We start from the raw sequence: 60,948 nt of genomic DNA on the forward strand, positions 1-60,948 counted from the left end.
TCTTTGTGTTTTGTATTCCTCCATCAACTCTCTTTATCCTATATCAAATGATTCTGATGTAATCTGAGTTGTCACCAAATACAGATAATTAATCATATCCAAAATGCTAAAAAAGTCCAAAGATGACCTTGACCGATGAAATTGAAAGTCAATAGGGTCTTGTTATGGAAATCCTTTGTACTACGTTTGGTTGAAATCCATTGAGAGATGTTTATAAGGATTTCTGCTAAAAAAAAACATTCCCATAACGACCTTTACCTTTGATGCATGGCCTTGAAAATCAATAGGGTTTAAGGTCTTGTTATGGATATTAATTGTTCTGATAGTTATCAAAGGTACAATGATTATAATTTAATACGCCAGACGCGCGTTTCGTCTACATAAGACTCATCAGTGACGCTCAGATTAAAATATTTGTAAAGCCAAACAAGTATAAAGTTGAAGAGTATTGAGAACTCAAAATTTCAAAAAATTGTGCCAAATACGGCTAAGTAGGTATAGGAAGATGTGGTGTGAGTGCCAATGAGACAACTCTCCATCCAAATAACAATGTATAAAAGTAAACCATAATAGGTCAACGTACGGCCTTCAACACGGAGCCTTGGCTCAAACCGAACAAAAAGCTATAAATGGTCCCAAAACTACTAGTGTATAACCATTCAAACGGGAAAACCAACGGTCTAATCAATATAAAAAACGAGAAACGAGAAACACGTATAAATTACATAATCAAACGACAACTACTGTACATCAGATTCCTGACTTTGGACAGGTGCAAACATTTGCAGTGGAGTTAAACGTTTTAATGGTACCAAACCTTCTTCCCTTATCTGAAACAATAGCATAAGATCACAACATAGAAAACCAAACGATAAAACATCAATTGGAAGGCTTAACTCAATCAAAAAACGTAAATTAACACACTATGAACGAATAAATTAGTTCTGCAATAGCTGAATGCAAATGCACAGTTAATAGAGTATTCGGGACAAACATCAACAGGTAAATGAAAAAAAAACTTTGTCGTTTCAGGTATACTACATTTGTGTATACAATTCTTTCAATACAAATGTAATTAGGAATACCAAGAAAGTTCTCTCATATAAATACATAATTTAACACTAGATACAAATTGGGGTGAATACCAACAATAAAACTATACAATAAAAGCTGGCTAAAACTACCCTGTACAGATTTAAGGAGAATAATCTTGATGTTCATACAAATGTAGTACGAAGAAGTGAAAATTAGTAGATATTCCAAATAATCAAAGCTGGTATATAGACAAGATCCATATTAATTAAAATAACAAAAAACATTACAAACAGTATCAACAGGAAGCATTAACAAGAACATACGATTTGAGAGTACTCGCAGTTACTGACAGCTAGTTAAAAGCCAAACACAATTAATAATAAAAAATCATGCATCAGCGACTACAATCAACTAAAACACATCCCAGGGATTTAGTATTTTAACGTCATGAACAGTCAGAGAAGACATGACTTGTGCGATGTCAAAAATAAATGTATCGACAGGTAGTAGGATAGTGAGGAGTGACTTCTTTAGAGATAAAAATTAACGTGTGTGTGTCTCTATACATCCCGCCTAAAAAAAAGATACAATTTAGTTATGTTTTAATTTGCTAATGTCAAAATCGATATTAGTGCCAATGTAAACTATATTCAGAGATCTAATTAAAATATTGGTACGATAACCCTTACTTATAAGTTTGTTTAAAGGTTCGATATGTTTACACGGATCACATAGTGATTTCCTCGCTTTAAGTACAATGTTACCGTAAAATTTAGGATGTGAAAAACCATTTTAATCAGTTTTCAGCCAAGCAGGTACAGCCAAATCTACTAATCAAATCTTTGTATCTATGAAAGAATTTAGTAAAAGTTTTAAGTAATTTATGATTTCGAAATCCCTGACACAATAATTTCCCAGTGATGCATTGATTACGTTCGTTAACATCCATGACATCAGAACATACACGGGCATACCGAACAAGTTTGGATATATAAACACCGTATAATGGAGCCAAAGGCACATCGCCGTCTAAAAAAGGAAAATTAACAATCGGAAATGAAAAATAGTCTCTTTTGTCGTAAATTTTAGTATGCAGTTTCCCGTGAGAAATTGAAATGTCTAAATCTAGAAAAGGACAAATGCTGCTGTTTATGTTAGATTTAGTTTAAGTAAGTTCTTTTGGGTAAATTTCGGAGGTATATTTAGAGAACTCTGGATTATTCAACGAAAAAATATCATCCAGATAACGTTAGGTATTTTTGAATGTATCAACCAAATATAACAATGATGGGTCTCTACTGATTTTATTCATAAACTGAGATTCATAGCAATATAGAAATAAATCTGCTATCAAAGGGGCACAGTTAGTGCCCATAGGAATATCTACTACCTGACGATACAATTTATCGCCGAACGTACATAAATGTTATCTAGCAGAAAATTTAAAGTTCAATCATATCCTCACATTTCTAGGAAGTGTATCTAGCATACTTTCCTTTTTCTTTACTGAAAAAGGCTTTAAACGCGTTACAGCAAATAAAATTACACTGAGATTTTTCGAAAGACCATTTTATTAAATACAAAAACTTTGTCTTTTTAAGATTGTGTGGAAGTGTAGTGTACAGAGTAGAAAAATCATAACTGTCAACAGAATTATAAGGACCATCAAAAGCATGTATTTTATCTAAAACCTCTAAAGAATTTTTAACACTCCAAAAATAATTAATACCATTATTTTCATAAGCTTTATTACAAAAGTTAATAATCAGTTCTTTGATAGTAGTAAGGGGGTAGTTAGAAGCACTGTTCTTGAATGTTTGATATCCATTTAGTAATGTTGATTTTATAATGTTCACAAGGACGATATTCGATGAAAAATTCTAAGTCTCAAAATGACATTTACTTTTTACCCATTACCTTAAAAATCAATAGCTGTGAAGAGCTTGCTATGGACATTCATTGTACCAAGTTTGTTTGAAATCCAATAAAGGACGTTGGTTTTAGGATGTTTACAAGAATTGTAACGGATAGACGAAGGCGTTCCTATACATTGGCGAGGGGATAAAAAACGAGCCCCGAAAAACTAGGACGGCCTCGGAAAGAGACAAAAACTCATCATAATAGAGATATACCTCATCATGATAGAGGAAACCCTCATCATAAGAAAGAAAAACATCATCAAAATAGAGAAAAATCTTATGAATATAGAGGAAACTCATCATAATAGAGAAAAGGCTCGTCATAATAATGAAAAACCTCATTAAAATAGAGAAAAACTCATAATAAAGAAAAAGCTCAACATGAGAAAGAAGGAAGTACCGTTAGGCAGTTACGGCATTCCATTAAAGAACAAACAAAAGGCGCTTTTATTGATGTTCTTCATTTCAAAGTCACAGTGAGGCTTTCCACAGGGAGCAAAAAGCTCTCACCTCACTTCATGTATAAGGTCAACAGAGCGCTCGACTTATTTGATATCCTACAGCCCAAGACAGACAACATTTCTTTAAAATATACATTTGTTGCAATAAATTTTGAAGCAGAAGAAACACAGTAAAGTTTTGGACTCTGAAATTATTGTCTTTTGAATCACGTACCTCGTAAAACAATTTTAGATGAATCAATATTGAGAATTTTCTCAATTGAGATCAATACAAAACAAATAAAAGAAAGAAAAAAAATAGAAAATATTAAGAATTTAGTTTCTAAAATAGGTAGATGTGGTAAAATTATCAAGAGACAACTATCAAATATAACAGACATGGAATGACGGCAATTCGAGACTCCAGATTAAACATGTTTGCGACCGCTCAATCCTCTACTAACATGGGATACTACTACTATACTTTAGCAAAAATCATAAGATCAGTTTCAATCTTATAACAATGACGAAAGTATTTTTTACATATCTTTAAGCATTAACTTCGTACGAATAAGTTTTAACTGTAATAAGATTATAAATATTTTGGTGTGAGAAAGATATCGGCCCTTGAAATAAAACAAAATTCATTCTTCAGCCATTGTATGAAATATTGACTGCTGATATTCGCGATATAAGAATTGCATACTGATAAATACAAAATGTCATAAATTATTAAAAGTCATAATCGGCATTTTGATTTCAATTTATTGGTAACCCAGGGGTCTTGTAGTGTGTTTAATTTCAGACAAATAATACCAACATCCATAAAGGAATTTAATTCGCTGTGAAATAATAACCTACATTAACTGTACTTTTTATGTAAAATTAGATAAAATCATAAACTCTCTCTTATTTAGGAAAAACCGATTGAAGGCATAATCAGTGCTGGAACAACAGAAATATTACATGAAATAAGTGACACAAAACACAAACTAAAGAAGAAGAAAGAACAAATAAACACGAAAGAAGTACATCTTACAGAACTTGAAACTGAAATAAAATCAACAGAACAGGAAATTGAAATAGAAAGTAAGAAGTCAAAACTTCCCTTGGAATCAACAGATTCGAAATCGCGCGAAACGGAAAAATATCAGTTCAATGATTGTTGCCGAAATTTGCGTGAGGAAAACGCAAAACTACAAGAAAATGCAAACATGCTGTATGCAGAACTAAAATATTTAAAAGAAGAAAGGCAAAAGCTAGAAGAAAGAGTTGCAGTGTTAGAGAAGCATATTGACTCTGCAAATGAAAAACATCAAAAGACAATTGAAGAAACGATAGCAAAATTGAATGAAAAACACGAAACAACATTGGAAGATATAAAAAAAATTATGCAGGGTTTGTAAGACGAATTCTATTTGTATTTTGTTGCTTTTCTATATTTAAGAAATCATTAGAATAAATTCATACAAAGATTAACCAATTCACTGATAATCATTTTTTTTAAAATTTTTATGTTAACTAAAATAATAATTGGATACCCCAAGTACACAAGCAATCTTCTTTTCAGGGTTAAGGTACTTCAAACGTAAAATTAAGCTACAATTTAACTAGCTTGCATATAAGACGAAAGTTTCATATTCCCAATTTCTTAGTGTATCACCTGTATATTGTCAATTGTAATCATCCGTTTTGAGTTTGGTGTGTAAAATAGACATTAATACTATTTTGTTTTAATCATTGAGAATAGACACTAGACACGTCTATATTCAGCAACACCGTCTGACGATGAAATATGTATGTGACAAGTGTTTGCAGTCCTTGATTATAAGATACAAGAACAATTGTCTAATTAAGAATTGAATGCTTCTTTTTGTAAATTTATTGGGGTGTAAAAGCGTTGACCGAAGTACATTTTGTATGAAGCGCGGAAGCGCTTCATTCTAAAAATGTACGCACGGTCAACGCTTTTACAACCCTATAAAGTTACAAAAAGAAGCATTCAATACTTATAATTACATTTTTTAGCTATGATCATGAAAACACGAATTATATATATTTTATTATTTAATTCACCTGTGCACTTTATTGTTGGAGCACGTGTTATCATGAATGAAAAGTTGTATTGAGTAATGCAACTGCTTACGGAATAACACGTGTTGTGCAGTTAGCCAATAAAATATTATAATGAAACATACATCTAATGTAATTATTCGGTAATAAAACCGATTCCAAAACTACCTTTTCATATATGAGTCAAGTGTCAAAATAATAATACATATAGGTAAAAGTTTGAGGCAATGATAATTGTTAAAAACTTCTTATTACAGAATAGTGCAAGCTCTCTGAGGTTACATATCAGTTATGAGCATCGGAAACAAAAGAAAACTTTTAAATTATAGAATAAACCAGACGTAACATTGAAACATTTAACACTTGACATTAAAAAAAGATTTTTTTATGACAGAATAATTATTTCTTTAATTTAGTATGTAATAAATATAACTTTATTCATTATCAAAGACGGCAAGTAAATTTGAAAGTTTTAGGTTATGATTATTATTACATGTAATGATATTTGTATTTAACTGGGAATAATATTAATGTTTGCAAAAGTAATATTCCAAAAATATATATTTTGGTTGTTCATTGAACGTTCATATATTTATCCAATATTTCATTATTTCAGAACGTGAATCGAAAACATGTGCAGTTTCATAGATGAGATTCAGCATCAATGGTTATATAGAATTCTTACAGTGGTTTCATTCACATGAACTATTCGAAATGGATTGAGAGATATAAAACGTTTGCATAATTTGCATATTCATCTATCAAATTTGTTTTATGTACAATTTATTTTATATTTGTACTTTTATGTTGTTTTAAACTAAAATGGGTGACAGTTGTATTTTTCTATCCCAAGCATAACTAAACTTAGTCGAATTTGGCACAACATATTGGAATTTTGGGTCATGAATGCTCTTCAACTTTGTACTTGTTTAGCTTTATAACTTTTTTTTATCCAAGCGTCAGTGATGAGTCTTATGTAGACGGAATGCGTGTCTGGTGTATCAAATTATAAACTGGGTACCCAGATGACTAAGTATGAGATACAGTTTAGTTTATTCTTTGTGCGTTATTAACCTAGGACAAATTAAAACAGTTTAGATTATTTACCATTGTCGTTTATTGATATCATAATACCCGTATCTAGAAAAAAAAACTCCAAGCTACTTTTCCTTTATGTAAGTCCACCTTGAATAGTCTTTAATGTAATGTTGTTCTATTCTTTTTATAGGAATAAATGATTGTTAACCATTATAATATGTGAAAGAGCATATGAGTAATAGAAAAAAAGCGCTAAACCATCACCAAACTGAGATATTTTAACATATAATCCACAAGTATAAATTAAAAATGACAGGTTTTTTTTTTCTTTATGGTTTTGAAGTATGTAGGCTTGGTTTTCGTGTATTTATTTGTAATGTGCATGAAACACGATAGAAACGTTCTCAAAACTTAAAATTTTTACCTAGTAGTTGAAGTTAAGTTGTCATTAGAATAAGATAATATTGTTGCACATTTTATTTATTTTTACAACCAATAGATCAGTTGGTGCTTGTTCGAATACGAATTTTGTTCAAAAGGGGAAAATTAAAACTTATAAAAGATACCCAACCTGTAATTTTGTACGCCAGAGGCTTGTTTCGTTTGGAAAAGATTAATAAAGATTAAGGAAATAGTAGTATACTGGTGTTCAAAAGTCGTAAATCGGTTGAGAGAAAACGATCCGGGTTACAAACTAAAACCAAGAATAACACGTCAACTAAAAGAGAAAATCAAAGGAACTACAGGAACACTAAAGTGCAACAAAAACAAACGCCAACATACATAGAAAAGAACTATTTGATAACAACTGCCATATTCCTGACTTGGTGCAGGACATTCTAGAAATCAAGAAAAATTGTAGTTTGAACCTGTTCAAACCTCCCGTTTTATCACAATGTTAAAAATTTATCGCTAAAATGACATTACTACGTGACGGAAACATATCATAATCAAACGCAAGAACAATCATCACAGAGAAACGCACAAAGAAATGATATAATAGTCGACACAACATGCAAAATACAGAACAACAACGAACATTTTACATCAACGACAAACACCACAGGATGTTATACAGTGACGCGCTTACGTAACATGCGATCTCGAGCTTTATTCAATTATTTCACAATACTCGTCATAAGTGATGTTCAAACCTCTAGTACGACAAATGGTGTAATATTTCATATGACCTGCATACAAAAACTAGACTCATGGTGGATGTATAAATTGCTTAATATGCGACTTTGTTAAATTGACATAACCGGTCATTTTAGAACCCGAATCTCTTACGAATAAAGTCAACAGTAGTAAACCGATGTTAGAAACTCAAAAATCGAAAGAAAAAAAACCCGAATCCGGGTTTCAAACTAAAACTGAGGGAAACACATTAAATATAAGAGGAGAGCTATTCAAATAAAAAATGCAGCTATATTAATTGGAGGAGATTTTAATCTCCCAGGGTGGGATTGGAAAAACAAAATACTTAAACCAAAACCAACCCACCAAAATATACATTATGATTTTGGAAATACTTTGGATGACACGGGCTTGGTACAATTAATTGAGTATACAACAAGAAAGGACAATATATTAGATCTTATGATCACAAATTTACCAAACCAGGTCTTACGAAGTGAAATCATGCCGGGAATCTCTGACATTGTCTTTATGGAATTCAAAATAACTCTATCTAAGCTAAAACAAACACCAAGGAATGTGCCGATTTACAACAAGGCAAACTGGGAAACAATGAAAAAAGAAGTAATTAACTTACAACATACTATACAGGAAAAGGTTAATACACATACTGTTGATGAACTGTGGCTAGAATTCAAAACAAAACTTAATGAACTAGTCAGTGAGTATATTTCACAAAAACTACAAAAAATAAAACCCCATGGGTTACATTTGAAACAAGAAAATTAATGAAAAAGAGAGACAGACTCTATAAAAAGATGAAAAAGTCTGGAAATGACAACATGAGAAACAAGTATAAACAAATTAAACATCAGGTACAAAAACAACTCAGACAATCATACTGGCAATACATAGAAAATATTGTAACACCAAAACCAGATGAAAATACATTTTCCAACATGAACAAATTTTGGTCTTATATCAAAAGCAAAAAAACTGACTACAGTGGAATAACATCACTTAAGCAGAATGGGAAACTTATAACTGACACCAAACAAAAATCTGATGCACTCAACAGGCAGTTTTAATCAGTTTTCTCAGAACCAAACAAAATCACTGCTACTGAATTTGAAAACAATCAATACATGCAACAGAAAACAGCTTACCCTACCATACCCGACATAAATATAACCATCCAAGGTATCTCAAAACTACTTTTAAATTTAAATCCATCCAAGGCAAGTGGACCAGACGAACCTAAGCCACGTCTCCTTAGGGAGTTACCACATGAAATTTCACCAATACTATGCCTTATATACCAAAAATCATTAGACACTGGCGAAGTCCCTACTGACTGGCGTGCTGCACATGGTTCACCCATCTACAAGAAAGGTTCCAAATATATTCCAGAGAATTATGGACCTATTTCTTTGACATGCATATGTTGTAAAAAAAATGGAACATGTTGTAGCGCAATCATGACACACGCAGACAAACATAACATCATGTATCCCCTACAACACCGCTTTCGAAAAAACAGATCTTGTGAAACTCAACTTTTGGAATTTTGTAGATGATGTCACTAAAAATATGGATTCAAAACAAACAGATATTCTTATAATGGACTTCTCCAAAGCTTTTGGTAAAGTCAGCCATAATTTGTTAACACACAAATTAAATTACTATGGGATACAGGGGAAAACAAATGCATGGATACAGGGCCTCTTATCATGTCGTACCCAAGCAGTTATCCTAGAGGGTGAGACTTCAGGCTATGTCCCTGTAAAGTTTGGAGCGCCTCAAGGATCTGTTCTGGGCCCAAGTCTGTTTTTATTTTTACATTAACGACATACCAGTTGGGCTAAATTCAGCCATACGCCTATTGGCAGACAACACCATTGCATATCTGGTAATAAAATCAAACAGTGATTGTGAAACCCTTCAAAAAGACCTCAACACACTAGGCATTTGGGAAAATACATGGAAAATGGTTTTCCATCCTGACAAGTGTAATGTCATGTCCATCATATGAAATAAAAATCCGTTCGTATATAATTACACTTTACATGGCCACATTCTTAAACATGTTGATAAGGCAAAATACCTAGGTGTGACAATTCAATCAGATTTAAAATGGCACAGTCACATAAACAACATATGCAATAAAGCCAACAGCACACTAGGTTTTCTTCGAAGGAATCTAAACATCAGCTCCACCTCAATAAAGGAACAGGCATATAAATCCTTAGTCAGACCATCACTAGAATATGCCTGTTCAGTTTGGGACCCTTACTTTACTGAGGATATTAACAAAATAGAAAAAGTACAAAGAAGGGCTACTAGATATGTCACCAACCGACACAGTAACACCTCAAGCGTTAGTAACATGATAGATATTTAAAATGGAGAGACCTCGCACACAGAAGAACAAATGCACGCCTGGTCATGTTCTATAAAATCACATATCATCTCATTGCAATCACAAAAACAGACAGACTAAGTCAACCGCTCAGACAGTCCAGGAGCATGCACACACTCTCATACCACATTCCATCCTGCAGAACACAAATAAGACACATTCTTGTTTTCCACGCAAAATTAAAATCTGGGACAGCCTTCCCCTGAGTATTGTGATGAGCGACTCTATAGAGTCGTTCAAAGTAGCCGTCTCCATCTACACCTACAGTCAGTAAATTCATCATGTGTAAATAGTTTTATCTTAATATTTGAAAATAATAAATTAAAAATATGCACTACCAATATGTAAAAAAAAATTTAGTTTTTTGTTTATTATCACAAATTTGTTATATTTCACTGTATATATGACTATATATAACAAAGCAATGCGCAGTACAAGTGATGTAAACTTCAACGTGTTGAAGGCGGTCATTATATAGTAGAAGATAACAACGACATAACATTAAAATGTAACTCACAGAAACGAACTAAGCATTAGACAGAATCCGATGAGAATAACAAATATAACATCAAAACTAAATACATAAATTTGGAATAGAAAAGGACCGTGACACGTCTTATAGCAATGCAAATTCAAACTCAAATATAGAGGAAATAAACGACACAACAGAAACACAACGTTAAAATGTAATACACACAGAAACGAACTATAATATAACAATGGCCATATTCCTGACTTGTAACAGGACATTTTTTAAAGACCTGAGATCACCCCTAGTTTTTGGTGGAGTTCGTGTTGTTTATTCTTTAGTTTTCTATGTTGTGTCATGTGTACTATTGTTTTTCTGTTTGTCTTTTTCATTTTTCGCCATGGCGTTGTCAGTTTATTTTCGATTTATAAGTTTGACTGTCCCTTTGGTATCTTTCGTCCCTCTTTTAATGACAATGTTAAATATAACATTAAAATGACAACATAACATTACAGGACTACAATACAAATAAATAGGAGAACATATTGGACAAAGAAATACACGAGTCATAGCTAACAAAAGGCACCAGGTTTAAAATTAAACACGCCAAAAGTGCATTTCCTCCACACAAGACTAACTAGTGACACCCAGATACAAAAAGTTTGAAAGCCAAAACAAGTACAAAAATGAGACGAACTTAACAGAACTTCGATATAATACCCCCTTCCTACTAGTAGTAATGTACCAACTTCGACTGCATATTTGATATGAATTTCCACACTCATTCAATATTTAAGAGCTTACAGCTTCTACTTAGCTTTTATAAAACATCAACATGACTGATGACAAAGTTGCTAACCTAGTGTTATGGTTAAAATAAATGGTTCATTGGAAGAGACCAAGACTTACTTGATTAATATTTCGTACCAACTTCACATATAATACATGATGGTCTTCAAGAATGGAGACTAGGTAAAGATGGTGTTTATCATCCTTAAAATATGTTAAAGTGGGCTTTTCATTGTCCAAGTACATTTTTATAAATATATTTATATATTAACGAGAAGCAAGAAACACTATTGGAACAAATAAACAGACGACAACCACTTAACATCAGATATCTGTATTAGGACTTTGGAAATAATGATGCCAGTTTGTTTTACTCACACATTGTTGTTAATATAAGGGGAATATATACGACTGTAATACAAGTGAGCTTACTTTAAATAAACTATAAAGAATGTTTGGTGTTCAGTTTTTTGTTTTATTTTTACATACTTCAATCCAGGATTAGCAAGCTACAGACAATAAAAGAAAGATACAGAATCCAATGTTTTTTAAACAGGTAATTTCATACCTTTACCTCATGCATTAAATATAAAGAAATAAATTTGGAAGTTATGCACTGTCCACACTAGGGATTATTTCTGTAAACAACAAAAATCTAAGACCTTGTAAAATAAATAAAGTATCAAACATTTTGAGATTTGTGGCGTTGTTCCTTATCTTGTAAACAAAGGGAAAAATATAAATTAATGATATAAGTAATCGAATTCATAAAACATAAAAGCGAAACAGGCGCTCGTATTGCAGCCTAAACAATCGTCTAGCGCGACCGTATTCTATTCAAACCTTTCCTGTTTTTCTTTCTTTAAAACAGCAGTTGGAAATCATGATAGGAAATACAAGCCCAGGAATATCGTATCAATTTGGAGATATATTCGTCGTATGCAGGCGCTGCTGGAATGTTGCTACAACGAAATGGAAAGCTCAAAACTAGGAAGCTGAAATCATATCCTTTGTCGTCAAGTTTTGTTTTCATCCGACCCTCATCGTCAATATCTAGATGTAAGTCAAGATATGAGTCAGACTTAACTGTATCTGTAGTATCCTTTATTTCCAGTTCGATGGGATAGATTCGTTCAACATAGTCACCAAATTTAGATTTGTTAGTGAGAGAACATCATCTATATAGCAGAACGTAAAGTTTCTTATTTATATGACAATCGCTAAATAATGACAACAATATGTGAGCAAAATAAACAGACATCGTAGGCATAAATGTAGAAGAAAATATGGTACAGCATTCAACATTGTGTTATAATCTTAATCACTATTAAAACAAACAACTACGTCATCAAAGAAACACACAATGACATAAAGCACTATATAGACAACCAGTTTGCTTGATCAAACAAACTTGCTAAGCTGAATCTACAATAAGAATCCCTGCGCGCGCACATTTTTCATTTCTGATCACTCTATTTTGATTTCACTTATTTGAACAATTGTAATTGTATTTTTTTTTTGTCTAACATGATTTTTGAATTCCCAAGATTGACGATATTTATTATAGTCATGCAAATAAGGATTTATTCAGTTGTTACATAAATAGTTCAATTCGTAGATCTATACAATGAATTCATTTAATTACTACGGGGAATCCCTGGTAGTAATTTAACAAAACAAGTGTCAACAGGTTAAAGATGTAAGGATTGATATTATTAAATTAGAGATATCAAAACTTCCGGAATACATGCACTAAATGCGTTTGTCATGGGGAGGATACAAGACTGTTTTAAAGAAAACAGGGATGTTATTGTGGAATTGCTGTCACGGAATCTAAATCAAATTGTGTTTAAGTTGCACAGAAGAAATATAATATCGGACAATGAAAAGCTTGGTGTTGAATGTAGTTTGTCACCTGCTTTAGGAATACGAGATTTATTTTATTACATAGAGGAAAATGATAAATCTGAGGAATTCATTGATGTACTTAATCAAACTGAAAATGGCGGAATAGCACATCTTGTTCGCCGTAAGTAAATTGCACTGTGATATGAATATCTGGTGAAGCAGTTAGACGTTGGGCAAAAGGTAAATTCTGAACTGTGATTATTTATGAAACGAGTTTTACAACCTTTTTCATGTGTGAGTCTGAAAAAAAACCTTATCTTAATTTTATCTTACAGTAAAATCCATTGTTTTCCTTGTGATAATTTAACTTTCAAAGTTTTTTTACGTTGGTGAAAATAAAGGAAAAAATACCAAAAAGACAAAATAAAACACCATAAGTGAAATTATTACAGACATTCGTTTGATGCGTTTGAGCTTTTGATTTTGCCATTTGATTAGGGACTTTCCGTTTTGAATTTTCCTCGGAGTTCAGTATTTTTGTGATTTTACTTTTTACACACCAAGGTACCGAAAAGTCAAACAACAGTCATCTGCTCATCTTCTTCCTACCGTCGTGTTATTGATTGCAAGTATAGATTAATAAATCGGGTCTAGGGTGGCTCAATCTAGAAATAAAGTCTACTAAAGACTCATCAGTGACGCTTGAATAAAAAAAATATTTAAAAGGGCAAATATAGTTCAAATTTGAAGAGCATTGAGACCAAAAATTCCTAAAGGTTTTGCCAAATACGGCTAAAGTAATCTACTCATTTGCCTTTATTCAAGTACACATTAATAGAAACACATACTAACCAATAGTTTATTAGAATTATTTACAGTAGTGGTAGAGATAATCAACAAGAAACCGAAGGATAGAAATTTTAAGATACAAGCATGAAAATAACAGACAAAACATGACAAAACAAAATTTTGAATTAGGTGCTAATTACATCAAATTTAACGGTTAATATTTGATTAAAAAAGATATAGCCTAAATATTGTTATATTGGAATCTAATTTGAATAGGGTCATAAATCAGTACATGTTTGTCATCGATTATACATTTTAACAAAATACTATTTAATCAGATTACAACTTTAATTTAAAGTCAGTCTGTTTACCGATATAAGGTTTGTTTCGAAATCTAATATCTTGGGAGCTATATAAAATCTGTTATAAAAGTCACATACTATCCGATTTTTGAATGATTTACAAAAACTTTTGAATAAAAAAATCGTAAAAACATTTTATTTGCGTTATAAGCGCTTTATTAAATGAATTGTTTTATTAGTTTCAGCAAATTATTACTTTACATCAGAACTGAAAAATTCGGAATTTGCTATAGGCACGGATGTTGTTTTGTCCTGTGAAATCAGTAATGATCGTACCGTTCAATGGTTTAAAAATGGAATAGAATTAACCACATGCTCGAAATATACCATAACAAAAGATTTTCTTGTCCACCAGCTGATTATTTTGGATGCTCAGGAAGAAGATGCAGGCGATTATTTATGTGAATGTTGCTACGCAAAGACAAGATGTAGACTTAAAGCAGGTAGGGCAGACTAAATATTTCTGATGAAACATAGGAATTACGATTGACAGTCTTTCAAGTGACCTTTCTTCTTTAAATATGAGACTCAAATTCAAGAAAATTTACGTATGATAATTTATTCTTTGTCATAAAGCTAGTTTTGTGCATGAAGCAATTGTAAAAATATATAATTCAAAACATACGTCAGCAAAGTAATAAAAAACACATTCCGAATATATTAAATAGAGCTATTGAGCTATCACTCAATCAGCTTCTACTGCTTTACGACTTACGCTTTAACATTGAATCTTTAATTCAGTTATTTACCATTATAGATAGTTTTGAAATATTCTCAGCCTTTGCATCTGATATTGAATAAAAAGAAGCAGATTATTCATGCTCCATATATATATATAAAATATATATACAACTCGTCTAAACATCAACCCAACAATGTTTAGCTTTCGCAAATTTGTTTGTTCTTCACTCGCCGGGATTCTAATCTAGCGTCGTACTACAGTACATGATATATAAGGCATGGAGATGTTATTTTTACAGATCAGCTAAATTATCTATAGTAAAGGATCCTACAAATTAATGTAAGATACAGTCACAGAAAATAATTATATTTATAATTACGTCTGAGCCAGTGACAACTCTACAACAGATTTATCCATCGGATCACCAGCAGTGATGGTGATACATGGCTGTGTATATTATGTATATACAACTCGTCTAAACATCAATCCAACAATGTTAAATCTGTAAATTTGCTTTCGCAATTTTTTTTTTGTTCTTCCCTCGCCGGGATTCTAACCCATTCTACTGAGATATCGTGACACCAAATCGCCTGCACTGTAGCCGTCCCGCTAGACCACACAACCACCGTGGCTTCCTAATAATGAAGCTTTCGGTAACCGGGTGTTACTTTTTCACGTCAGTTTTAATCTAGCGTCGTACTACAGTACATGATATATAAGGCATGGAGATATATATATAAGTACGCCTGAGTCAGTGACAACTCTACAACAGATTTATCCATCGGATCACCAGCAATGATGATGATACATGTCTGTGTACATGATGTATATACAACTATATACAACCCAACAATGTTAGATCTGTAAATTAGCTTTCGCAAATTTTTTAGTTTTTCCCTCGCCGGGATTCGAACCCATGCTACTGAGATATCGTGACACCAAATCGCCTGCACTGTAGCCGTCCCGCTAGAACACACGACCACCTGGTCTTCATAAAAAATGAAGCTTTCAGTGGTCGAGGTGTTACCTTTCCACGTCAGTTTTAATTCAGCGTCGTACTACAGTAGATGATATATAAGGCATGAAAATGTTATTTTTACAGATCAGCTAAATTATCTATATATATATGTATATATAACACTTTTAATGAGAATTGTTCTCTAATATCTATCTTGAAGTAGTAATTGAACTTAATGTGTTATATAGTCATGCTATAACAATGTTTCCATTCTCAATTTTATTATAAAGTGTAATATAATATATCCCTCTCATTAAAACGTTCAACTATAAAATTCAAAGCTAGCCAAGCGCTTTAGATATTTAAACTTCGACTCTCGAGGTCAGACACATTGGTGTATCCTTGTTAAACTTTTAGACAAATATACAGTTTTGAGCTTTGTTCCTCAATTTTTTTAGATGATACCTTGTATCTGAGCAAACCCTTTGTCATAATGATTTACAAACAAAATGTGTTTTTTATATGCGATTTCATTAGACATGGTCGTCTTTTGTCTTGACGTTTTGTAGTTAAAAACATATATTTAATGTGTATTCAGGTTTACAAGTAATTAAAGCTCTAAGAGATGTAGAGTTGGTGAAAGGAGAAACTCTTCATTTAAGTTGCAAGTTGAATAGAGATTTGAATATTAAATGGTTGAAAAATGGCAGAGAAATTTCCTGCGACAAACAGACAGATTGCAAGAAAACTTCTCAGGAAAATTTGTTTAAATACACATTGAAGATGAAAAATATCAAGATGATTAACAGTGGAGAGTATAGTTGCGTGTGTGGTAATTTCAAAACATCTTGCTTTGTGATAATAACAGTAAGTAAATTTGTACAATGCAGTTACGAAAAACATATAAATGTCATTGATAGACTTAAAAACTATTCAAGCCTTACCTTAAAGCCACTCTTTTGTATAACTTGATTGAACGAGTTACTTCGTAATAATCGAAAGAGTGAAATAAAAACACTTTGAAAATCAATAGAATACAGCAGAACCTGTTTTGCTTGCTATTTGGAATCATATCGTTGTTGTTCGATATGAAAGTTTTCATGTTATTTTCAGATTTTATATTTTTTAGGAAAAAAGTATTTCCGAGATAGAATATTAATTATTTAAAAAAAACTATGAGCAATACATGTTGCTCAGACAAATATCCACTCCAATATCGTATAAAAAAAGCTTCGACATACCAATGTAAAAAGTAAAATAACAAAAATACTGAACTCCGAGGAAAATTCAAAACGGAAAATCCATAATCAAATGACAAAATCAAGTAATAAAACATATCAAACGAATGGACAACAAATGTCATATTCCTAACTTTGTATAGACAAATGTAGAAAATGATGGATTGAACCTGGTTTTATAGCGCTTAACCATTATATGACAGTCACATCAAACTCCATTATAATCATAACGGTGCGTGAACAAAACAGACACAATAGGTTAAATTGTCAAAATAGGGATACAGCCAGTAAAACAACTTAAATGAGGAGATTAACTGCCCAATTTTATTTATGTTAAGAAAAGTAACGATAAAACTATTAATGAAAGGCAGCCTCGAACAACAAACACTGAATTACAGACTCCTTTGATAATAAAGTTACGGTAACAAAAAAAGGTTTAAACCTTTCCTGCTGGTATGTACATGAAGAATCCCACAAAATATATAATTTCTGACAATTAGATAAATATCAAATACTTTGTTATATTAAAGGACATACCGATAGAGCAAATAATCAATGCAAGAACAACAGAAAAATTATATGAAATACAAGGGAAAAAAGAGGAACTAGCACAGAAAGAAGAAGAAATTGTTAAAGAAGAAACAAAACTTCTTGAAACGAAAACTGAAATAAAGAATAGAGAAATGGAAATCAAAGAAAAGGCAGAGGAAATAGAAATTCAAAGATCGAAATTAGCTTTAAAAGAAAAAGAAATGAAAGAACGAGAAATTCAGTTGGAATTGAAAGAGGCCAAATTTTGCGAACTAGAAATGGAGAAAATTATGTTGAAAAAAGATTCTTTAACCTTGACGCAACAAAGTGAAGAATTGAAATTTACACGAGCAAACGCAAACATGATGCAAAATGAATTGGAAAAATTAAAAAACGAGAAGACAGAACTCGAAAAAAGAATTGAAATATTAGAGAAATATATTGATAATGGAAGTGTAAAGCATGCACAGACAATCTCAGAAATTAGAGAAACCTATGAAAATATGATAACAAAAATGAAAGCAGAGCATGATGATACATTATCTAGTATTGATAAAAAATTGGAAGGTTTGTAATTTACCTGTAAAACCTTTTTTTATAGCTTTTAGGGATATTTTGTGTCATCGTTTCTCTTGGTCGTTCCCATTTAACGTATTCATTACACAATTTCTTGTTTCTTGTTAGTGATCTTAAGAAATTCACTAATCTTAAAATCACAGCTTTCTGAGATAAATTTTCTAGTTAAACATTTTGTTCTACAAATGTATATAAGAATATTTTTCAGGTAACCGGTACATAACTATGTAGATTTATACATTTGGAAGTTACTGATAATTCTCAGCAAAAAATAAAATCACTATTATTGTGAGAACAGCGGTCTCCTTTATAATTCATCCTTTTTTGTGTTTCAGAGATGCAGCAGAAGCAATCTGGAATATGTGTAGTTTCATAGTGATGAAATGTACAGAACTTTCAAGCATCGGTTTGCATAGTATTTTCTGAATTATGAAAGAATTGCAGTAAACTGTTTCAGCTGTGTTCTTTTTTATTTAGCATAATTTGAATGCAGAAACACATTCAGTTTTTGTTCGTATAAATTGCACCCAGTACCCTGCATTAAAAAGAAAGACATATGTACAGTCGACTCTCGTTTGAATTCTTGTTTCAAAATATATTGTGCCAAACTGTTTTTGAGGTAACTGCGTAATAATATGTGAGTATCCAAAATATTGGGCAATTTTGTCTTTCTTTTTTTGTGTGCATTTCTCGTATACAATTAAACCGAATACTGTGAACAAATATAAAAATTATAAAATATATGTTATTTTTATATGAATATTCACCATGTCTTTTTTCATTGATTTATCAGAGTTTGTATAAAATAACATGTTGTAGACTTGTGCTTCAGTTGAATACTGCCACACATTTAAATTTATTACCTATTCATTCAAGAGATTTTTTTTATATTGAACAAGTTAGTTTAATCCTGTCCCGGCTTTCAGAAGCCAAAAGCCTGTTATTTAGTGGCTATCGTTGGTTACTGTTATTTATATTTTCTTTATGCTATTTGAATCATCTTATCATGTTGGATCTTTTTATAGCTGACTAACCGGTATGGACATATAGTTGCTTTTAACCACGTCGTTTTGGACTCTTGTTGTCAAATTTGAAATCATACCGAATCTTGCTATTTTATAATGCGGTTTATCTCTTTAAAAGAGGTTTTTCGGAACCCTCATTGTTTGCCCTATCCATGCACACTATTTCCACCAAGTTTTCGGGAAAATGTTACCTAAGTTTATAATGAAAATATTTTGAACAATTAATGGAAGTGGATACGAGAAAAATAATTAAATGTATGGTAATTGGTGCTAAACAACACTGTGTTTGACATCAAAGCTGTCAAGTGAAGCCAAGCACTAAATGGGTCACTTGATTTGACAGTTTACACAGCTGAAAAAAGGGTGGTCGCTGCGCCCTGTTCAAACTTTGTAGTTAGTACACCGGTAGATATAAACGTAACATAATCGATATACCGACTACACGATGAACAAAATAGTAGAGATCATCAAAATATATTTTATACAAAAATCAAGCAACTATAGTTGTCAACAGTAAGCTAATAATTTTGTACAACCTATATATTTGTTTATTTTGAAAACCATTTTTGAGACATAATGAAATTATTAAACGTATACTTTCCGAAAATATATCATTCGGATAGGATTTTATAAACGTGTTTACGACAACTTTCGCAATGTTTGTTGAAAGATTGATTCAGATTTGATCATTCTATGGTCATGATGATCAGACGTGCAATCAAGGGGCTGCATTTAATTCACTGGTGTCGTATTTTGCTGTCTATGATCCTGCTGATTAGATTATATGATTGAGCATTGAAAATGACCTTCTATTATAAGCTTATTATATTTTTCTTCGTGTGACGATTTCTTTTAAGTGTGATTATATTGCTTTTAAATACTGGTAGTTGCAATTCTATACTAAACGTTTGCGTTTATTTACTTTAATTTGTCTAAGAATGTTTCATTTTAAGTTCTTCTAGAAAAGCGCTATTTCTTTAAAAAAAACAAACAAGATTTTTGGCTTTTCATTTGTATTCAAAGTCACATTGTTACATGTACTTTATGATCAATCACAACACTACAAAATCTGTAACTTTGATTCTTGTTCTGATAAGTGTGTGACAGGAGTGTGTAAAGCGAATGAATTAATGAATTCCCTATTTTTCAATAAATACACAAGCATTTATTAGTTTTAAATTGATTTTCTAACAACATTAAAACATTGGAAGATCTTCATCAGTAAATTGTTTATTGGCATGGACCTTGTTTTACCATTGTCAATGTAGTCTTTGCCCTGCAATGAAAAACATATAAGGCATATCATGGTAAATGCTGAAACTATGGCACCATTTAAAAAGGTTTCATAACTTTTGAGGTCAGTAAACGACTACCAAATTTATTTTTCTCTGAATAACTAGAATTAAGATAAGTAAGCCTTGTATTTATGAATCGAAATTCTGATGGTCAATCACTCGTAGTTCTTTTAATGAAAGTTATTTTGGATTACTACTGTGAAGTTTTACAAATATATTTTGAAAAACAGACTTTCAAGTTTGAGCTTTGAATATACAAAACTCTTTGTTTTATGTGCTGTTGGTTTACTGTCTTAATGAATTATACCCAATATCTTCTTTTTTACAATTGCAGACATACCAGCCAAAGGAAAAAATGATTTATCATCGTAAATAATACTGCGTCATAAAATTGATGCTTTTATGTTAAGAAATTACTAGTATACTTACATGCAAGCAGAAGCTTCCATTTCACAAGTATTGCCATATGTTTTCCCATCACTTCCGCAGATAGGAAAATAAATGTATGGGCACATTCGGAGGCATTGTGTGTCTACCTTTGGAGCTTGGGTTGCTTCAACAAAACAAATGTTACGACAAAATTAATTCAAATATTCTTGAAATATAAATTATTATGTAAGCTCTTCATGTTTTCAACGTTTTAATAATAAAATGTCGTCGATCTAACTTAATTCCAATTTATAACATTGCCAATTGATTTTTCAAAGAACATGCATTTTGAAATGCAATATTATAGTATGTAAAAAGTAAAATGAAAACAATACTGAACTCCGAGGAAAATTAAAAAAAAAAGAAATACCCTAATCAAATCTCAAAATCAAAAGATCAAAAACACATTAAACGAATGCACGGCATCTTCGCCAGCCAAGGGTTACGATCCACTTCACTCCTCTCCACCCTTGGTGAATTGAGATAGAATTGCGGCGACACAAGGTAATGACCCCTAAACATACGACTATATTTGGTGACAATTTGAATTATATCGATTAATAGAAATTCCCATGTATTTTTCTTGCACACATGCATGAATGTCAACGTACATTTTCGTTTCCTGCTTTTCCAAGTGTGTAGAATTCAGACTCTACAGTGTTTTACCTCAAAATTGAAGAGTTCAAGTGCTACCATTGGTCAAGAATAATGTATTCAGAATACGCGTGACTGTAATCTACCGATAGAGGGCGCAACATTGTTATCCCAAATGTTGGCCTTATCTGCTAAGGGTGGAGAGGAGAGAAATGGATCGTAACCCTTGGCTAGCGAAGATGAATGCATGGATAACAACTGTGATATTCCTAACTTGGTACAGGCATTTTCTCATGCAATGTTAAAGTATGTAACAATATTGCCATGTTTAAAAGTGGTATGATTAAAAGCTCCGTTTAGGTATGTACTGACAATTATTAATAGAATTTACTTACGAGCAGGTGTCGTGGCAACAACACATGGACCGTTGTTTACTATAGTCAACTCTGTTTTCAGCCTGAAAAAAACATCCTCATTATATTCTATAATTAAACCTAAATTTGTATGAATGAAGTCGGTGAGTTCCACATTATAAAATTTATATAAGTTCTAATCATTATGTTTTTAAACGATGTTATTGATGAGGGTTTGGATAGGTTAACATAATATAGAAAATTTACAAATGAAAATAAAAAAGAATAGGGAATAATGTGACGAAAATAAAGAAAAGAGACAAATGGCCTAAACAATTACCCTTCCAGATCACCTGAGATCACCCCTAGTTTTTGATGGGGTTCGTGTTGTTTATTCTTTAGTTTTCTATGTTGTGTCGTGTGTACTATTGTTTTTCTGTTTGTCTTTTTTATTTTTAGCCATGGCGTTGTCAGTTTGTTTTAGATTCATGAGTTTGACTGTCCCTTTGGTATCATTCGTCCCTCTTTGAAGTATATAGAAACACATTCAAGTTTTAAATGCTTTACTTAATCAAATAAAAATGTCAACAGCAAAAGACAACGTTTTTGTACAAAAAGACCCCCATCAAGACCCTTATTTATAATTTCTAGATATTTTTTTTCTGTCTTATGTTATATCGGTTACATTCATAGGTTGAAGAGCATCTGTAGTTTCAATTTAAAATGTACCACAATTCCTTTGGAGTTTACTCTTCGTATAATGAACATATTTTCATGGAATTGATTATATATAGATATAGGAAGATGTGGTGTGAGTGCCAATGAGACAACTCTCCATACAAATAACAATTTAAAAAGTAAACCATTATAGGTTAAAGTACGGCCTTCAACACGGAGCCTTGGCTCACAACGAACAACAAGCTATAAAGGGCCCCAAAATTACTAATGTAAAACCATTCAAACGGGAAAACCAACGGTCTAATCTATATAAACAAACGTACATTAAGATAAGGAGATGTGGTATGATTGCCAATTAGATAACTATCCACAATTATCCACCAAAGTTCATGTTACCAATTATAGGAAGCATTACGGCATTTAACATTGAGAAAAATCCATACCGTATAGTCAGCTTTAAAAGGCCTCGACATGAAAATATGAAACAATTCAATTGAGAAAATTAACCAAATGTATCGCAAACCAATTTACGAAATACAAATATGACAAACATGAACTTAAGACAACCAACCACTGAACTACAGGCTCCTAACTTTGAGTATGCATTTTTGTCACACAAGTCATTGTTTGTGTTTGTGAATCTCTTGTGTCTATTGGTATGCTGCACACTGAGTTTAGAATAAACTTCTCTGTGTTCTCGTTTTATTAAATTTTGGAACGTAAGATATACCAGTACGTATGAAATTAAAAGATTTTGCAAGGGGTTTATTACAGCTATTTTCGCGATTATCTATCAATTGACAACATAAAACACAGCTTGAGTACGTCTTTGTTCCAGAAAACTGAAAATTAAACCTCTTCGAAAATAAATCATTTGACCGATTTATCAAACATTTTTAACCATTTTTGGAAGCGAATACTAACAGACATTCTGTCAATCTTGTACAGATGAGTAATTGACTGTGTACATTATGATTATTTATATTTCATGGTCAAATAGCAAGCAAAAAAAAACAAAAAATTAGTTTCTGGGTACACCAGGGAGACCCTTTATTCTAATCGTACCCGTTGACCGTGTGGAAAAGTATGTAGTGGTATAATTTTGGTCTTTCACCAGGTTACGCACTTCCAATGGTGTTTTTCTTCTACTTGTACTTACTCACAAGATGCTGCTCCCATCACACATTTGTTTGAATATGTCTTTCCATTACTGCCACATACTGGCATATAAATCATAGGACATGCTCTCAGGCAGCTTGTATCAACGGACAACCCAACAGCTAGAAAAGTATGAAACAATATATTATTTTTATACTATTTTTCATTTTATCATTTGACATCTACATGGAGATTGGTAAACTAGAATTGGCAAATAAGTGTATTGAATATTAATCTAATAAATCGCTGCTGTATAAAGAAACATAACAGATATTCGTTATAGTAGAAAGCACTAATCTACTCTATCTGTTGACTGGACAATACGATTGTTCACGTGGTAGATCAAATAATAAAAAGACAACTTAATTATTGATAACATTTTCCTTCGAAAAAAATCATGTAAAGTGATTACTATGATTTGATCTTTTCTTTTTTTTTATCTGTTTTGGGAAAAGATAACATTTGCTGTATTTGACTACTTTTTTTTTTATAAATTACGGGTCCGAAATGCTGTTCATCTTTTTAATTTGACCCTTTTAACTGTCACTTCGCGTACAAAATGTCATGAATTTATGGCACAAGTGAATTTACTTGACATGTTTTTTCGTATTAAACTCCTTTTACTCAAAAAGAACACTTTATAAAGTGTAAAATGTATGACAGTTCACTTTTAGTTAAACAAACCAGTCTAAGCATAAACATAGGTAGATGTTGGGCATAAAACAGCAAAGCCACATACTCCCTCTCCCCAAATACGGCTAATGTAATTTATGCATTGGATAATACAAATATCCTTAGTATTCCGAACAAGAGAGACATCACTTTTATGTACTTTGAAATATACCAAATAAAGTCAACAATTTGAAGGAACGACAAACAAAATAGTACAGTAAGGACGTTTCTAAATTAATTCAAATGATGGCTGTAAAATTTCTGGACATGGAACAATTATTTTCTAATAAATAGGATTAGCGTTCAATGGAAAAGGGATGTGTTCCCGTTGTCGTAACTACAATCCCGTTCCCATTTCACAAATGTGACCTACCGAATAAAGACTATTTACCGGATTGGTGATATAATGAGTAACACGACGGGTGCCACATGTGGAGCAGTATCTGCCTACTCTGGAGCACCTGAGATCACCCCCAGTTTTTGGTGGGGTTCGTGTTGCTTAGTTTTTAGTTTTCTATATTGTGTCTCGTGTAGTATTATTTGTCTGTTTGTCTTTTTTCTTTTTTAGCCATGGCGTTGTCAGTTTATCTTAGATCAATGAGTTTGACTGTCCCTTTGGTATCTTTTGTCCCTCCTTTATAAAGATCTAATGTGAGACGTCATCTCAGACGAAAGCAAAAAAATAAATTGAATAAACAAGCAACATTTGGAGGAACATTTAGACCTTTTATAGGGATTATTATTTATATATGTACATAAATAGTAAAGAAATTATTACACTTACCAAATAAAGCAAACAAAACAATACACAACTTCATGGCTATCAAATTCAAATTAAATTAAAATTAGTACACTAAATGTAGATAAGATAAAGGTATAATTTGTCATGAAATACTGACACCTGTTTCTGGTGGTCATATACAAGGGACAAGGTCAAGAATAAAAATAGTTATGATTACTCATTTTGCGAATTAATAGTATTCATGGAAATCTCCTTATTTTTATATAAAATGTTAAAATATGACCATGAGTAATGTGTATTTGATAACACAAGACAAACAATATTTTATCAATGAAATTTTAACTAATATTACCGTATAACTAAAATCTTGAAAATTCAATTTTATTTATTCATTTTACAACGCGATTGATGATACCGTTTAAAATTTAGATCCGTTGATAGATCATCACATATAATTGTTTTTATTGTCATTTATTGGGTTACAGTATATCTTTCGTGCTTGATTCATGTGAAGATTTGTTGTTAAATTACAAAAGCTATCATTTGTTCTTTTGAACTTTATTAAAACAGCCAATTTATCAACAGTAACATTAAAATTTTAAAATATTTGCCATACCAACCAAAAATTCTTTAATTAATTTGGTATAGTAATAAGCCATTTCTCTATTACCTTCGTGTCAGATATAGATCGACTTCGCGACAAGGGCAGATCTTTATCATGGATACGATACAACACGATCGTATAGTTGTGATTCGTGTATTTGGAATTTAAAACTACGTAGAAAGTAAAATTAAATGCTTAACACTTTTAACCCCGCCAAGTCAGGAGCCTGTAATTCAGTGGTTGTCGTTTGTTTATGTGTTACATATTTTTAAGGTCTTTCCTCTTCCCGAGGAAAGACCTTATTGTTTTTTTTTCGTTCATTTTTTATATAAATAAGGCCGTTAGTTTTCTCGTTTGAATTGTTTTACATTGTCATATCGGGACCTTTTATAGCTGACTATGCGGTATGGGCTTTGCTCATTGTTGAAGGCCGTACGGTAACCTATAGTTGTTAATGTATGTGTCATTTTGGTCTCTTGTGGACAGTTGTCTCATTGGCAATCATGCCACATCTTCTTTTTTATATTAAATTGGAGAGTACTAATATTCTCAATCTCTAAAATTTTTTGTATTTTTTGACGAGTTGACTGTTAATTTACCTATTAGTATATTATAAGGAGGTGTGGTTTGATTTCAAACAAAGCATATGCCAAAAAGTTTCCAATTGAAGCGGGCTTAAGCAAATATAGGTTACCATTCGGCCTTCAACGATGTACAAAACCAACACCGAAAAGTAAGTTATCGAATGACCCTACCATGACAAATGTGAACGAATTCAAACGAACAAGCAACAGGAAGATTTGTGACATAACAATAATCGAAAACAAACATGAAAGAGACCAACCAACGACAGAAAAAAAGATGTGGATCATGACAACGAGACAATAATTCACCAAAGTGCAAATGAAGTGGATGTAATCAATAATAGAAAACCGTACGACCTTTAACAGTTAGAAAATCCAACATCGTATAGTCGGCTATAAAAGGTACCGACGCCAAAAATGTGACACAATTCAATTAAGAAAACTAACGGCTTAATTGGAGTTATTTCATATCAAAACAAATCATGAAAATAAATATAAAAAAAATAGATATATGAGGATGTGGTGTGAGTGTCAATAAGACAACTCTTCATCCAAATAACAATTTATAAAAGAAAAACATTATAGGTCAATGTACGGCCTTCAACACGGAGCCTTGGCTCACACCAAACAACAAGCTATGGAGGGCCCCAACATTACTAGTGTAAAACCATTCAAACATGTTTTATATAGAAGTTGGAACCAATCACATAAAAAATAGATCTCTGATTTCATATTACTACATATGTAGAATAACGAAATCAGAGATCTAAATTAGATTGGAATTGTGATGGGCATAATTCAAGACTTTTCTGTTAAATGGGAGATAATCAAATATAAATCAATTCCATTTTGTTTTCGAAATGGGATTTTAAAAAACCTTTTAATATTTTCCGCCTTTCTTTTCCAATCGCCTATGCAAAGCATCTAACTCTTTCAATTCTTTAGTTTAGTACGATTACTTGCAATTACGGAAAAAAAACCAAACGGTCCTAATCATATGCAACTAATACAGTCATTCGTATATACAGATATGTAGTTGTGCGTGTAAAAAAGCAACACACAGACGACAAGTCTAGCAGTATGTTGAAATGATTTACTGAAAGTAATATCTTAATTCTGTAACACATTTGTATTTGAATGCAAGATTGTAAGCGTGAAATATACTAATTTTATTATATATGATATATGTCTTTGTAAAATTCTTTAAATGCTATCTTTTGTATTTCTTAACCCGTCAGTGTTCTATTATATAGTATCGGTATAATAACTTAGATTATGCAAAGAAGATAACAATTTTTAACAATTGACTATTGTAATTAACTTATTATGATCGTGTTAAACATCTTATATAAACTTCAAAGCAGTTTAAATATCATTCAATCATCAACATATATATGCTGAAATAGCTAAATTCGTTAAAATTTGAAATGAATTGAAATAGAAGGTCGATTCTAAAATGAATATTGAATAAAACAGTGAGATTAAGGGACTTTGAATTCAGGGCTGGAATATTAAGGTAAGCCAGGGCCCAGTTTCACGAAGCTGTCTTAGGACTAAGACATGTCTTAGAATAGTCTTACGACATATCTTAGTCCTATGTGGGTTTCACAAAGCGGTCCTAAATTAGGACATCTCTTAAAGTTGGTCATAAAGTTAGGACAACGCGAGAGGTGTCTTATGATGGTCTTAGGATAGTTATACGTTTATTTATATAAATTACACTCATTTTTATATTAATTTTGAAAAAAAATATCTTATCATTATCTAATTATCTATTCTCCCGTTCCTGCTTAAAACATATACAGTCTTTGGAAGAAGCGTATCGATAAAAACTTTTCTTATATCACATAGCGATATTGTCTAATATCAATTGTAAATATGCAGACATTCCATGCGGAAAATGTTGTTTTCGGCAACGAAAAATTAAGAAAATACTAATTTTAAAAGTTATTGTTCAAATATAAACAACAATTGAGTCTAAATATACATGCAGAACTTAGTTAGAAGCTTACGTTTATGTCAGTGTAAAATTTGAAGTGCTGTGTTTTTCTTATATACATAAATAAACAATGCGATACTTTTAAAATATCAATGCGATACTTTTAAAATATCATAGCGGTGTTTTTGTTATATCAATATTAGTACCGATTAGTATTAATATTAGACTGTTGTACCCATATTTTGACAATTTTACCTATTATGTCTGTTTTGTTCACGCATCGTTGTAAATATGACAGAATTTGATGAGACTGTCATACACGTGAGAGGCGAAGTGCTATAAAACCAGGTTCACTCCACCATTTTCAAAATTTGAAAATGCCAGTACCGAGTCAGAAATATGACAGTTGTTATCCATTCGTTTGGTGTGTTTCATCATTTGATTATACCATTTGATAACGGACTTTCTGATTTGAATTTTCCTCGGAGTTCAGTATTTTTTTTAATTTTACTTTTTAGTAGTATTGTATGTAAATAAGCAGTTTTAAGACCATTGCTTAAATTCAAATTGTTTTTGGTAACATCTTACAATTTTCTCAATTGGGTTTGGAAGCAAATCTAATCAAATAAGAGTTTAATAAACAATGCCTTAATCAAATAATCAAATAGCTAAGTATCAAAATGATTGACCTGTACTTTTGAATCTACTTTCTTTTTTCAAATTAGACCGTTGGTTTTCCTGTTTGAATGGTATAACACTAGCAATGTTCTTGTTCCTATGTAACGTGGTGTTCGCTGTGAGCCAAGGCTCTGTGTTTAAGGACCTACTTCGATCTATAATGGTTTACTTTAAACAAATTATTACTTTGATGGAAAGTTGTCTCATTCGAACTCATGCACCATCTTCTTATATCTATAAATCTTTAAAATTTCCCCTTATAAATAATTGCTTTCCAGTCCTCCAACTTAACAATCTAAATTTATGAATATAGAAAAGATATATAGATATAGGAAGATGTGGTGTGAGTGCCAATGAGACAACTCTCCATCCAATTAACAATTTAAAAAAAAGTAAACCATGATTATAGGTCAATGTACGGCCTTCAACACGGAGCCTTGGCTCACACCGAACAAGCTATAAAGGGCCCCAAAATTACTAGTGTAAAACCATTCAAACCGGAAAACCAACGGTCTAATCTATATAAAAAAAAACGAGAAACGAGAAACACGTATATATTACATAAACAAAAGACAACTACTGTACATCAGATTCCTGACTTTGGACAGGTGCAAACATTTGCAGCGGGATTATACGTTTTAATAGATCCAAACCATCTCCCTTTTTCTGAAACAATAGCATAACATTACAACATAGAAAAAAAAACACACGATAGAATATCAATTGGCAGACTTAACTCCATCAAAAAACGTAAATTAATACACAATGAACGAATGAACGAATATACACATTTCTAACTTCAAAAGACATTTACATCTTATTTATTTGTGTTTCTAAACATTTTTTTAGTACTCGTTGAAGAAATGAATTTATAACAAGCGATACGGATCGTTATTTTGCACTAAGAAAAGTTCGCGTATTTATACGATCGGTTTCTAGTAGTGTTGTCAAATCGTACACTTTTGCCTAACCGGTTACTCGGATAATCGTTCGACCGATTAACCGGTTAACCGGTAATTTAAGTTGGTATTTGATAGCCTTATCAATAGAACCCTACACATAGATATAAGATGTGGTATGCGTGTCAATTTGACAACCTTTCATCAAAGTCATAAATACGCTTTTAGAATTGAAGTTTTTCCTTTAGCATTATAAGGCTTGTCTGTGAGGATTCCTGGCGTAGTTTTACTTTTAATAAACAAATACACCGTATCAACTATAGCGTTTGTACCAACTTCAGATTAAAAAATCCAAAAAAAAATCTTAATCTCGTAGAATTGAATATGTCATATGTCTGAAACCGATTATTCTTTCCCTTTCTCTTGTTGTCTCCGAAAATAATGGGGTGTGTTTCAATTTGAAATGATTAATTATACAAAAAGAAGATGCGGTATGATTGCCAATGAGACAATTCTTCACAAGAGACCTAAATGACACAGAAATTAACAACTATAGGTCATTGTACATGCTGTACGACCTGTGGCTTCACTGTGTTTGCTTTTTTCTTTAAGCATGTTACTCGTACTTTCACGTATACATTGAGTACATTCACATTTGTTTGCATTTCACAATTTTTGAATTTAAAGAAAGACTAACCCTTGCACTACGGAGGTTGCACATTTAAATGTAGGTTTACACAATATTAGATCGAAAACGAAATAATGAAGTAATTAGTAAAATTAAATCTCATTACTGATTTAAAGTTACTGTTAAAAAAACATGTTTACTAATTATGTTTCTTGAAGATCCTGCCCCGAACTCTAATTAATTTTATGTTTTTAGGATTAACAATAACAATCAATATACTGGACAATTGATCTGTCAAACTAATTACCACGACGACAATTTTTAAATAAAACATAACTATTTAATGATTTGATTTTCAACAAAAATTTATATCAAATCTATCGAAATTGAAAAAAGTCCGGTTAACCGGTTAGCGTTTTTGGTATTCGGTATTCGGTTGTTCGACCGATTAACCGGTTAACCGTTGACAACACTAGTTTCTAGCCAAAAACGAAAGTCAAATCTCTGTGGCAACAATACATCGGAATACCCTCACGGTCATCGCGATGTAAAAGAGCGTCCAGGCGGCGAGCTGATTATGTTCATAGAGATATCGATTTACCAACGGGGAAAAGTCTTTGATATCCAAAAAGAACTGTCTTCCTTCTCAATATCTTTTGCTATGTTAATAATAAATTTATTTTCTGTTTGACAAGATTTTTGATTTTCGTTGTATCTGAAGTTGTCCAATTTTTATAGTATGAGGCTATCTTCAAAGAGTGGGACATCAGAATTTGTACATTTTAATTTGTTTGGATTATTCATTTTACCATTTGAATATTCATTGTAATTTGGAGCTGTATTGGATTGGATTGTTTGAATGAATGTTTCTTTTAAGTAATGATATGTTTTGTCTATTTCGATATTACCAAGGTGGGTAGACTATAGCAGTGTGACCAGTAAATTAGAATCTAATAGGTCGGTAGACGTATTTGCAACCGCTTTTAAATTCCGCCATTGCATCATCACTTCAAATAGAATTATAAAAAAGAAGATGCGGTAAGATTGCCAATGAGACAACTGTCCACAAGAGACCAAAATAACACAGACATTTACAATTATAGGTCGCCGTACGGCCTTCAACAATGAGCAAATCACATATCGCATAGTCAGCTATAAAAGTCCCCGATAAGACAATGTAAAACAATTCAAACGAGAAAATAACGGCCTTATTATATAAAAGAAAAATGAACGAAAAACAAATATGTAACACATAACCAAACGACAACCACTGAATTACAGGCTCCTGACTTGGGAAAGGCACATACATAAATAATGTGGCGGGGTTAAACATGCTAGTTAGTTGGTTAAACCATGTGATTGAAAATAATAGACTGAACAGGTTGTTAACACTTTCAACTATCAATAGGGTCAAGTAACATTTTCGGATGATCCTAAAACATTGAACTGGTCATGATCTAAGTTTGTGAATTATGTTTGCAGTTTTCTTGACATGCATTGTGAAGTGTCATCGTATTAATTCTATATTAGAAAACTATAGCAGTTATATTAGAAAAGTATCGCATTCATAAATTTTTATATTAAAAAATCATCGCTATGATATAAAACAAATATCGCATTGATATTTTAAAATATAGCAGTATCGTTGACTTATAGGTGATTTTGGCGTAGCAAATAATTGAATTCATCTCATTTGCATTCCACTGAATTTGCTACATGATATTTATAGAATGTGTACATCTACAATGATAATTCTAATGCAACAACGTTTGTAACGTTCATTTTGATTGGATAACGTCACTTTCTTACATGGCATCAATTGACAATTGATGCTATGGGACGTACGCGCAAGCGCAGACGGCACATGACAGATTTTAAATACATGTTTTAACGTTGTTTTCTGTCAGTTTCATTAGAATGGAGATAACAATATTGTATTTTAAGCTCCGACGGCATCAATTGGGGATTTGATGGTCGCAAATACCCGTTTACTGTCTCCGCTAACGCGTCGCCAGTAAACTTAATTTGCGACCATCAAATCCCCAATTGATGCCGTCGGAGCTTAAAATACAATACAGTTATCTCCTAAATCGTGCATTTATGTTGCATTTATTCAACAATTCAATTTTCTCGTTTAAATACACCTTGCTTGTTATTACATAAAATAACTCATGAAAATTATACAAAAGACGTATGTCATGTTAAATGTCACCCTTTTTTAAGAAAAGAGTCATTACTTTATACCGAGAAATCTGCCTTTCTTCGTACAAATGCTAACATTCGTCTGAAATTTCCCACAATGCAACTCGTTGATATAAGACAATATCGCTCGTTGATATAAGAAAAGCTTTTATCGAATCGGTTCTTCCATAGACTGATATATACATTGACGGATTATCAGGATTTGTCAACAATGAAAATTCGATGTATTGATATAAAAATTGCACGATTTTATCTCTTAACCTTTTATAACCAATAAAGTCGAAATTGAATTCAACTCACTTGTACCAAAACAATGTCAGGAATATGACAGTTGTTATCCATTCGTTTGATGTGTTTGGACTTTTGATTTTGCCTTTTGATTTTTGATTTTCCTTTTTGAATTTTCCTCGGAGTTCAGTATTTTTGTGTTTTTACTTTTTATATTCTTTTTTTCTTAATTTTGCATTGAAAATTTCATATTTATATTGATGTATTGTTTAAAGATAATTCATATATAAATTACTTTTATTTTTTTATATTTATTTTGCAAATTATGTCATTATATTAATCAATACGTTTAGAATAATTTATAGTAAGACATACTACATTTACATGATTTTTTTCCGTAGACCATATTTATATTTGAAAATTTAAAGAACTTGCGACAGGTTTAGGATGTCTTAGCTAAGATGATCCTAAGACAGCTTCAAGACGAGGTCTGAGATATGTCCTAGGATAGTCATAAGAGGATCATAAGACATGTCCTAAGATATGTCTTATGACATGTCTTAGGATAGCTTCGTGAAACCGGCCCCTGATCTTTAGATCTACCATGAAAACATAGCACATAATACACATATTGGAAAATCGGATTGCGCTTTATTGCAGAGTATGGTAGAATCGGAACTTGGAGAAGTCGATAACTAAATATTTATAAAGACAGTGTAAAAATAAAATAACCAAATGTTTGTTTTCAACTTTGTTTGACAAAGTTGACATTTATGGATATGGTTCTTCTTTAGATGTCGGTTTTGGTCATAATATATATAGTTCCTAAAGATTTCTTTATAACTTTTAAAACTATGAATTTAATCATTCATTGGCTTTCAAATGTTAAGGTTTGATCGTTCCTGATAAAGGTTGATCTAGAAAAGCCATTCGGAAGAAAGGAGTAGGTCCGGTAATGACTGATTTTGGCCTCAAATTTCAGGTTCATCTGACGGAACATTTTGACCACTTTTTAAACACTTAAGTGTCTATTTTATTTGAATTAATTAGTTTATGTGAAAGATTTCAACAGATTTAGTCATTAAAAACGATCCGATTCAAGCTCAAATATGAAAAATCTACCTAATATGCCGGAAAATGTCACTTTTCAGATGGTTTTTGGTAAATAAATGAAAGTGGCCGCATCCGTGTTCATCCTCAACCTTTATATATGTTATGTATTATCATAAAATACAACTTACATTTCAATATTAAGGATGAACACGAATGCGGCCACTTTCGTTTTACACGAAAACCGTCTAAAATTTAACTAAAATGCTAGAATTATGAGGATTTCAGTAATTTAGCATGACTTAATGGTGCTAGTACCGGATATATGTGCATTGTATTGTCAAAAACAGCCCATATTTATGTAGCAGAAGCATTCTACTGTCCATTAAATAACTAAAGGTTTACATTTTAACAATTTTGTAAAACTGCTATATTTTGGGGCCAAAAAGGGGTCTTACTGAACCTACTCTATTATAGAGCGTTGTTTTCATTTATAACGTTTAAGCCCTGTTTGTAAAAGTATTCTGCAACATAAAATAAAATTTCATTTAGAATAGAAACATCACGTTCTTTTCCATCAGATCTTTGGAGCGGGAACAAATTGAAAATAAAAACCAAGAAAAAGCAAATTCATATAAAAAAATTACATGAAGAAAATTAATGTTTCTAGTTGAAAATGTAACACGAAATATTCTGAAAAATCTCAATCTTTTTGTTATTAATTTGATTTTTGCACGCAAATTGGGTCCTTACAATATTTGGCTTTCTTTTGTTTTTTTTTTCTTTTTAGTTATATAGCTCCTTTTGAATGATTAATTGTTCCTGGTGAAGGTAAATGATGTTAAACTTTACGGACGCATAACGTTTTTAAAAAGTAAAATCCTTAAAAAATTTACTAGCTCTATGTCGATACCACTGTTGGTAAACTGCTTTTCCCCAAGGGAGATACTGAGGTTTCTATAAAACATGCGTTTTAAAAAATTCTTCGTCCATAAGTTAAGAAATGAGACTAAGAAACTCAGGTTCCAATTCTCACAGTCAAAGATGACCGAAGACGAATTTGGCTATTGGTTTATGTCCTTTTGGTTCTTTTGTCATATAGCTCTTAATGTTACATAATACTTAGGAATCCTTTGCTTTCAAGTATTAATTTTTTGTCGTTCTTAATGAACATAAATCCAGAAAAGCGCTTTTGACGAATGCAATCCATTTAGTTTATTTCCAATCGTTAAAAAGAGGTATCGAATACGTTTTTTAATGAAAAAATGAACCAGTAAAAAACCAAATTGCGTATGCATTCAAATCGACACTGTGGATTCAATATTACTAGAACACACCCGCGAAATCGCGGGCATATACAGCTTGTATACTGTTGTGGGATACATTTTTATAAAAAGATATTATGTCTGGAGAATTCAGTCATAAAAGGTATCAAAAGCCCTCTCCCTTTTTTCAAAGTGCGTAATTATTCGTTTCCTTTCTGTTAAAGTCAATCATTTTCGTGTTTCTGCATGGCCTCAGACCAAATTATTCTTCCCCTTTGCTACAATGCTTTTTTTGTTGTAAAAGTCAAATTAAATTAAAAAATTTCACCGCTTCAAACATGAAATAAATGTAACTGCTTATAGACCATTATTATTCTAATAAAATATGCTTCTGGGACAATCCATCAGTGGTTTTTTTCTTTTGAGAGCCCTACTAACATGTTCTTGCGATCTAAAAACCATGATATGGAGAACGCTTTCGTTGGCTTATTTATTTTTCATTTTTGTTATCTAATATACGATTGGTTCTAAATGACATGCACTAAAACCGGAAATCTTATGTATAACTTAAAGTCAGTCTGATGTCGGAAACAATATCCGGACATCTTTTTGTCGTATTTTTCCCAAAATAACTCAATCTGAATAAGCATAAGAATGGATGACCAATGTGACTATACATGTAACCTAAAGGACACATAGGCATGATGATTTATTTATTGTGGAAGGAAGAGAAGCGACACACAAAATGAGGTCTTCTCGTTTAATAGTATAGATTCATGGGTTAATGAGAAAAACGAATTTGAATGTTCCACGAAGGTTTTTTTTAAACTGGTATCCATGAAAAAATTGTTTCTTATTCTATAAAAATTGGTACCCACGAAAATAAATGAATACATAGCATTGCTAAGTTTTCGTTGAGGGTAAAGGATCTTTCAAAAAACTGATTGTAAATATAACAACATTCGTTTGCACAATAAAATTGAGAATGTTTTGTTGTTGACGCTGTGTGGTTGCATAAGGAACAATATCTAGTATTTGATAAAATTTAATGTTAATGAACAAAGCTTTGTTTGACAAGAAGGTTCTACCTTGTGCTAAATTAATCCTTTTACTTTATTTCAGATGAAGTATTGGAGTCGCCTTATTCCTTTCATTGCATTGCATTGTGGGACAATGTTTGTTTTGTGCATTTCTGATACCACACTAGTTGAACCATCGTTAGCTTTCAATATAAGTAAAAATAATAAAAGCTTCAATAATGGATGCTCTTCAAATCGAAGATGCAAATGTTTAGATTCAAATGAAGGAATCTTAGCCGACTGCTCTGCCTTAGGATTAACACAATCTCCACATTTCCAAGAAGGCGTCGTGTCAGTAAATCTAAGTTTTAACTTGATCATCTATCTCCCAGACGAGGGTTATCTACCGACAACGCTGAGACATCTAGATTTAACAAAAAATAAAATTTCTAAATTTAGGAATCACGAATTGGTTCCATTTTCTAATGTACACAATATTATCAGCTTAAATTTATCCAGCAATTTCTTATCATTAGATGATGATACGTATTACACAGGCGTGTTTCAAAATTTGAAATATTTACAATATTTAGATGTTTCAAACAATTCAAATGAAAACAGAAGTTATTATTGTCCAGATAAAGTATTTCAAGAACTTTCCTCTCTTCAAAGTCTTTTTATCGACGGAGTTCAAAATGTAACGTTTGGCAAAGGATTTTCTACTCTGAAAAATCTCACATTGTTAAAAATAACTGGAATTGCTGTTCAGAGGATCATAAATAAAGAATACTTTAACAATTTCCCCAATCTTGAACACCTTGACATATCAGCTACATTAGAATGGCGCAACATAACCGATTTTGCACTTACAAATTTTGAAAAAGGGTCTCTTCAAAAACTTCAAAAGTTGCAGTATTTAGATATATCATATCACCGGAAACTTCGAATGTGTGGATTTAGAAATGTTACAAATGACCTTCCAAAAACATCAATCCGTATACTAAAAGCCAATTATTTGGAATGCGAAAGATCAGTAAGTACCGTGTTATTTGTTGAGGATATTAAACCTTTGAGCTATACAAAGCTTGAAGAACTATACCTCGATGGAAATAATTTAGAAGAAACTGATTATTTTGTGCCACTTCATTTACCAATGTCTTTGAATTATTTCAGCGCTAAAGATAATCGATGGGTTATAAATAGATACGCATACTTTTATATTGCTGGCTTGACGGGAATCATAACTGTTGACTTGAGTTTTCAAAATAAACACCAGTTTTCGCAGTCAAATAACGCCTGGCTTTGCAGTGAAACATCTCACGAAACAACACATTGCATCTGTGACAGAGTTCCACCGTATGTCGGCGAATCATCCTTTCTTAACAATCATCTCCATCAACACCTTTGGCAGGCATCTAATAAATTTGACAATTTTCCATTGATTACATCGTGTATTCCTTACGACGGCACTGTTTTTGAACTTGCCCTTATTCCAGTAAATACAGAAACAATAATAATAGAAAGTGCAAAGGTAGGAGAACATATTCCTCCTATTTATTTTAGTACATCTTCTGTGAGGAAAATATCATTGAGAAACAACCAAATATATTCATTTACAGGCCCAATATGTAACTTAACCAATCTCCAATACTTTGATTTGTCCAGTAACAGAGCTGTTGATATATCCAATTATGTATTTGGTTCCCTTACAGGTCTTAAACATTTAGAAATCGATAATAATCTTCTAGGTAATTCCAACATTTTTAATACAGACGATTCCGCTTTTATTTTTGAAAATCAAACGAATTTGATGTTTCTCAACATGTCTTCAAATCGCCTATCCATTTTATTCCGGAATTTTCTAATAAGGTCATCAAAACTGAACACTATTTTGATGGATCATAATTTACTTACGGACTGGAATATTTCCCTGTACCATATGAAAGACCTACAATTTCTAGATATCAGTTGGAATCAGATATTGTATTTGTCTAGTGACGGTATGAATCTGCTTGAAAAAGCCTTTCACGTGAATACCACCATCGATATGTCAAATAATCCCTTTGAGTGTTCATGCAATTCAATATATTTTCTAAAATGGCTTCAGTTGCACCAGAAGCATTTTAAGGGCTTTGATTCTTATTCGTGCACGTACTTAAATCAATATTTTGATATACCAGAGGCAAATATTCATTTGATAAAAGATTGTAATTCCTATGTTGGAGTGATTGTATCGGCGGCGATTGGAATAATTGTCTTTCTGGCTGTTATTTCTTCTATGATAATTTACCGATATCGATGGAAATTACGTTATTGGTATTACATCTTCAAGGGAGCCTACGGAGGCGATCGTGTAAAGACTGCATGCAATTTTCAATTCGATGTTTTTGTATCATACGCGGAAAAGGACAGATGGTTTCCAAAAGAACATATGATAGAATATCTCGAGAAACAGGGAGCATTGCGCTTGTGTATTCACGATAGAGATTTTATCGCAGGAAGTGCCATTGCTGAAAATATAACAAATGCTATCCACAACAGCCGAAAATTTGTTTGTATTCTAACAAATAATTTTCTCAAGTCGAAATGGTGTATGTATGAATTTAATATGGCACTAGAAGATATTGTTGTGACACGACAGGGAAGAAATAGCATTATAATTGTTCAGCTATCGAGCACCGATGTGAGAAATATTCCTCGCGAAATGAGATATATAATGAACGAGGACACATACATTGATTATCCAAAGGATGAGGAAAACAGGGTAATCTTTTGGGAAGTTTTGAAAGGGATTTGAAGTTTTAGTTTCATAACATTCAGTGCAAAGACGTTTTAAATTTCAAAGTCTCATGTTTTGCGATATAAGTAGAAAAGAGTTTTTTGAATTTAAATGAGTTTCAAAAGTTTTTATTGTATAGTTTGATTAAAAACTATGATACGAATTGTGTTTTCTTTGGAAAGAGATCAGTAAAGAAATTAGAAAATGCGGTATGATTGCCAATGATTCGACTTTTCACCAGAGGCCAAATGACATAGATCGTATACCGCATAGTAGGCTATAAAACGACCAGAATTGACAAATTTAAACCATTTTATAAACGAGGCAAATAATCGCCTGATTTATGAACAAAGCAATTAAAGGAAAATAAATATGATATGCAGAAACTCCCGACAACCACTGAATTACAGACTCCTGATTTGGGACAGACACATGCAGAATGTGGTGGTGTTGAAAATGTTTGCTGGCGACAAATCATCTCCTTAACCTAGGATAGTGATGTAACAGTAAAACATAATAAAATCTTATTATAAAACAGCTTAGAAATGCATGTCTCATCAGATCGATACAAAGCACATAAAACCCTAACAAAATAATAGGTTCCCTGCGTCATAAGTACATTTTACCTTACAGGCTTTAACAAAAATTTCATCTACCTTTGATATCCAAACATTGAAATTCATTTTTTTTGAATTTTCCGCTCTTTTTGTTGCTTTAATTAGGAATAGGACGTCGATGTGATACTCACATAAGCAGAAGGCTGTATTTTAGTCTAAGGTTTATATGTATGTTGCAACGACAAAGAAGCAAAAAACACACACATACACAGCATTATTTCAATCAATATCAGCAAATTAAAGATTGTACACATACTACATATCTTTTATTTAAAAAGGTGGATAGAGAGCAGTTGTATGCAAACAACCAATTAGTAGATTACATATTTTCAACGAATGTGATAACATTTTGTTTTCAGTCTACTTTATGAATGCACGAGTATAATTACTGCCTTAATGTCATTATAGGCTGTTCCAGCCCGTCGATCAACCTTTATTCCTAAATTATATCTTGCATAACTTCCATGCAAGTCTGTTTTGTTCTACAAAAATTTTAAAAGACCGTTGTAATATTAAAATCATAGACTTTACTAGAACACACCCGTGATATCGCGGGTCCGTGACTGATATATAACTATGCGTATGCCTTATTTTAGTATTGGTATTGTCATCTGATAAAGTCATGCCGATCATAACATGTATAAGGTGCACAGTTTTCTCTGCTTTGAAAATCTTTTTGTTTGAACCCGTCGACCTGGAACCTATCAATTATTGGTAATATTAATAATTTGGAAAACAAAAGGGCCTGGAATGGAATATTTTTTACTCAACAGTATACAGCAAAATTCTAAATACACTGTTTAGTGGTGCGCCTGTCTGATGCGGAACGTACAGATAAGGTAATAGGTAACAGGTGAATATACTATTGGTATCAGTGTCGGACTCGATCCGGAACTTCATAATTATTGGCAATATTAATTACGTGGAAAACAAATGGGCCTAGAGTGGTGTAATTTTTAATCAACACCATTGTACTATATTAGTTATATATAAAGTTGAATTCTTTGATTCATCGTTTTTACGTGATGACGACTGACAAATTGGACCTCGTAATTTTAGTATTATAGATAGGTGAAATTATCAGGTTTTTTTTTAACCCAGGCAGTAGGTATTTTTCTCTGTTTTTGACACTGGCACCTCAATTCGTTTGTTTCATTGAATATGCAATATTAAGTATACTTCTATGATAGAACATATTATCTGTTAGTTTTATATAAGTTATTGTGTTGAATATCAGTAATGATAAATAAATAGTAGATATTTTACAACAGTAAATTAGACTTGACCAAGTTTTGATTTATATTTTTGTAGTAGAACTTTTGAAGACGCTTTGCAGAAGTTTACATACTTCAATACGAAATTTTGAAGAGATAAGCGTTGCCTAACGCAATATACGGCCAGTGACTGTAAATCACATAACTATATACAGTCACCACATTTTGAATTCTCAATAGACCACTTTAGAGTTCATCTGTCACCGGGAAAAACTCGTTAATTATGCACGCCTTTATTACGTCATTAACCAGATAAAGGGGATCGACTGTATCCCTTCACGCCATCACGAGTTGGTTGACCGTTATGGAATAACGGTTTCACAAATGATATCGGATATGTTCCTTACGTCGTAACTACAATCCCCTTCCCTTTCATGAATGTGACCTACCGAATTAGAATATTTACCGGATTTGTTATCACATAAGCAACACGACGGGTGCCACATGTGCAGAAGGATCTGCTTACCCTTCCGGAGCACCTGAGATCACCCCTAGTTTTTGGTGGGGTACGTGTTGTTTATTCTTTAGTTTTATATGTTGTGTCATGTGTGCTGTTGTTTGTTTGTCTTTTTCATTTTTAGCCATGGCGTTGTCAGTTTGTTTTAGATTTATGAGTTTGACTGTCCCTTTGGTATCTTTCGCCCCCCTTTCACTATTACTGTTCATCAAGCGTCTTAGTGATCGTCATTGTGCAGGATAAACTAAAAATAAAGTTTGTTTTGTAAGTACCTATTCACGATCCCCCAATGACAGCAGTGTTGATTGTCAATTATGAGGGTTTTTTTGCCGAAAAATTCCCGCAATATAACATTATAGTTTTCCAACCACTTGCTCAACATTGGCACGGGAGTGACGATGCCACTAAACGCACGAATGATGTTCACTAAAACTAAGTTTTTGACGGAAATGCATCGAACTCGAAAGTTGTCTATTAGGATTGAAGTGTACATATTAATTATCAATTTATGTCAAAGATTTAAACCAACCTTCGTGGTTTTTTTTTATATTGAATTTCTTTTATAATACTTTGTCAATAAGAAACAAAGGACGTACTCCTTACATGTTATGATTTATAAAAATATTCAAAGGATTTGCATATTAATTCGTCTATTTGTTACACGTTGATATAAAGCGGAAACATTCCATTAAATATCCTTGATCACCTCAGAGAATTAATATTGCAATGAGTTAATACACATACTTTAGTGGATCAATGAATCTTTCTTTTACCTTTTAGTATTCCTTACCCCTAGTAGATCATAGGAGTTCACACCTGAATGTGACATATATATATATATAATAAAGGCAAAATATTTAACTGCTTCAGTTATAATATTGTCAGTTCTATGATATACAGAAGTGATGCGATAATAGATGTAAGTCACAAGCATATTTTCTATAAAAGAAACCAAGGTAAGGTATCATGTATATTAATTTAGAGTAGTTTGTAAACTCAAGTAGTAAGTACACATAAATAGAAATTTAACATATTTTAACTGTTGAATGCATAATGCTATTCAATGCATTGATTTATTCCTGAACAGTTTTACGATTTTACTAAAATCGTCATTTTAAATAACTTCTGAATATCCTCTTGTCATGAAGGTTTTCGAACCTTCATTCTCGACCTATTTGGATTCTTTCTTCGGTGTTTGTGAAATGAGCATTCCTGAGAGCCTATGGTCCTAATATCATTTTCTGACTAGACAGTTCTCCATGCTTATCGCCATCAAGGTTTTTTTTTGGGACTAACAAAATAGACTCTCTTCTGAAGATATAGATGAGCTTCATTTTGGCTCCATATATTGATAGTTTGTCACTTAGTTATTTTTCTTGGTTTAGACTACCAGAGCAAATTATTTACCATGCCTGAACAAGGTATTTATACTCGATGAGTCAAGCAAAATATTTTATTGTATGCGAAATGATTTTGTTAAAGCACAACGCTCTACATTTAGAGATGAATGCTGTAGATATGTAACCTAAAACAATGAGTTCAAAACTTTAGAAAATAAATCTGTAAAACTATATTCAGACATTTAAAATGTCATTACAATTGCTGATGTTGGCAGTGTGAAGTCACCGGTTCAGTGCTTGGCGTTTTCTATATTTAAAACTTTTTTTAATATTGACTTATAAGTTGAATTGGTGCCAATATTTAAAAATGATACCGCTGATTTTTTAAATAAGATTTTGGCATGTCTTCAGTATATATTCAGATATTTTGAAAGAATATGGGTCCTTTTAGCTGCTATCTATTTGCTGGTAGCAAAAAGAAAATAGGAAAATTCTTTTTTTTTTATCCTGGACGCCATGCACTAGCAAAGTTGACGCTTTCGCTTACATTTGGGCACTTGAGAAATGTTGGATTGTTCCACCTATACTTTTGATCAACAGGATGATTATACAAATCATTTTTAGTGTACAGTTACAGGTGTAGAAGTTCACTGTGTCTAAACCACACCGGCAAAATTTGTTCGGACTCGATGGTATCTAACATCCGGCACAATGACGGAACATTAATAGACAGAAGAAAGCTAGGTTTCTCCTTATTTTCTTATTTTTTTTTATGATATCGAAGAATATAAATACACATACAACTATTTTCTATTGTGATATGCAATATTTTCTACAACCGTTCTATATTAATGGAAAAATAAGTAAAAATGCACGTCAAAATGACGAATTGAGTGAACCTTGCCTCGAAATTGTTTAATTTCTCTTTAAATTGTTCACATTGTACGGAAAGAAAGGTACGGGAAGATAGATATTGACACGGAGATTGCAAATTTAGTTATTATGAGCATCTCAATACTTGTATTTATGTGTATGGAACTATCATAAACATCCGGCACAATGACGGAACAGCTATTGTCTATAGTGTGGTTTTACTTTTAAATATTCACGTATACACGCACATATTTATATAATTGTTATATATATTATGCTTCAGAAGCCCATTTTTTTCTTTTTCGGATGTTATTTTCATAATGCTGCATGCTTCGGTTGTCCCTGGGAAGAACAGAATAAATACAAGTTCTTTCTGTCATAGTTACAAATGGTAGATCGACAATAACCAATAAAAAAAATGACTTATATTTTGGAAAATTCCGTACATAGTGTATTTAGAACTTTTTTTATATCAACATCCATCGCTCCTGTTGCATTGTTTTTGGGATGACATCACAACAAAACATCTTCTTTTCAGTTTTGGAAGCTAATTCTTATTCCATAAACTGGCAATTATGATTTCCGGCAACGCTTATCCATGTTTTCTAGTATATATATGAATTTTTCTCACACATATTCTGGAAAGCAGACATTTAGTTGTTAATTTCTGTGTCAATTTGGTCATTTGTGGAGAGTTGTCTCTTTTGGTATCATACCACATCTTCTTTTTTTATATATAATATATCGACTGGATTATTCAGATTAAGCTTTGATCTGTTGAACATTTCTCTCTTTACTGACATAAACTTTAAGCTCTAATATGTCTATTGCGATATTTGTAACGAACGTTTGTTTGTTGTTTCTTATTGTTAAGATCAGCATATATCTAATTTAGTGCGAATGAAATGAGGAAAAAAATAAATATATTCCTTTACTTTCCGTTATTTCATTTAGGGGTCTTTACCTCACTTGGTGTTTTTCAAATGTATTTTCACTATTGGTTACGTTGAGTTTATATAAAGAATTTGTATAGATCTGTTGATTACTGGGACATTTGTTAAAAAATTTAAAAGATTTTGTTATTAGAATATGTAAGTTGTTTGGGTTAGCTTTACCTCTCTCTTTTCTTCCTAGTAGTACCGGAAATTATGTATGCTTGATACTCATGGAATTATATTACATGTTGGCATTGATACGATATGGTTTTTGTTCTTTTATTGAAATGTACAATTATATATTCCACAACTGCAACAAGTGTGTTACGATATACTTTTTGTACTGACATGAATTGTCATTGATATAGTTATATTTATAAATTTACTGTTTACAAATTTTTGAATTTTTTGAATTACTAAGTCTATCTCAGGCATAGATCACCTTAGCTGTATTTGGCAAAACTTTTAGGAATTTTGGTTCTCAATGCTCTTCAACTTCGTACTTTATTTGGCCTTTTTAACTTTTTTTGATTCGAGCGTCACTGATGAGTCTTTTGTAGACGAAACGCGCGTCTGGCGTATATAATAAATTTAGTCCTGGTATCTATGATGAGTTTATTTACAACCACTGGGTCGATGTCACTACTGGTGGAGATTTATTTCCACGAGGGTAACACAAGCCCAGTAGTCAGCACTCTTTGTGCTGACATGAATTGTCATTGATATGGTTATATTTATAAATTTACTGTTTACAAATTTTTGAATTTTTTTGATTTACTAAGGCTTTTCTACCTCAGGCATAGATCACCTTAGCTTTATTTGGCAAAACTTTTAGGAATTTTGGTTCTCAATGCTCTTCAACTTCGTACTTTATTTGGCCTTTTTAACTTTTTTTGATTCGAGCGTCACTGATGAGTCTTTTGTAGACGAAACGCGCGTCTGGCGTATATACTAAATTTAGTCCTGGTATCTATGATGAGTTTATTTATCTCCACTCGAGACAGTTAAATTCTAATATTTGAAGCGCGAGGCTTTGCCGAGCTTTTTAAATAGTTAAAATTTAACTGTCGAGTGTGGAGAAATATCATAATACACGAGTTATAGTGGTAGAATCTGTTTCTCTGATGATTTTTATCCTTCTTTTTCAAAAATTTGAAGAAAGTTGTGTTTTTTTCATATGACGTCATCAGGCATGGTCGCTTTTTTCATGACGTCACAATAGGAAAATTCAGAAGAAACAAAGAAAATTTAACATCACAATAAAACTTTCATTTGATGAGAACAAATTTTTCACTAGAGATTAGAAATATTTTTCTCACACCGGTTAGTAAATGTGAAAATAGCATGAAAATTAGAGAAATAAATTAATGCGATCTCTGTAACGCTCAACGCATTTTCTTGTTAGTTGTTTTAAATTTAGATCAGAAAATATTCATTTGTGTAACGAATGAATAGAGGTGGACAATAAAATTAAATATCTCAACCGCAAAGTCTAAAGGTATTGTAATTATCCTTAAAGTCTGACCTCAAATAAAAAATTACCTTTATAAATTAAAAATCAAGCAAGTACAAATAAATAAATGGATAAAACGAGACATTAAGGAAGTTTTAATTCGAGGATAAAGACCATGGTAAGTTAGAACTCCACTATGTTTTGTTATTTATAAACAAAAGTATTATATTCATTTATATGAAACAAAGTACTTAAGTATAAATCATAGGTGAAGTTTTGATTTACAGAAAGAAAACAAGAGTGTATAATAAGTTTAACGTGAGGGTACCCAAATTGCACCTATTTTGACAGTTTTTTAACCTACGTTTTTTATGCTTTTATGCTTTTAATGAGGAGTACCCAATTTGCATCCATGCCTAAATTCGCATCGTTAATTGTCCAATAACAGTTCTTTTATTTAATTTCTTTAAATATTTTGAACAATTATATTTTTCTTTTTCGGTAAACACTTCATCTGTTGATAAATACTGTGAACGTTTTGTGTATATTTAATAGGTATTCATAGTTTTATTTTTACCTATGTTGAAAGACGTGCATAGTATCAAATCATAAAATTCAAATTGTCTCTAGGAAAAAGTAAAATCACAAAAATACTGACTCAGAGGAAAATGCAATCGGAAAGTCCATAACGACACAGCAAAATCAAATGACAAAAACATCAAAAACGAATGGACAAGAACTGTCATATTCCTGACTTGGTACAGGCATTTTCAAATGTAGAAAATGGTGGATTAAACCTGGTTTTATAGCGCTAAACCTCTCACTTTGATGACAGTCTCATCAAATTCCGTTATATTTACCATGATGCGTGAACTACACAGACATAATAAATAAAATAGTCAAAATATGAGTACAGCAGTCATCATCATGTACCAATTTTAAAAGAAACAATTCAACAGAACACAAAAACATCTATCATCAAACTCATTCATTGATTAGCGTATCTGACGTCAGAAAATTTATACGTCACATGTATTTGTCGTTCATTGATATACAAACAATTTTAAAATTTCACATGGTTAATATTAGCATACAGGGTTAAAAAATCCAAAGTATGTTAGAATTAATTTCAGAAATAGACCGAGATTTATAATAGTCCAAAAGTTATATAGAATTTATAAGAATCCACAAATAGTTCATTTCACTACGCGATTGAATAATTTTGACGTTTGTGGTTCAAAGTATTTTCTAATTCATAACAGAAATATATCATAATGATATATAATAGAACAATATCATACTGACGGGATCTTTTAAAGTACAGAGTCACGTTATAAGAAGCAAAGAAACACAAAAAGTCGCATATACAAAACACAAAAGCAAACAATGAAAGATAATACAAACACATTGACGGGATGTTTATGTACCGAGCCACGTTAAATGGATATCACACAAAAAAACCCAACAGTAAAAGTAATATTAATAATAGAACAAAGACAAAGGAAAGAACAATATAACACATTGCTAAGATGATAAACAACATTAGTACGCAGAATCTATACATCAAGACCATCATGTATCATTTGTGAAGTTGATACGGAATATTTATCAACAAGGTCTTGGTACCTTCCGATGAACTTTTTTTTTAGAAAAAGAACGAGACGTTCTTTGACATACCCCTGGTTCGTCAACTTTCTACTCAGACACTGATGACGTTTTACAAAGTCTGAGTAGGACCTTCAAGCTCTTGAATATCGAATAAGTTGGGAAATATATATCCCATATGCAGGTGAGGTGAAATTGGTTTATTGCTACTAAGGTGGGGGAAATTTATAATTTCAAAATCTCGTTTGTCCTAGATTCTGGTACTGAGATGACTATGTAAGTCAAATTCGAGATATAAGTCAAAAAATGTGGTGGAGGAAGCCGTGTCTGTTGTTTCTTTAATTTCTAGTTCTTTTGGATATATTAATGGAACCTAATCAGAAAAGTTCGGATTGTTTATGGAAAGAACATCATCAATATATCTGAAAGTGAAATTAAATAATCTGGCTTCTTTTATTCTCTTGTTTTTGACAAGTGTCTGAAGGAACTCCGATTCATATTAAATTAAGATTTCAGCTGCTCTCTTTACTAAATATGTGCAATTTGTGTACTCGGTGCAATTTGGGTATCGTGACATTAAATAAGTAAAACCATAGATAGTAAATCGATGTATAAAACTCAAGAAAGGTTTGCATATGCAAACCATAAGAAAAAAATACAATACATGCATATGCATCATCAAAGGATACAACAGATACATTTAAGTCTGACTCATATATTGACTCACATCTAGAAATTTATAATGAGGGTCGGTTGAAAACAAAACTTTACGACAAAAGAGGCGATTTTAGCTTCCAAATTGTGAATTATCTATTTCTATACATTGCTGGAGCTACATTCCAGCAGCGCCTGTATACGGAGTATATATATATATATATATATATATATATATATATATATGTATCTCCCTATTGATACGATATTCCCGGGCTTGTATTTCCGATCACGATTTATGTGATAAAGGTTTGCTTTGCTACTAACAAGGAAGCTATTAAACCAAGAGTTCCAAAGTTTTCAAATCATCTTTTATAGATATAGGAAGATGTGGTGTGAGTGCCAATGAGACAACTCTCCATACAAATAACAATTTAAAAAGTAAACCATTATAGGTTAAAGTACGGCCTTCAACACGGAGCCTTAGCTCACACCGAACAACAAGCTATAAAGGGCCCCAAAATTACTAGTGTAAAACCATTCAAACGGGAAAACCAACGGTTTTAGTTGATTTTACCGACGCCATCACAATTTGGTTGACCGTTATCTAATATCCGTTCCACAGATGATAGCAGATATGTTCCTTATGTCGTAAGTACAATCCCGTTCCTTTTCACGAATGTGATCTACCGAATTTATTTATGTTATATCTTTGAGAATTTAATTGCTTAATACATATAACAATTGGTTTGCCTTGATGAGACAAAAAATCCCCACAACGTTGGTTGTGTGGTACATGTATGGAGGAAATATGAACAAATAGATTAAAGAAACATGATCAAGAATGTGTCCAAAGTACACGGATGCCCACTCGCACTGTCCTGTCCATGTTCCATGGACCGTGAAATTGGGTAATAATCTAATTTGGCATTAAAATTAGAAAGATTATACTATAGAGAACAAAGTACTAAGTTTCAAGTTGATTGGACTTCAGCTTCATCAAAAACTGCCTTGACCAAAAACTTTAACCTGAAACTCCCACTTTTCATTTTCTATGTTCAGTGGACCGTGAAATTGGGGTCTAAAGTCTAATTTGGCTGTAAAATTAGAAAGATCATATCATAAGCAACAATTGTACTAAGTTTCAAGTTGATTGGACTTCAGCTTCATCAAAAACTACCTTGACCAAAAACTTTAACCTGAAACTCCCACTTTCATTTTCTATGTTCAGTGGACCGTGAAATTGGGGTCGAGAGTCTGATTTGGCTTTAAAATTAGAAAGATCATATCATAAGCAACAAGTGTACTAAGTTTCAAGTTGATTGGACTTCAGCTTCATCAAAAACTACCTTGACCAAAAACTTTAACCTGAACGGACGCACAGACGAACGGACGTACGCACGAACGGAGCCACATACCAGAAAACATTATGCCCCTCTACTATCGTAGGTGGGGCATAAAAATGCAACATTGAGGTAATATGCTCCAAATGTGATCGTTCTATACTCAATAAAACAACGGTGTTAAACATATGTCACCGTATATAAAAAGTGTATTTATGTTTAACTAACATGCTTTTTTTATTGAGAAAAAGATATTGGTGAATTGATTTTTCTCTTAGTTAAAACATTTTTTTTTCATATTTCAGATGAAACTTCGCGATGGTATATTCATTTTACTTGTAATGCACATGGAACAAATTCTAGTACTGTGTATGTCTGGTGTCATACAAAGTTCACCATTGTTGAATTTAGAAATAATTGGAAAAGATGCATCTTTTTACCATGGATGTTCTTCTAATCGTAAATGCAAATGTTCAAACATTACAGGTGGAATTTTAGCCGACTGTTCTGCCTTAAACTTAACAAAATCTCCATATTTTGAAGAAAAAGTTGTGTCAGTTAATCTGAGTTCTAATTTATTCACTTATTTTCCAGAAGAGGGATATTTACCGAAAAAGCTGAAAAATTTAGATTTAGCAAAAAATAAGATTTCAAAATTCAGTAAAGGAGAGGTAACTCCATTTTCTACTCCATGCAATATTGTAAGCTTAAACTTGTCCAGTAATTTCTTATCACTTGATATTGAAACGTATTACAAAGGCGTTTTTCAAAATTTGAAGTATTTACAGTATTTAGATGTGTCAAACAATTCAAACGAAGATAAAGACTATTATTGCCCAGACCAAGTATTTCAAGAACTTTCATCTCTTCAAAGTTTATTAATTGATGGAGTTAAAAATGTAACGTTTGACAAAGGGTTTTCTACTCTAAGTAATCTAACTTTCCTGACAATAACGGGAATTGTAGCAAAAGGTATCATAACCAGAGAATATTTCAACAATTTCCCGAATCTTGAATACCTCGATATATCAGCTGCAACAGAGTGGCGCACATTTTATAACTTTTCTCTTTTTACTTTTGAAACGGGTGCACTACAAAAGCTCACCAAATTGCAGTATTTAGACATTTCATATCATCGAAGACTTCATATGTGTGGGTTTCGAAATGTGACTTATGATCTACCATATACTTCAATACGTATTCTCAAAGCAAATTATCTTGAGTGTGAAAGATCAGTAAGTACCGTGTTATTTGTTGATGATATTAAGCCTTTGAATTCTACAGAGCTTGAAGAACTTTACCTCGATGGAAATAATCTAGAAGAAACTGACCTCGATGTACCACAATATCTACCAAAGTCATTGAATTATTTCAGCGCTAGAGATAATAGATGGGTTGTTTCGAAGTACGCTTATTATTACATTCCTGGACTGACTGGTATAAAGACTGTTGATTTGAGTTTTCAAAATGAACATCAGATGTCACATTCAGAAAATTCCTGGTATTGTACTGAACATCATCGTGAAACCTCACACTGCATTTGTGACAGACTTCCAATAAACGCCAACGAAAATGTGTTTCACTGGAATCATGATAAAGAAGTTTCATATTTTAAAAACAACAGACGAAGTGGCCCATTGATAACAGCATGCATTCCATACACTAACTCGAACTTTGAATTTGTATTGGTTCCTCCAAATATAGAAACAATAATAATAGAAAAGGCAAAAATAGGCGACAATATACCACCTGTTTATTTTAGTTCATCTTCTGTAAAGAAAATTTTACTGCAAAATAATCAGCTTTACTCTTTAACAGGACCAATATGCAATCTAACACAACTGCAATATCTTGATTTGTCCAATAACAGAGCTGCTGATATAACAAGTTATGTCTTCGGGTCCCTTATAGGCCTCAAACACTTACGAATCGACAACAATCTACTCGGGTATTCCAACATTTTTCATGATAACAGTTCGGCTAGTATTTTTGAAAATCAAACAAATCTGATGTTTCTGAACATGTCGTCAAATCGTATATCGACTTTATTCCAGAATTTTCTGTATATGGCATCGAAACTGAAGACTGTTCTTTTAGACCACAATCTACTAACGGACTGGAATATTTCTATTCATCATATGGAATATTTAATGTTTATAGATATAAGTTGGAACCAGATATTATATTTATCTGGTGATGGAATGAAACTACTTGAAAAAGCCTTTCATTTGAATATAACAATAGATATGGCCCACAATCCCTTTGAGTGTTCATGCGATTCAATGATTTTCTTGAAATGGCTTGCGATGCATAGACAGTACTTTAAAGGCTTTGGTAATTATTCATGTATATATTTGCGTAAATCAATTAATATATTTGAAGCAAACTTGCATTTGAAAAAGGATTGTTATTCATATGTTGGAGTGATTGTTTCAGTGACTATCGGAATTATTGTCTTTCTGGGAACTATTTGTTCTATGATTATTTACCGATATCGATGGAAATTGCGATACTGGTATTACATTTTAAAAGGAGAATATGGTATAGATCATGATAAGACTGATGGCAATTTTCAATTCGACGCTTTCGTATCTTATTCTGAACATGACAGGTGGTTTCCGAAAGACTATATGATAGACTTTCTCGAGAAGCAGAAAGGATTGCGTTTGTGCATTCACCACAGAGACTTTATCGCAGGAAGTGCCGTTGCTGAGAATATAACGAATGCTATTCACAACAGTCGGAAATTTGTTTGCATTCTCACAAATAGTTTCCTCGAATCAAAATGGTGTATGTATGAATTTAATATAGCGCTCGAGGATATTGTGGTGTCAAGACAAGGAAAAAATAGCATAATTATAGTTCAACTATTGAGAACAGATATCAGAAATATTCCACGCGAAATGAGGTATATAATGAACGATGATACGTACCTTGATTATCCTGAGAACGAAGAAGATAGGATCATCTTTTGGGAAAGTTTTGAAAGAGATTTAAAATTCTAATATATATAGCCTTTGCAATGGTTGTCGTTTATTGTTATTTTGTTCAATTTTGGATGTAACACGTGTTTTGATTGACTGATAGTGTTGTATCGATCATCTCCTATTCATAATTGCGTGATTTCATAAAAAATTGCCCCTAAAATGGAATTTAGAATTAAATTATTTGTACATAAATAGTAAGTTTTCCCGTTTGAATTGTTTGTCATTTAATATTTCAGGGTCCTTTATAGCTGACTGTGCGGAATGGGTTTTCTTCATTTTGGAAGGCCGTACGTTAAACTATGATTGTGAATTTCTGTGGGATTTTGTCTTTTGTGGAGAGGTTTTTCATTGGCAATCATACCACATCTTCTTTTTTTATATATTCACAGCATTGGTTTCTTAAAATTTCCATGACAAATCAGGAATATGGTTGTTGTTTTCAAAATCCAGTCTTTATGTATATTAGCGTAATTGTAGTAGTTTAGTGTTGCTGTCATTCCGATTTTCTTTCCTTAAAGTTGATAAACTTTCCTCATTTTTTGGTTTCACTCAATTATTAATTTTTATGACTATTGATCAGAGGTATACTACTTTTGCATTTATTATGAGATATCAACCATCCCATTTACCTCTAGGCAATGTGCAATAGGTGAAAGCACTGCATACGCAGAGTGAGACAAGAGTGCAAACGCTGAAATGTCTCACCTTCTTTACTTACCAGTGATATCATGTTGATAGTTCTAAAAATAAAACAACTACAACTTTCACATAAACTTAACTCGATCCAAGAAAATGAGGTTAAGGTCATTTAAACCAAACGACAAGTACATGTACATCTTACAATCATTCAGTACACTAAATACATTGACAAATTGCTTCGTTTTAAAGAAACAGACTTCACCAAGAAAACTAAACATTGACCAATGAACCATACAAATGAGGTCAAAGTCAGATGAATCATGCCAGGCAGACATTCACAGCGTACAATCTTTACTGACAACTATATAGTTGAACTATTGCTTATAGTTTGAGAAAAAACATAAAAAAAACACAAAAATTAACACAAGGTTAAATGAAACCTGCAAGACTGACATGTTCATCATAAAATATTTCCATAAACCTAATATAGTTGACCTATTGCATACAGTGTATAGTATTAAAAAAAATTTAAAAAAAGTCAAAAACTTAAATTTGACCACTGTACCATGAAAATGATGTCATGGTTAGATGATACCTGCTAGCTGGAAATGTACATCTTACAATCGTCATATACGCTAAAAATAGTAGACACGTTGCATAAAGTATAAGATAAACAGACCAAAATACAAAAAATTAACTATAACTACTGAACTATGAAAATGAGTTCAAGGTCAGATGACACCTGTCAGTTGGAACTTTTTTGGAATTTTGGGTTCTCGATGCTCTTCAACTTTGTACTTGTTTGGCTTCATAACTCTTTTAATCTTAGCGTCACTGATGAGCCTTATATAGACGAAACGCTCGTCTGGCGTATTGAATTATAATCCGGGTACCTTTGATAACTATTGGACATGTACACTTTACAATATTGCCATACACCAAATATACTAGAACTATTGCTTCTATTATTTGAGATACACATGTATGGACTTCACCACCAAAGCTTAATCTTGTTCATTGATCCATGAAATGAGGTCGAAGTCCAGCGAAAACTTACTGAAGGACATGAGGACCTTGAAAGGTACGCACATACCAAACATAGTTATCCTATTACTCATAACAAGAGAGAAATTAACTTTACAAAACATCTTTACTTTTTTTTGAAGTAGTCACTGAAGCATGAACATGTGACCGACAGAAAAAACGTAACACAAGGCGTCGATATACAACGTTTGAAGCATCCAATTCCTCCACCTTCTAAAATATAAAGCTTTTAAAGGGGGCTCGAGGGTATAAATACATTTAAAAAATATATAGAATTCGCTATTTTTTTCTATAATTAAAGAATAATTAATTGAAGAATTCAAATAGAGAAACATACTCAATGAGTGACCGAACAACACATTAATTCACGAATACGCGTAGCGCATGAGTTAATTATCAGTGTTTTATTGGTCACGAGTTGAATATTATTCGATATTTGAAATCTTAAATAAGTTATTCTTTTCATTACATTGGCAAAGAAATTAATGTAAAACATGTAAGGAATTATATCTTTTTTCTATGCATTCACAATTTGTTTTCATCCGCCGTTATCGACGTCTTGACAACGCATATTGTTGTATGAGAGAGTAAAATAACCACGTTTATTTCACATGTGAAATTATCGGTTTTTATTTAACTGGAAAATCAATGTAATTCATTGCAACCAATGAAATAAATGAACTTTATCGGACACTTAATAAATATTTTTTTTTAAAATAGGGTCACTGTTCATTTAACCTCACAATCTGCATTAAAAGAAGTATGCATTTTTGTTAAGGTACTCTTTCCTGTTGGGAGAAATAGAGGTAATATTAAATTTAAAAAAACACTAAATCAAAGGAATCGCTTAAATTTTACAATTGTTTAGTAAGAGTACAGCTAATTTAAAAAAAAACCACATGTGTTAAAATTTATATGTCATCGATTAGTGAATAAAGACATTTCAATTTCAATTAAAAAATAGACATTTTCGCACCAAATGGAGATAGCTTGGAGCTATTTCAGTAATATAAACATTTTACAAGTCACCTGGGGTGAATTCATTTTTTTTTTGGTTGATTTTTGTACCATAACAATAGTAACAATAGTGTAATAAATCAAATTGTAATGCAAAAAAATGTTTAAAATTGCTGAATTTTTTGTACACTCGAGTCTCCTTAGGAAGTAAGAAATAAGTTAACGCTGCCACCGTCGGCGCTGCTGCCGGATCACTTTTCCTATGTCGAGCTTTCTGTGACAAAGATATTTTTTTCTTAAATCTACTGACAGTTACTGACTGAGATGCCAGCTTCCGACCTAAATTAAAATGGTCGAAAGATTGCGTCTTCAGCAATGAAAATAACCCACAATTCCTCCCGTTGAATCTATATCATGCTGGTTTTAAAATGATTGTAAAATTGAGAATGAAAATGTGGAATGTATCAAAGAGAAAACAATCCGACCAATGAGTAGAAAACAGCACAAACCATCAGTTTCTCTTCAACACAGCAAAAACATCTTGCAACCAGAGTCCGTCTTCAGCCGGCCCTTAAACAAACTGTGTACTAGTTCAGTAAAAATGAACGTGTTACACAATAGTGTTGTGTCGAATACATTAAATAGCAGGAAGCCTTTGGACACTAATAACAATCTGTGAATACATTAAATAGCAGGAAGCCTATGGACACTAATAACAATCTGTTCGTATACTATGGACATATATACCCCGAAGCCCATAAATGACCATGTCTACTGTAAAATAACATTTATCCGTCAGGGGTTAATTACATTATTTGACAATTAACCTCATGTAAATAGTACTCGATAACCAGACGATTATACAACCGGCCTACAGCTATAGACATGTGTATGGACCATTGGACTATATAAGATACCTCAATGGACTACAAGGACACAATTCGAACACACAGAATTCGTCATATCTCGGCCAGTGTCCTAGTGAAAAACATTTATTTTGAATTATTTAAATCGCTCTTTGAAACTTGTAAATTAAGCAATAAATTCTAATTGACAAGTATCACTTATTAACTTATTGATTGTGCCACATCAGTCAAATTGGTGCCGTTCAGACCACGGATTAAGGACTTCTAACCACTATACGACCAAGGAACCAAGGAACCACGTAAGTTGCAATTACCATAGCTTTCATTCTTTTTTGATGGATAACCAAGATACTTCTATGTCAGCACAAAAAGTAGAATTAGCTTTCAATTCTGTCGCTAACGAATTACATGGGTTACGAGAGGTAGTTACGATTCAAGGCGATGTAGCCACGGAAATTAAAGGGTTAAAATCAGCCATTTGTTCTCAAAATGTAGTTCAAGGAATAACGCCTTTTGAAGGTAATACGAAAGATTTTAAAGCCTGGATTAAGTCAATTGAAAAATATGCTTTACTTTTTAATGATAGGGATCGAATTAAGGAAATAGCTTTTCAAACATGTAAAGGGGCTTGTTCAGATTACATACAAAGGTATTTAAGAGACCATCAGGACACCACTTGGGAACAATTAAAAAAAGAATTAACTTCAAGGTTTGGGGAAATTACTGACCCTCAACATGCGTCGACACTTTTGAGACAATTAAAACAAAAAGGGGACGAATCTGTTCAAATTTATGCAGAAAATTTATTGAATTTGGCAAATGAGGCATATTCAGATTTAGATGGACATAACGAAGCTATAGAAAGGGAACTCGTAGGCATTTTTATAGATGGTTTAGCTCATTCGTATTTAAAAATGAAATTAATGAGAGAAAACCCAGCTACTTTTTCTTTGGCAGTTAAAAGTGCAATGACTGAACAAAATTTGAGAAAAAGATTTACTTTAAGAACGGAAAGGGTAGACGAACCAAGGTATAAAACGACACGACCAATGACATTAACAAGACCAAGACGGACTGAACCTTTGAACTCTCATGAACCAATGGAAATTGATCATTATCGTGATGCAAAACGTTGTTATTCTTGTGGTAAAGTAGGTCATGTATCACGTGATTGTCGTTCTGGGGGAAATTTGAGACAAATTAATGCCGTAGAAATGCAAACATATCACGGAAATTCGGGTAGAAATAGGGAAATTAATTGTTATTCTTGTGGTAGGGTAGGACATATAGCACGAGATTGTCGTTCTAAGGGAACCTATAGACAAGTAAATGCAGTTGAAACGCAACAATATCAAGGGAATTCGGGAAGAAATAATGAGATAGTTTGTTATCAGTGTAATCAACGGGGACATATTAGGCCAAATTGCCCAAATAGAAAACCTAGGACTGTTAACATGGTAGAAAACTGGGGTGTATATCCGGAAAACTAAAGCGCTCTTGTCACGTTGAAGCCAGTGATAAGAGTCCAATTAAATTACCTACTTATTCTATAAATGTTGCAGGAGCTCCAAATTCAACTTTAATTAAATTTCAAAATCAAAGATATAGAGCTCTTGTAGATTCAGGCGCTAGTGTTTCTTTGATACACAAAAGAATTTTTGAAACTTTGAGGGATAAACCAAAATTATTAAAGAAAACGGCTAATTTACAGTCCGTAAATGGGGGGTCTTTACATGTAGAAGGTTGTGCAAACCTTACTTTTAAAATAGGTAGTACAAAAGTTACTCAATTATTTTATGTTGTTAGAGACATGAACAGAAATGTTATTTTAGGAAAAGATTGGTTAGTACAAAATGGAGTTAGGTTATATTTTGATTTAGGATGTTTGAGAATTCAAAAAAATTATGTTCCATTAGAAGAAGATATTAATGTGGCTTCAGTTGTAAGATTAACCGTAAATGCCGTATTAAGACCACAATCAATTAATGTTTGTCCCGTAGGCCTTAAGAACAATCCAAGTTTTGGAAGTACTAAATTGTTGGAAATCTCACCTGTAGCTTCAGGGTATGTTAGTACAGAACCAGGCTTAATGATAAGTAATACGGTGGTTAATTTTAATAAAAATAGGAAGTTTCCTTTGATGATTGTAAATAACACAAACAAATCAATTAGGTTAAGAAGAGGTTGTGTAGTAGGTAAGGCTTCTCATTTAGCAGAAATAAATTTAGTCAATGTGAATCAATCTCAAGGAAATTCGGGGCTCAAAAAGTTAGATGAGTCTGAAATAAGTGTACCGCAAGAATTTAAAAAGGATATACTTAGAATGATAAGGGACAATGAAGATGTTTTCGCAACTTCAGATAAAGATTTGGGGTGCACTGATACAGTACAAATGACTATCGATACAGGGAATAACCCACCTATTAGATTAAAACCTTATAGGGCCCCACTCAATCAGAGAGAAATAATAGATAGGACAATTGAGGAACTACTAGAGGCTAAGATTATTAGGAAGTCTAGGTCGGCTTGGGCTGCGCCTATCATTATTGTTTCAAAAAAGGATAAAACTTCAAGGATGTGCGTTGACTATCGCAGGCTAAACGCAATTAGTAAAATTTATTCCTTTCCGTTACCATTGATTGATGACTTGCTTGCTTCGGTAGGTAAAGCCAAAGTAATGACTTCGCTAGATTTAAAGTCAGGTTATTATCAGGTCAAGGTCAAGGAGTCAGATAAGGAAAAGACTGCTTTTGTATGTCACAAAGGATTATTTGAGTTCAATGTATTACCATTTGGTCTCGCCTCAGGGCCCAGTTTATTTAGTGAACTAGTTACAGAAGTATTACAAGGGTTAGAGCATTTTTCAACTGCTTATATAGATGATATTTTGATATTTTCCGAAACAGAGGAAGAACATTTAGGCCACATTCAACAAGTTTTTGATAGATTACGACAGCACAAACTTAAATTAAAATTGAAAAAATGTAATTTTTTGCAAAATGAAACCAACTATTTAGGCTTTATAATAAGTAAAGATGGATTAAAACCAGACCCTGAAAAGGTCAAGGCCATTCAAGGCATGAAAGCTCCCTCGAATGTAAGGGAAGTAAGAGGATTAATAGGTTGCTTGAGCTATTATCGCAGATTTGTACCTTCATTTTCAAAAATTGCAGAGCCTATAGTGGCTTTAACTAGGAAAAACAAGGTTTTTAATTGGACCACAACTTGTCAGGTAGCTTTTGAAAAGTTAAGGGATGAACTAGTGAAAGTACCATTATTGGCATACCCAGATTTGAATAAACCCTATGTGCTGTACACGGACGCTAGCGATAGTTGTGTAGGGGCTTGTTTAACGCAATTACAAGAAAATCCAATCAAGGGTGAAAAGGAAGTGGAAAGACCGATTTATTTCCTATCTCATAAATTGAGTGATACGCAAACACGTTGGTCAACCATTGAAAAAGAAGCATTTGCTATTCATTATGCGTTACAAAAATTGAATCATTATTTGTATAATGCTGAATTTGTGATAAAGACAGATCACAAACCTTTGAAATACATTTTAGAATCCCCCATGCAAAATAAGAAAATTCAACTGTGGGCTTTGAACATAACGGGTTATAACTGTAAGATTCAGTATATTCCAGGGCCCCAAAACGTGTGTGCAGATTTCATGTCTAGATTACCTTCAGATGAAAAACCAAACGAAAATCCAGATCCTTATCCGGATATTAGTGACAATACTTACGAAATTAATGTGATTAATTCAAATAGATTTCATTTTACTGATTATGCAAATAATGACAAATTAGTTGAAGATATTCCAGAAAAAGAAAATTTTCAGTTTAAAGAATTTGATATGTCAATTGAACAAATGAAAGACAAAACATTACGCGAGTTAAAGGAACAACTTGTAGGCGATAAGGTACCCGAGGCAGTGCAAAACAAGTACATCATAATAGATGACATACTTTATTACATCTCAAATGTAGATAATGATCCTATTATAAGATTGTACATACCTTCTCATATAAAACAAGCTGTTGTAGAACAGTATCATGATAAGAATGGGCACATGGGCATTGACAAAACATTTGATTCGATTCGTCAAAAATATTTTTGGCCAAACATGTTTAAGGAGCTGTATAATTATGTCACCACTTGTGTACCTTGTCAATCACGCAACTTACAAAAAGTTAGAGCGCCAATTCAGGAAACAAAAATTCCGCCTTATCCTTTTTGTCATGTAGGGGTAGATTTGAGTGGACCATATCCAACTACCATGTCAGGTAACAGGTACATTATAGGATTTATCGATTTGTACTCGGGGTGGCCAGAAGCTTTTAGTGTCGCAACAAAAAGCACTGACAATGTTGCACATCTTTTGATTGAAGAAATTACTTCAAGGCATTCTGGGATTCAAATTCTAACAAGTGATAACGGAGGGGAAAACTGTTCTAAGGCTATGGAAGAAGTTTGTAAAGAACTTAATATAAAGCATATTAAAACTTCATTCTATCACCCTCAGGGTAATGCTAAAATAGAAAGATTTCATAGAACATTACATGATGTTTTGTCAAAATTAATAGACGATCATTCCACAACTTGGGATTTATACTTGAACCAAGCTTTAGCAGCAATTAGATTCAATATCAATGAGTCCACCCAACTTTCACCTTTTTATGCATTATATAACAGGGATCCAGTTTTACCCTTAGATAACATTTTACAGCCTAGGAGAAAATACAATGGGGAGGAATATCATAAAATTGCCTTACAA

General features: G+C 32.3%; 3 protein-coding genes across 4 annotated transcripts; 2 read left to right on the plus strand and 1 right to left on the minus strand.

The window, feature by feature from the left end:
* The first annotated feature begins 12,865 nt into the window (after nt 1-12,865).
* LOC139527702 (uncharacterized) lies at nt 12,866-21,294 on the plus strand. Its single transcript, XM_071323324.1, has 5 exons — nt 12,866-13,348; nt 14,498-14,761; nt 16,557-16,825; nt 17,727-18,294; nt 18,639-21,294. The coding sequence occupies exons 1-5, from the start codon at nt 13,087-13,089 to the stop codon at nt 18,677-18,679; spliced, it is 1,404 nt and encodes a 467-aa protein (XP_071179425.1). The 5' UTR covers nt 12,866-13,086; the 3' UTR covers nt 18,680-21,294.
* Nucleotides 20,471-25,404, minus strand: LOC139527703 (four-domain proteases inhibitor-like). The gene is made up of 5 exons (XM_071323325.1): nt 25,292-25,404; nt 23,837-23,957; nt 22,042-22,103; nt 21,053-21,176; nt 20,471-20,604 (listed from the first exon to the last, which is right to left on the minus strand). The coding sequence occupies exons 1-5, from the start codon at nt 25,323-25,325 to the stop codon at nt 20,559-20,561; spliced, it is 387 nt and encodes a 128-aa protein (XP_071179426.1). The 5' UTR covers nt 25,326-25,404; the 3' UTR covers nt 20,471-20,558.
* A 16,873-nt stretch (nt 25,405-42,277) lies between these two features.
* Nucleotides 42,278-52,854, plus strand: LOC139527704 (toll-like receptor 4). Of its 2 annotated transcripts, none has more exons than XM_071323327.1 (2): nt 42,278-42,428; nt 49,981-52,854. In XM_071323327.1, the coding sequence occupies exon 2, from the start codon at nt 49,981-49,983 to the stop codon at nt 52,678-52,680; it is 2,700 nt and encodes an 899-aa protein (XP_071179428.1). In that variant the 5' UTR covers nt 42,278-42,428; the 3' UTR covers nt 52,681-52,854. The 2 variants fall into 2 exon arrangements, with proteins under 2 accessions (XP_071179428.1, XP_071179429.1); XM_071323328.1 differs by lacking the exon at nt 42,278-42,428 and adding an exon at nt 46,204-46,251.
* The last annotated feature ends 8,094 nt before the right edge of the window (nt 52,855-60,948 follow it).

This window comes from Mytilus edulis, chromosome 6, assembly GCF_963676685.1.
Source record: "Mytilus edulis chromosome 6, xbMytEdul2.2, whole genome shotgun sequence".
Taxonomy (NCBI): Eukaryota; Metazoa; Mollusca; class Bivalvia; order Mytilida; family Mytilidae; genus Mytilus; species Mytilus edulis.

Excerpts from the sequence above, each read along its gene's own strand:
- LOC139527702 (XM_071323324.1), top strand. The coding sequence starts at position 13,087 with ATGGGGAGGATACAAGACTGTTTTAAAGAAAACAGGGATGTTATTGTG. Across the intron at positions 16,826-17,726 it reads CTTGCTTTGTGATAATAACA|GACATACCGATAGAGCAAAT; the intron begins GTAAGTAAATTT and ends GTTATATTAAAG. Across the intron at positions 18,295-18,638 it reads TATTGATAAAAAATTGGAAG|AGATGCAGCAGAAGCAATCT; the intron begins GTTTGTAATTTA and ends TTTGTGTTTCAG.
- LOC139527703 (XM_071323325.1), bottom strand. The coding sequence starts at position 25,325 with ATGAAGTTGTGTATTGTTTTGTTTGCTTTATTTG. Across the intron at positions 23,958-25,291 it reads TGTTTTGTTTGCTTTATTTG|CTGTTGGGTTGTCCGTTGAT; the intron begins GTAAGTGTAATA and ends ATACTTTTCTAG. Across the intron at positions 22,104-23,836 it reads ATGGGAGCAGCATCTTGTGA|GCTGAAAACAGAGTTGACTA; the intron begins GTAAGTACAAGT and ends TGTTTTTTTCAG.